The sequence below is a fragment of the Rhinoderma darwinii genome, chromosome 1 (assembly GCF_050947455.1).
Source record: "Rhinoderma darwinii isolate aRhiDar2 chromosome 1, aRhiDar2.hap1, whole genome shotgun sequence".
Taxonomy (NCBI): Eukaryota; Metazoa; Chordata; class Amphibia; order Anura; family Rhinodermatidae; genus Rhinoderma; species Rhinoderma darwinii.
This window is the reverse complement of record NC_134687.1, coordinates 76,612,319-76,666,497: the sequence shown is the minus strand read 5'-3', so window position 1 is coordinate 76,666,497 and position 54,179 is coordinate 76,612,319. Positions and strand designations below refer to the sequence as shown.

The following is a 54,179-nucleotide window of genomic DNA, read 5'->3' as shown; positions in this document are numbered from 1 at the left end:
GAAGGTCAAATATATAAACAAATGGAGCGGGCTGCACAGGCGGGTACTGTTGTGATAATGGGAGATTTTAATTATCGGGATATTAATTGGTGTCATGGTTCGGCTTCAACTGCAAAGGGGAGACATTTCCTCAACCTGTTGCAGGAAAATTTTATGTGCCAGTTTGTGGAAGACCCGACTAGAGGTGAAGCTCTGTTGGATCTGGTCATTTCTAATAATGCAGAGCTTGTTGGGAATGTCAATGTTCGTGAAAACCTTGGTAACAGTGATCATAATATAGTTATATTTTACCTATACTGTAAAAAACAAACGCAGGCTGGGAGGGAAAAAACATTTAATTTTAAGAAAGCCAATTTCCCCAGGATGAGGGTGGCAATTCAGGATATAGACTGGGAAGAACTAATGTCAAATAATGGGACAAATGATAAATGGGAGATTTTCAAATCTACTTTGGGTAATTATAGTGCAAAATGTATTCCTACAGGTAACAAGTATAAACGACTAAAATTAAATCCCACATGGCTTACACCTTCTGTGAAAGGGGCAATACATGACAAAAAAAGGGCATTTAAAAAATAAAAATCTGAGGGTACATCTGAAGCCTTTGTAAAATATAAAGAGCTTAATAAAATCTGTAAAAATGTAATAAAATCAGCAAAAATACAAAATGAAAGGCAGGTGGCCAAGGATAGTAAAACAAATCCTAAAAAATTCTTCAAGCATATAAATGCAAAAAAGCCCAGGTCTGAACATGTAGGACCCTTAGATAGTGGTAATGGGGAGTTGGTCACAGGGGATCAATAGAAGGCAGAGTTACTAAATGGGTTCTTCCGCTCTGTATATACAACAGAAGAAGGAGCAGCTGATGTAGCCGCTGCCGGTGCTGTTAATATATCAGTTGATATACTGAATTGGATGAATGTAGATATGGTCCAAGCTAAATTAAATAAAATAAATGTAAACAAGGCCCCGGGACCAGATGGGTTACAACCTAGAGTTCTTAAAGAGCTTAGTTCAGTTATTTCTGTCCCCCTCTTCATAATATTTAGAGAGTCTCTCATGAGTGGTATAGTGCCAAGGGACTGGCGCAGGGCAAATGTGGTGCCTATTTTCAAAAAGGGCTCTAGGTCTTCGCCGGGTAATTATAGACCAGTAAGCTTAACATCAATTGTGGGGAAAATGTTTGAGGGGCTATTGAGGGACTATATACAGAATTATGTGACAATAAATAGTATTATAAGTGACAGCCAGCATGGTTTTACAAAGGACAGAAGCTGTCAAACCAACCTGATTTGTTTTTATGAAGAGGTAAGCAGAAGCCTAGACAGAGGGGCCGCTGTGGATATAGTGTTTTTGGACTTTGCAAAGGCATTTGACACTGTCCCTCATAGACATCTAATGGGTAAATTAAGGACTATAGGTTTAGAAAGTATAGTTTGTAATTGGATTGAGAATTGGCTCAAGGACCGTATCCAGAGAGTTGTGGTCAATGATTCCTACTCTGAATGGTCCCCAGTTATAAGTGGTGTACCCCAGGGTTCAGTGCTGGGACCACTATTATTCAACTTATTTATTAATGATATAGAGGATGGGATTAATAGCACTATTTCTGTTTTTGCAGATGACACCAAGCTATGTAATATAGTTCAGTCTATGGAAGATGTTCATGAATTGCAGGCAGATTTAAACAAACTGAGTGTTTGGGCGTCCACTTGGCAAATGAAGTTTAATGTAGATAAATGTAAAGTTATGCATCTGGGTACGAAAAACCTGCAAGCATCATATGTCCTAGGGGGAGCTACACTGGGGGAGTCAATTGTTGAGAAGGATCTGGGTGTACTTGTAAATCATAAACTAAATTTCAGCATGCAGTGTCAATCAGCTGCTTCAAAGGCCAGCAAAATATTGTCGTGTATCAAAAGAGGCATGGACTCGCGGGACAGGGATGTAATATTACCACTTTACAAAGCATTAGTGAGGCCTCATCTAGAATATGCAGTCCAGTTCTGGGCTCCAGTTCATAGAAAGGATGCCCTGGAGTTGGAAAAAATACAAAGAAGAGCAACGAAGCTAATAAGGGGCATGGAGAATCTAAGTTATGAGGAAAGATTAAAAGAACTAAACCTATTTAGCCTTGAGAAAAGACGACTAAGGGGGGACATGATTAACTTATATAAATATATGAATGGCGCATACAAAAAATATGGTGAAATCCTGTTCCATGTAAAACCCCCTCAAAAAACAAGGGGGCACTCCCTCCGTCTGGAGAAAAAAAGGTTCAACCTGTAGAGGCGACAAGCCTTCTTTACTGTGAGAACTGTGAATCTATGGAATAGCCTACCGCAGGAGCTGGTCGCAGCAGGGACAGTAGATGGCTTTAAAAAAGGCTTAGATAATTTCCTAGAACAAAAAAATATTAACTGCTATGTGTAGAAATTTTTTACTTCCCCTTTCCCATCCCACTTCCCCTTTCCCATCCCTTGGTTGAACTTGATGGACATGTGTCTTTTTTCAACCGTACAAACTATGTAACTATGTAACTGTAGCGGTCGCAGCGGTCACAGATGCAACCATGTCCCTTAATCCAGAGGGCACACAGGCACCTCTGCTACATCAGGTTTTGTGTGATGTGGTGCTCACAAGGTCCTTACGCTAAACACAGCATCAGGAAAAAAAAAATTTTGGCACATACAACATCCGGAAGCTGACTGGGGTATGATTTAGGAGTCTGATCTAAGCTCTGAAATAATTTAGGAGTCTGGGATATAAATCAATGTTAGAGCCTGGTGTCTGAATCAACTTAGAGGTGTGGTCTGGGGGTCAAAATTAATTTAGGGGTCTGGTCTAGGGTCTGATTTAGGCATCTGGGATATGATTTATGGGTCTCTGGTCTGATTTAATTTAGCGGTCTTCGGTTTAAATTAATATTAAATGTGTCTGGTTTGTGGTTGGATGTCTCCCATGCCCCCTTGCTAACAGTGTGTGTGGTATAATTGTCTTAAGATGCTATGATCAAATATCAGGTCACGTTGGGAGTTTTTTCAGAAGTTGTAGGGTTTTTTTCTGCGACTTGGCTGGCAAGTTTGCCCTCACCCTAACTTTCACATGAAGATGGTAAATACACAAGGGGGGTTAAAAGTTTTGTATGGAGCGCAGAACTTCATAAATATACCCCTGGATCTCTCTATGTAGGAGATGCTTCAGTCCAGCACCCAATATAACACACAGAAATTATGCATTATGTTCTAAAACTGTTCTATGTTAACATTCCTTATAAAAGGATATAAAGGATATAAAGAATGGTGTAGTCTAGGTCTGTAAAGATTTTATTACCTGTTCTATATAATATATCATGAACTGACATGGGCAAGACTGCTGACATTATTTATTGTATATTCGATATCACTGTATAAATAATTCTAGCTTCTGATCAGAGTACTAGCTTTAGAACCACAGATTGTTCTGTCATAATACTAGTGTTAGAATCCAACCTTTAGAATTATTCTGATGAGTTATTAATGCAGAAAACATCGCGCACCTGACACACTGCTCTTACATGCCGCAGAATAATCATGCAGGTAAATAATACTGTAACTGTATTTATGGAATTATATTGCTCGCTGCCGACAACAGAAGTTATTTGAGAACTCACATCTAATACATATCAAAAAAACAAGGAGGTTAATCCACATTTTATTTTCTCAAACACCCCCTTTCCATATGCCCTCCTTTAGATTAAGTTCACCAGTGTCACCCAAACAAGTGGCTCCTCCACCTATATAGCCTAGTTCAGAATATAAAGAATGAACAATCTGCAAAGGTATATTTTCTTCTCTGACATATGTTGGGATATCAGCACGGCCTGTGCCTGGTCACATGTTTTGCATCTATTCTGTCTGCCTTCATCTCTGCCAGTCGAACCAAACCCAACCAACACTGACCGTAAACTGATACAGGCTCTATACGAACCCTGTGGATTAATGTGGATTAACCTCCTGACTCCATCTAGGGCCAACTATGACTTAGCTTGTCATCTGTAATGAAAAGGTGTTACTTCGGGGGCTACAATTGGCACATCAATATGCACATACCGTAGGAAATGATATGCCTTCTTGCAGGGGCTTAGAGCTAGCATCAACCCTATTAAGGTATGAGAAGTACACATCCTCGTATATATAACAACTTTGCTGCCAAGAGCCAGCAAAGCATCTACATGGCACTACCTTGGTTAACAAGTGGCACTATGCTTAACAACACAAACCTATGAAGAGGACATCTAAGGACAGGGAGTCTCTGAGTCTCCACTAGCTTCTTACTCCATCTCAGCACAGGATAGCCCCATTAAATGTATAGGGTGCTATAAGGATTGAATATGAAAGAAATCATCAGGTACCTTATTACACATATATGTAATAAGACTAAGGAAACTGTGCAAGTGCCTGAGCAAAAAGGAGGCATAAAAGACAAATTACAAGCAGAAGACCCCATCTTCTACTTGCATTTCAACTGTCCAGACCTCTGTCTAGTTATTGTCCTTCCACTGTTGTACCACTAGGACCAACCACGACATTGTCTTATGATCTGATACCTCACCTTAGGCCTCATGCACACGACCGTAGCCGTGTGCACGGCCGTGATTTTCGGGTCGGCCGGCTGCGGACTGTCAGCGGACTGTCAGCCGCAGGCCGCCCGCAAATCGCGGGACATGCACATGGCCGCGGCCATTGTTTTCAATGAGCCCGGACCGCAGAACCGGGCCGTAATAAGACATGCCCGTTCTTTCTGCGGTCCGGGCTCCCGGGCCGTGCACGGACCGCAAAAACTGCGGTCGTGTGCACGGCCCCATAGAAAAGAATGGGGCCGCAATTCTCCCGTGGATTTTCGGGGGAATTGCGGCCACAAAAACACGGTCATGTGCATGGGGCCTTAGACTTCTGTCTACCCAGATATCAGCAAGTAGGGGGTTAATCTGGGGCTTCAGCCTGGGCACAATGCCTTTTTGCAGGAATTAAAGGCTATGTACACGTTTAACATCATTTTTTTAAATATATATATATATATATATATATATATATATATATATATATATATATATATATATATATATATATATAAAATTGTGCATCAGTGTGATTGGTGCAACTTCCTAAATACATTTTATTAAAAATTATTTTTACTTTTTGAGATGCAGCTGCTTTATTTTCTGTATAGAGAGAAGCTGTGTTGTTCACTAAGACATGAATCCCTCAGGTCCACAGGACTGACGGGTTCAGTGACAGCGAGTCTTGCGTGTCTCTGACATGCAGGATCCACCTGTAAACTACCACATCTAAGTTAAGTCACAATATGGCGATGCAAGAAAATTTATGTTTCTCTCAAACATAAATTTTTTTTTAAAGGTACTAAAACATAACAAAAGCTATATAAATTTGAAATCACCGTGATCGTACTAACGCACAGAATAAAGGTAATGTGTCATTTTTCCCATAAAGTGAACACCGTAAAAACGAAACCCATAAGAAAATGGCGGAACTGCAGTTTTTTTCCAATTCCACCCAATTCTGCATTTTTTCCAGCCTCCCAGTTTATCACGTAAAAATTAAGCCCTCATTTGGCTGTGTCAATGAAAAAATAAAAAAGTTTTGACCTTTTGAAGGCGGGGAAGAAAAAACAAAAGCGTAAAAACAAAAATTAGTCTGCTCCTGGAAGGGTTAAATGGTGCCATTAAAGACTACAACTCGGCCTGCAAAAACAAACCTCATACCATTATCTTGACGGAAAACAAAAAAAGTTATGGCTTTTGAAATGTGGGGAGTAAATAATATTAACCCCTTCCCGACATTTGACGTATCCATACGCCAAAGTCGGGTAGGGCAAGTATGGAACGGGCTCACGGAGTGAACCAACTCTATACGAAGCCGGTGTCGGCTGTATGTTACAGCCGACACTTCAGAGTAACTAGCGGCATCCCGCTCATTTAACCCGTTAACCCGTTAAATACTGCGGTCACTTGGACTTAACTTTAAACACGCCCAGTTGTACATAAGAAAGCCTCATTTGCAGAAATATAAAAATGCTCATAACTTGGCCAAAAATGCTTGATTTTGAAAAAGAAAAACGTTACTGTTATCTACATTGCAGCGCCGATCAGCTGCAATAGGATATAGGGGTTTGAAAATCTGGTGACAGAGCCTCTCTAAGTTAATACCTCCATAATGTAGTGACGTATGGAGGCACCATAAGGCTATATACAGATATAGCCATCTTTATCTTGACTCTTAACACATTAAATACACAGTGGCAAGAAAGTTTAACTTGACTTTTTCAATGACTTTTCAAAGGCTTTTTTTGTGTGATATCACGCTGCAACTTGGCTACATATGTATGGCGTTGTAAGAACTATGTAAATATATACAATGTAATCATTAATATAGTAATGGATCCTATACAGTAAGAAAAGTCTATCTATGGAATGCTGAATGCCTATATGACCCAGATTTACACTGCTGGCTACAGAGACTACAGCTTTAACCCCTACCCGCACGAGTAAGTAACTATACGTTGTTGCGGGAGGTTACTTCCCGCACGAGGACGTATAGTTACTGAGTTGCTTCCGGTGCACACTGTCGGCGACAGTGTGCACCGGGAATCGGGAGGTCAGCTGTCGCCGACAGCTGACACTCCACTCTTGCCGGCCAGCGGTCCTTTCCCGCTGACTTCGGCAAATTAACCCCTTAAATTTGGCGATCGGTTGCAATTGCCGAATCTTAGTGGTTTCTAGCATATCGGCAGACCCCGGTCCGAAATAGCGGGGTTTGCCGATAGTTAGCATGGCAAACGGAAGCCAAACAATGGCCTCCATGTCTGCCATGGATGGAAGTCCATCAGGACCAATCTTCGGCGGGTCTTGATAGGTTTCCTGTCAGAGTGACAGGAAGTCAGTGTGTCGTTCTTGATGCACACTGTCGGCGACAAGGTGTGCATCGGAAACTGGGCGATCAGCTGTCCCGACAGCTGACACTCCAGTGTTGCCGATCAGCGGCTCATCGCCGCTGATTTCATCAATTAACCCGTTAAATGCGGTGCTCGATTGCGATCACCACATTTAGGGGGTCTGTAGCACATCAGCAGCCCCCATGCAATTGTGGGGGTTGCTGATGCTACTGCTGGCATCCGGAGGCCAGGCAACGGCCCCCGGGTCTGCCATGTATGGAGTACACAAAAAGGATTAAAGAGACCCCAGGTAGTTGGCAGGCAACTATTAATAGACAGGAGAAGAGGAACGCCCTCAGGCGACAGCCAAATTTCCCAACTACCCAAATAATTCTTTTATGTATAAAATAATAAATCTTTATTCGCTACTTGTAGCAAGACAGACCACACAAATAATTTTAAAATTCCCACTATCATAAATCCGGACAGCAGTAAATTGCCTGTGTGTACAGGCAGTAGATGGATGCCGACAAGCATATATGAATGAGTTCAACAATTTGATTATAATGTATCGACTAGGTGGATAGTAAGTCCGGACAATGATAGGATCTAAAATACAATTAGGAGCCCCCCCGACATGTTTCGCTACTAAGTAGCGTCCTCAGGGGTACACGGGGCTAATGAAGCCCCGTGTACCCCTGAGGACGCTACTTAGTAGCGAAACATGTCGGGGGGGCTCCTAATTGTATTTTAGATCCTATCATTGTCCGGACTTACTATCCACCTAGTCGATACATTATAATCAAATTGTTGAACTCATTCATATATGCTTGTCGGCATCCATCTACTGCCTGTACACACAGGCAATTTACTGCTGTCCGGATTTATGATAGTGGGAATTTTAAAATTATTTGTGTGGTCTGTCTTGCTACAAGTAGCGAATAAAGATTTATTATTTTATACATAAAAGAATTATTTGGGTAGTTGGGAAATTTGGCTGTCGCCTGAGGGCGTTCCTCTTCTCCTGCCATGTATGGAAGCCTATGAGGACCAGCCTCTGGCTTGGTCCTCGTAGACTCAGGGTACGTTCACAAGCAGTGGTTTCAGATGTAATTCGGGTGTTTTACGCCTCGAATTACGCCTGAAAAAACGTCCCTAATACGCCTACAAACATCTGCCCATTGCTTTCAATGGGAATTACAATGTTCTGTTCCCACGAGCCTTTATTTTACGCGTCGCTGTCAAAATACGGAGCGTAAAATGACAGGTCGTCAAAAGAAGTGCAGGACAATTCTTTGGACGTATTTGGAGGCGTTTTTCATTGACATCCTTAAAAAACATCTCCAAAAACGGCCGTAAAAAACGCAGCGAAAAACGCGAGTTGTTCGAAAAAACGCCTGAAAATCAGGAGCTGTTTTCGCCTGAAAACAGTTCCGTATTTTCAGACGTTTTTGCTCACTGCGTGTGAACATACCCTTGCTGTCAGAGTGACTGTGACGTCACACTGACAGTTGAAATACATTACACTACTAGGTAGTGTAATGTATTCTAGCGGCGATCAGAGCTGCAGGCAAAAAAATTAAGTGTAAAAAGTAAAAAAAGTTAATAAAAATGTTTTATAAAAGTGTAAAAATAAAAGTTTTTGTTTTCCTATAATAAGTCATTTATTATAGGAAAAAAATGAAACCGTTAAAAAAAGTACACATATTTGGTATCACCGTGTTCGTAACGACCCAATCTATGAAACTATAATGTTATTTTTTCCGCATGGAAAACTATGTAAGCATCGCTATTTTTTGGTCACCACCCCTCCCAAGATATAGAATAAAAAGTGATCAAAAAGTCGCATCTACCCCAAAATAGTACCAATAAAAGCTACAACCCGTCCCACAAAAAACAAAACCTCCCACAGCTTTTTTGACTAAACAATAAAAAAGTTACGGCTCAGAATATGGTTACATAGTTACATAGTTACATAGTTAGTACGGCTGAAAAAAGACACATGTCCATCAAGTTCAACCAAGGGAAGGGAAAAGGGAAGGAAAAATTTCTACACATAGGAGCTAATATTTTTTTGTTCTAGGAAATTATCTAACCCTTTTTTAAAGCCATCTACTGTCCCTGCTGTGACCAGCTCCTGCGGTAGGCTATTCCATAGATTCACAGTTCTCACTGTAAAGAAGCCTTGTCGCCTCTGCAGCTTGAACCTTTTTTTCTCCACACGGAGGGAGTGCCCCCTTGTTTTTTGAGGGGGTTTTACAAGGAACAGGATTTCACCATATTTTTTGTATGTGCCATTAATATATTTATATAAGTTAATCATGTCCCCCCTTAGTCGTCTTTTTTCAAGGCTAAATAGGTTTAATTCTTTCAATCTTTCCTCATAACTTAAATTCTCCATGCCCCTAATTAGCTTCGTTGCTCTTCTTTGTATTTTTTCCAACTCCAGGGCATCCTTTCTATGAACTGGAGCCCAGAACTGAACTGCATATTCTAGATGAGGCCTCACTAATGCTTTGTAAAGTGGTAATATTACATCCCTGTCCCGCGAGTCCATGCCTCTTTTAATACACGACAATATCCTGCTGGCCTTTGAAGCAGCTGATTGACACTGCATGCTGTTATTGAGTTTTAGATTTACAAGTACACCCAGATCCTTCTCAACAAGTGAATCCGCCAGTGTAGCGCCCCCTAGGACATATGATGCATGCAGGTTGCTGGTACCCAGATGCATAACTTTACATTTATCTACATTAAACTTCATCTGCCAAGTGGACGCCCAAACACTTAGTTTGGTTAAATCTGCCTGCAATTCATGAACATCTTCCATAGTCTGAACTATATTACATAGCTTGGTGTCATCTGCAAAAATAGAAATAGTGCTATTAATCCCATCCTCTATATCAGGGGTCAGGAACCTTTTTGGCTAAGAGAGCCGTAAACGCCACATATTTTGAAATATAATTCCGCGAGAGCCGTACAATATGTTTAAAGGGCCATTGACAGATCAATCGCTCCAATGTTCACTTAGTACAGCAAGGAATGCTCCTCCCTGCTGTATAAAGCCACAACTGGACTGAAACAATGGTAATTAGCAGTAAAAAAATTAAATAAATAACTTACATTGTGAGCTTGCGATGCATGACATCAGTCCAGCAGTCTGGCTTCTTCTTTTTCCTGCGCATGACTGGAAGCTGGCATTCTTCCCACCTGATGTTGAGAGAATGCCAGCTTTGAGGCATTCGCAGAAGAAAGAAGCTGGAATGTTGGACATGTCACACAACGCATTGTCAGTTATGTCAATTATCTATTTTATTATTTTACAGCGAATTATTGTTTAGGTCCAGCGGTGGCTTAGTGCAGCAGAGAGGAACACTCCTTTGTGTACTAAGTGACCGCTGGAGCAATTGTATCTGTCAGTGGCCCTTTTAAAAGTGTTGGTCTTACAGAAAATGAACAAAAAAGAGAGGCTCAGACCCATAGGGAACTAAAGCATTTACTACTTAAAGTGGTACATACAAGCAGGCACACCCAGCGTAATAAATAATTGAACTTTATTAAATAGTCTCACTGTACATAAAGTGCACACATTGACTTGTATTTAATTTTAAAGAACAACAAATCTCCGAACTCTTTTTTTTATAACATAATAACGTTTTAATGCTGTTGCTAACCAACGACGAATAGAATACTTCCTACCGTTAACGTCCAAGGGAGACACAAGGGAGGAGGCAGATGCCGCTTCACTAGGGGACGCAGGTGCGTGCTTGCAGACGGCGCGGCTATGCAGGGAGTTATGGGAAATGTAGTCCATGCTCCCTGCCGCTCACCACTGCCGCCAATGCTTATCAGGCCATCAAAGAACTACCAATATCAGCGTGCACCGCGGCCTGATGGAGCGCGGTGCACGGGCTGATGGAGCGCGGTGCATGCATCCTTCCCATAGACAGGTAGGAGCAGTGGCGGATTAAGAAGACCATGGGCCCTGGGCTGTTACCCAAACTTGGGCCCCCCTTCTCCACCACCACCCTGCCGCGCCGTAACTATTGCTAACACTACCTAAACACTAGTACACAAAGTAGGCACATTATGCACAAAGTACACACAGTACGCACATTATGCACAAAGTACGCACATTATGCACAAAGTACGCACATTATGCACAAAGTACACACAGTACACAAAGTAGGCACATTATGCACAAAGTACGCACATTATGCACATTATGCACAAAGTACGCACAGTACACAAAGTACCACATTATGCACAAAGTACACAAAGTAGGCACATTATGCACAAAGTACGCACAGTACACAAAGTACCACATTATGCACAAAGTACGCAAATTATGCACAAAGTACGCACATTATGCACAAAGTACGCACATTATGCACATTATGCACAAAGTACGCACATTATGCACAAAGTACACAAAGTAGGCACATTATGCACAAAGTACGCACATTATGCACAAAGTACACAAAGTACCACATTATGCACAAAGTACACAAAGTAGGCACATTATGCACAAAGTACGCACATTATGCACAAAGTACACAAAGTACGCACATTATGCACAAAGTAGGCACATTATGCACAAAGTACGCACATTATGCACAAAGTACACAAAGTACGCACATTATGCACAAAGTATGCACAGTACACAAAGTACCACATTATGCACAAAGTACGCACATTATGCACAAAGTACACACATTATGCACAAAGTACACAAAGTACGCACATTATGCACAAAGTACCCACATTATGCACAAAGTACACAAAGTACGCACATTATGCACAAAGTAGGCACATTATGCACAAAGTACGCACATTATGCACAAAGTACGCACATTATGCACAAAGTATGCACATTATGCACAAAGTATGCACAGAACACAAAGTACCACATTATGCACAAAGTACGCACATTATGCACAAAGTAGGCACATTATGCACAAAGTACGCACATTATGCACAAAGTACGCACATTATGCACAAAGTAGGCACATTATGCACAAAGTATGCACAGTACACAAAGTACCACATTATGCACAAAGTACGCACATTATGCACAAAGTACGCACATTATGCACAAAGTACGCACAAAGTACGCACATTATGCACAAAGTACGCACAAAGTACGCACATTATGCACAAAGTACGCACAGTACAAAGTACGCACATTATGCACAAAGTACGCACAGTACACAAAGTACACACATTATGCACAAAGTACACAAAGTAGGCACATTATACACAAAGTATGCATAGTACACAAAGTACACACGAGTATGCACATTATACACTAAGTAGGCACATTATACACGAGTATGCACATTATACACAAAGTACACCTTGTAAACACATGAATATGGACATTAAACATACATGAATATGGACATTAAACATACATGAATATGGACATTAAACATACATGAATATGGACATTAAACATACATGAATATGGACATTAAACACACATGAATATGGATATTAAACACACATGCACTTACCTTTTATGTCTTCACTGCAGCTCTTCTCCTGCTCACAGCACAGAGCCCGCCGACAGTCTCCCCTCCCCCATGTCCCGACAGCTAGCAGCAGAGATGTTTAGAGCAGGGAAGGGGGGCTGGAGGGGGAGCTTCTAAAGCAGCACAGACCACGGCTGCTAAGTAGAAGCAAAGCTCCCCTCGCCTGACAGGTGCGGTCCTGGCACCGGGGCTCCCTCCGGTGCTAGCGACGCCACTGGGCATGAGGGGGTTCGGGCGGTCATAGGCTCCTTGGGCCCCCTGGCAGTCTTGGGCCCCGGGCGACCGCCCGAAACGCCCTAATGATAATCCGCCACTGGGTAGGAGCCCTGTCTGCGAGCCAGATACGGCCATCAAAAGAGCCATATCTGGCTCGCGAGCCATAGGTTCCCGACCCCTGCTCTATATCATTAATAAATAAGTTGAATAATAGTGGTCCCAGCACTGAACCCTGGGGTACACCACTTATAACCGGTGACCATTCAGAGAAGGAATCATTGACCACAACTCTCTGGATACGGTCCTTGAGCCAATTCTCAATCCAATTACAAACTATATTCTCTAAACCTATAGTCCTTAATTTACCCATTAGGCGTCTATGGGGGACAGTGTCAAATGCCTTTGCAAAGTCCAAAAACACTATATCCACAGCGGCCCCTCTGTCTAGACTTCTGCTCACCTCTTCATAAAAACAGATTAGGTTAGTTTGACAACTTCTGTCCTTAGTAAAACCGTGCTGGCTGTCACTTATAATGCTATTTATTGTCACATATTCCTGTATATAGTCCCTCAATAGCCCCTCAAACATTTTCCCCACGATGGATGTTAAGCTTACTGGTCTATAATTACCTGGGGAAGACCTAGAGCCCTTTTTGAAAATAGGCACCACATTTGCGCTGCGCCAGTCCCTTGGCACTATACCAGTCACTAGAGATTCTCTGAATATTATGAAAAGGGGGACAGAAATAACTGAACTAAGCTCTTTAAGAATTCTAGGGTGTAACCCATCTGGTCCCGGGGCCTTGTGCACATTTATTTTATTTAATTTAGCTTGGACCATCTCTACATTCATCCAATTCAGTATATCAACTGATATATTAACAGCACTGGCACTGGCTACATCAGCTGCTCTTTCTTCAGTTGTATATACAGAGCTAAAGAACCCATTTAGTAACTCTGCCTTCTCTTGATCCCCTGTGATCAACTCCCCATTACCATTATCTAGGGGTCCTACATGTTCAGACCTGGGCTTTTTTGCATTTATATACTTGAAGAATTTTTTGGGATTTGTTTTACTATCCTTGGCCACCTGCCTTTCATTTTGTATTTTTGCTAATTTTATTACATTTTTACAGATTTTATTAAGCTCTTTATATTTTACAAAGGCTACAGCTGTACCCTCAGATTTGTATTTTTTAAATGCCCTTTTTTTGTCGTGTATTGCCCCTTTCACAGAAGGTGTAAGCCATGTGGGGTTTAATTTGAGTCGTTTATACTTGTTACCTATAGGAATACATTTTGCACTATAATAACTCAAAGTAGATTTGAAAATCTCCCATTTATCATTTGTCCCATTATTTGACATTAGTTCTTCCCAGTCCATATCCTGAATTGCAGCCCTCATCCTGGGGAAATTGGCTTTCTTAAAATCAAATGTTTTTGCCCTCCCAGCCTGCGTTTGTTTTTTACAGTATAGGTAAAATGTAACTATATTATGATCACTGTTACCGAGGTTTTCACGAACATTGACATTCCCAACAAGATCTGCATTATTAGAAATGACCAGATCCAACAGAGCTTCACCTCTAGTCGGGTCTTCCACAAACTGGCCCATAAAATTTTCCTGCAACAGGTTGAGCAAATGTCTCCCCTTTGCAGTTGAAGCCGAACCATGACACCAATTAATATCCCGGAAATTAAAATCTCCCATTATCATCTACAGTACCCGCCTGTGCAGCCTGCTCCATCTGTTTATATAGCTGAACATCCATCTCCTCAGTTATATTGGGGGGTCTATAGATTACACCAAAAGTAATTTTTTCAGTGTTTACCTCCCTTTCTAGTTCCACCCACAAGGTTTCAACCTCCTCACAGTATTCACCCACTATTGTCTCTTTCACACTCGCCTTCATATCATTTCTCACATACAGACATATACCACCACCTTAGAAGGCTCTTAGAAGGCGGGGAGTGAAAAACGAAAATGAAAAAGCAAAAAAACATTAGTCCTGAAAGGGTTAATTAGTTTCTAATAAAAAACCATTTATGACCACATATAGGGTATTGACGTAATCAGGAGAAATTACTTTACAACAGTTGAGGTGCTTTTTCTCTTTTATCCCTTGTGAAAATTAAAAAATGCAACATTTTAGTGCACAAAAATGTTGATATTCATTTTTACAGCCTAATTCCACTAAATTCTACAAAAAACCTGTGGGGTCAAAATGCTCACTACACCCCTAGAAAAATGCCTTGAGGGGTGTAGTTCCAAAATGGGGTCACTTTTGGGGCGTTTCGGATCTTTAGGTCCCTCCGGGGCTTTGCACACCCGACATGGCACTAAAAACCAATCCAGCAAAATCTGCACTCCAAAATCCAAAAGGCGCTCCTTCCCTTCTGAGCCCTGCAGTGGGACCAAACAGCAGTTTATTACCACATATGTGGTATTGCCATAATCAGGAACAATTGCTTTACAAATGTTGTGGTGCTTTTTCTCCTTTATTCCTTGTAAAAATGAAAAAATTCTATGTTTCCACAGACAAAAAGGTGATTTTCATCTTCACAGACTAATTCCACTAAATTCTGCCAAAAAACTGTGGGGTCAAAATGCTAACTATACCCCTAGAAAAATGCCTTGAGGGGTGTAGTTCCAAAATGGGGTCACTTTTGGGGCGTTTCGACTGTTTAGGTACCACAAGACCTCTTCAAACCTGACATGGTGCCTAAAATATATTCCTAAAAAAAGGAGGCCCCAAAATCCACTAGGTGCTCCTTTGCTTCTGAGGCCGGTGCTTCAGTCCATTAGGACACTAGAGCCAGATGTTGGATATTTCTAAAAACTGCAGAATCTGGGCGATAAATATTGAGTTGCCTTTCTCTGGTAAAACCTTCTGTGTTACAGATTTTTTTTTTATTACAAATTAATTTCGGCAAAGAAAATGAAATTTGTAAATTTCACCTCTACTTTGCCTTAATCCCTGTGAAACGCCTAAAGGGTTAAAATACTTGCTGAATGTGGTTTTGAATACTTTGAGGGGTGCAGTTTTCAAAATGGGGTGATTTATGGGGACTTTCTAATATAGAAGGCCCTGAAAGCCACTTCAGAACTGAACTGGTCCCTGAAAAAATAGCCTTTTGAAACTTTCTTGAAAATATGAGAAATTGCTGCTAAAGTTCTAAGCCTTGTAACGTCCTAGAAAAATAAAAGGATGTGAAAAAAAACCTGATGCAAACATAAAGTAGACATATGGGGGATGTTAAAGGGATCCTGTCATCAACATCTTACCTGTTAAACTAGCCTGACCCCTCAATGGCCGCAGCTGTCCCGAGTTCGTTCCTGTTCTCTTCTTTCCTAAAGTCCTCCTCTGTCTGTAAATATCGTCGTTTAAACTCTTCCCGCCTTTTATGGTAATTATTTTTCCTCTGGGATGCAGCTTCTTAACCCCGCCCACCGTTGCCAACTGTCTGGCCCTGACTGGCTAAGGAGCTGTCAATCAAAAAGAAGGAGGTGGAGTCCACTCTGAGACGCTGGAGGAATGAAAATCTGACTCTTTTCAGATGAAGATTTGACTCTTTTCTGCTCATTTGCATACGGTGTGGGACCACTGAAAAACGGAAAACTAAAGCTACAGAGCTTACTTAGAACATATTTATAGCTTAGATGACAATGATTTTTCACCCACTTTCACCAGGTATTGCTGGCTTTATAGCTAAAATGCTGGTGACAGGTTCCCTTTAACTAGTAACTATTTTGTGTGGTTTTACTATCTCTTTTACAAGCAGATACGTTTAAATTTAGAAAAAGAGGCTGTGTCCTAAAAGGGTTAAAGAGTGTCCTTAAGGCAGTAAAAAAACAAAAACTTATACAGTGGCATACATCAGGGTATTCCATCATGATATACGTCAGGTAATACTCGACGGAAGGCTCAAACGCAATCTGAACAGAGCCGTATCTGTAAGGCTTAGTATAGTTTTTACAGCCTAGGCTGAAAGTCCTTATATAGACTATTTAATAGTATCATTGTGTACCAGTATAAAATATTAATATATAACCACTGCAGGAAAGCATCCTGTCACCAGAACTTCTATCACCATATCTAATGTATTATTCACTAAACTCATCTATCGCCCAAAAAGTGTCAATACTTTTGTAACTTTTCAAAGTCAAGCTAAACATAAAAAATAAGAATTCGTTTTTTAGTTAACAACAATACACAGTCAACATTGAGCACGTTCCACTTTATTACTAAGGAGAACAGAATTCAGGGTCGAAATGAAAAGCCACACGCAGACACCGTCCCTTGTGTCTCAGGAAAATGAATGTATTTTTCTATGTCTGAAAAGCAGAAATGTAAATATGAAAGTAACTGTATAACCCAAAGCACAGAGAGATTGGATGAACGCTGTGATAAACAATCTGTATCTATGACTGACGTCTTCTGGATCGATTATTATTTATTAAAGAAGCCGTCTCACTGTGCGGTCCCAATCATACCCGCAGTTGTCACACTACAAAGACTTTATCTTTCACGTAGAATATAGTTTTAGATTTGGAAGGCACATTTGTCCCAAGCTGCAGCTTGCCTTGAGGATAGATAGAGGCAAAACATATCTTAGATTCCAGGACATCAGTAAATGTCATGACACATTTATTCACAGCTCATCCTTAAACCACATACGGTAAATCAATTTCATAGTCTCGGATACTAAGGCCAGATTTATTCTGAATGACAACACAATGTTTGCCTTGGTTACCTTGTAATCCTCAATTTTTTAGATGAAATCTTCTTCAATTTTGCTTCTTACTGGCGAGGTGCCCCCCAGTTGTTGGTGAGGTGCAGCTGGGGAGGCAGTTTTAAGAAAATTTATTATATGTTGTACAGGCCTTTCTATGGCAGCACCAATCTTTCATTTAGTAACAGAGTTTACTATTTTTGTGCTTATTTTAATACTCTACTGGGTTCTAGAGACCAATTTTAAGATATATTCAGGTAATTTAAAAAATGTTGCGATGGACAATGACCAGTTGTGAGGCGCAGACATCACCATAGTGAGACCTCAGTAGAAAAAGATCGAGAAGCCCCAGTAGCAAAGATCAAAGAGCCAAAAACAAACAAGTACTCAAAATCTAACTATATCAAATTTTACTAGGCATGATGTGCTCCAATTTTCTAATATACCATGGCTGAGGGGGATGGGATAGGTTATGATATGTTTAAATAACAAAAGTTTATTTGGAAATAGTTATTTTATCTATGTTTGTATATTCCCGGAAAACAACATTAGACGGAACCTGTCAGCTATACGTATGCTTTAGTAAATACTTGCATTCCCCAGTAAATAACAATTCTGAAGAGTTTTTCTTCCAAGAAATGTATGAATAAATTGATAATTGGATGTTACAATTCCTTTTGTCAATGAAGTGTGTGCCTACACACTATTACTGTTTAATCATTTTCAGGAGCAACAACGGAGGAACGGCACAATGCAGAGATCTCTGAAAGGAAGATCCAGAATTGTTATTTCATGGGGAGTACAAGTATTTACTAAAATAGACATGTCAGGAGATGTGACGGGTCCTCTTTAACTCTAAACATGGCCATTTAATCCTTGCAATACTGCGATAAATAGTGATCACAGGATTATAATTGAGGGGAGCATGCCCCTTGATTGCCGATAGCGATCATACATAGCTGACAGTTTTAAACCCTTCCCGACATCCGCCGTATATATACGGCGCACATAAGGGGGAGTATGGAGCAGGCTCACGGGCTGAGCCGGCTTCATAGGACGAAGGTGTTGGCTGTGTGTTACAGCCGACACCTCAGGGTAACGAGTGGGATCCCGCTCGAGCACGATCCCGCTAGTTTAACCCGTTAAATGCCTTGGTCAATAGTGACCGCGGCATTTAAATCATTGAAAACAGGGGGGCGACCCCCTGTAACGGTCCAACGGCCCCTCCGCAGCGAGATCAGAGAGTGTCGTTGGTTGGCATGTCGGCCTGATGAAGGCCCCCAGGCCCCCCATCTTTGTACTCCTATGAAGCCCTGCCTCCGGTAAGAATCCCGATATACTGCAATACATTAGTATTACATAGAGATCGCTTTAATGCCTTGTATAAATCCCTCCTCTTAACCCAAAGGGACTACGCTAATGATTCTACTCCGGAAATCCATCTAATGTATCAGTCGGCTAACCTCTTGGATGCTTTTATCCATGATGAGTCTCACTGGCAGGTGAGGAATACAGATAACAAGTTTTATCAGTGGGGCAACAGAACAGGCAAACTCCTGGCCACACTTACTAAACAAAGACACCCCTTTAAACCTATGCTCTCCTTGGTTAACTCTTTTACGAACACTACTTGTACAAACCCCTCCGAGATAGCGCGTATCTTCACGACATACTATGAGGATCTTTATAGAGCCACCCCGACATCTCTTCCTGATATAAATTCCTTTCTGGACTCGGTTCATTTGCCAACTCTCTCTCTTTAGAACAACAGGTTTTGTTGAACTCTGAGATTCAGGAGGAAGAGGTGAGACAGGCAATTTCTTCAGCCTCTAATGGGAAAACGGTGGGTCCAAATGGATTTTCCACAGAATACTATAAAATATTAGGTCCCCAACCTCCCCTATCAAACTTATATAATGATGCCTTCATGCATAATAAGCCCATTGACCGCTTCACAGAATCTCGCACTGTGCTTATACCGAAACCATATAAGGACCCATACTTACCCCAATCTTATTGCCCGATATCACTACTAAATCAGGATTATAAGCTCTTGGCTAGGATTCTGGAAGACCAACTTCAATAGGGAATGGAACCCGTATCTTTTCCAATGCTTCTCTACACAAAATATACCTAAAGGTCAAATAACGAGGAACTATCAGTTCCTACACCTGCCACTGGACTATGCCATAACTCAAACGCCATTGACAAAATGGCAGATGGATGATCGTTCACTTACCTATCTGGTCATTTTGAAAGCTTTGGAACAAGCCCATAAATTTCTTCCCTCAGCTCGATTTGTAGAAATGAGACTCAAAATAGCAAACAGATCATATTTAACTCCTCTTGTAGACCTTAGAATAGGTTTATATCCCACCTCTCAGTGTTTTAAATGTATCCATACCATGGATGCTAATCTTCAACATTGTCTTTGGGCCTGCCCTAGTATTCAGACTTTTTGGTCCCGTATTCGCTCCTACATGACACAAAACCTAACAAACTACACTCCTGACACAGCACTGTGGGCACACATAGATGTGCCCATGGGGCGTATAAACGATTACATTATGTGTGGCAGCGGCAGGTGTGAAGGCCATTTTACAGACCTGGTCACATGACCAGGCCCCACCCTTTAAACTATTCCTTGACAAACTCTCCTATTTATTTAAGATGGATTGGATGGAGGCATTGCTCCATAAAGAGCTCCAAGTTGAGCAGTTCTTTGCCACATGGAAAACTTTTCTATCACTACTTCCACAGAAAGTTAGGATGGATATTAACCCCTTCCCTCTTTGGCCGCTTTTGACCTTCCTGACAGAGCCTCATTTTTCAAATCTGACATGTTTCACTTTATGTGGTAATAACTCCGGAATGCTTTTACCTATCCAAGCGATTCTGAGATTGTTTTCTCGTGACACATTGGACTTTATGTTACTGCAAAAATTTGCCCGATACATTCAGTATTTAATTGTGAAAAACACCAAAATTTTGCGAAAAATTGCAAAAATTAGCATTTTTCTCAATTTAAATGTATCTGCTTGTAAGACAGGCAGTTATACCACACAAAAATGTTGCTAACTAACATCCCCCATATGTCTACTTTAGATTGGCATAGTTTTTTGATCATCATTTTATTTTTCTAGGACGTTACAAGGCTTAGAACTTTAGCAGCAATTTCTCACATTTTCAAGAAAATTTAAAAATGCTATTTTTACAGGGGTCAGTTCAGTTGTGAAGTGGCTTTGAGGTCCTTAGATATTAGAAACCCCCAATAAGTCACCCCATTTTAAAAACTGCACCCCTCAAAGTATTCAAAACAGCATTTAGAAAGTTTCTTAACACTTTAGACATTGCGCAGGAATTAAGGCAAAGTAGAGGTAAAATTTACAAAGTTCATTATTTTTTTCCAGAAATTCATTTTGAATCCATTTTTTTTGTACCACAGAATGTTTTACCCAAGAAATGCAACTCAATATTTATTGCCCAGGTTCTGCAGTTTTAGGAAATATCCCACATATGGCCCTAGTGTGCTACTGGACTGAAGCACCGGCCTCCGAAGCAAAAGAGCACCTGGTGGATTTTGGGCCTCCTTTTTATTAGAATATATTTTAGGCACCATGTCAGCTTTGAACAGGTCTAGTGGAACTAAAACAGTGGAAACCCCCCAAAAGTGACCCCATTTGGGAAACTACACCCCTCGAGGAATTTATCTAGGGGTGTAGCAAGCATTTTGACCGGCCAGTTTTTTTGCAAAAATCTACAAAAAAAAAATGAAAATGAAAATCTACATTTTTTCAAATAAAATGTAGGTTTAGCTAATTTTTTTTCATTTCCAAAAGAACTAAAGTAGAAAAAGCACCACAACATTTGTAGAGCAATTTCTCCCGAGTAAAACAATACCCCACATGTGGTAATAAACGGTTGTTTGGACACACGGCGGGGCTTAGAATGGAAAGTGCGCCATTTGGCTCTTGGAGCTCAAATTTAGCAGGAATGGTTTGCGGAGGCCATGTCGCATTTGCAAAGCCCCTGAGGTGACAAAACAGTGGAAACCCCCAACAAGTGACCCCATTTTGGAAACTATACCCCTCGAGGAATTTATTTAGGGGTGTAGCAAGCATTTTGACCGGCCAGTTTTTTTGCAAACATTTTTGGAACTAGGTCATGAAAATGAAAATCTACATTTTTTCAAATAAAATGTAGGTTTAGCTAATTTTTTTTCATTTCCAAGAGAACTAAAGTAGAAAAAGCACCACAACATTTGTAGAGCAATTTCTCCCGAGTAAAACAATACCCCACATGTGGTAATAAACGGTTGTTTGGACACACGGTGAGGCTGAGAAGGGAAAGAGCGCCATTTGGCTTTTGGAACTCAAATTTAGCAGGAATGGTTTGCGGAGGCCATGTCACATTTGCAAAGCTCCTGAGGGGACAAAACAGTGGAAACCCCCAACAAGTGACACCATTTTGGAAACTACACCCCATGAGGAAATTACCTAGGGGTACAGTGAGCAGTTTGACCCCACAGGTGTTTTACAGAACTTATTGTAAGTAGGCCGTAAAAATGAAAATCTAAATTTTTTCAAAGAAAATGTAGGTTTAGGTATTTTTTTTCATTTTCACAAGGACTGAAGGAGAAAAAGCACCGCAACATTTGTAAAGCAACTTCTCCCGAGTAAAACAATACCCCACATGTGGTCACAAACATCTGTTTGGACACACGGTAGGGCTCAGAATGGAAGGAGCACCATTTGGATTTTGGAATGGTTTCTGGGTGTCATGTCATATTTGCTGAGCCCCTGTAGTACTAGTACAGTGGAAACACCCCAAAAGTGACTCCATTTGGGAAACTGCACCCCCTGAGGAATCATCTAGGGGTATAGTGAAAATTTTTTTGCTGAATTAATTAGAATTAAGCCATGAAAATGAAAAAATATTTTTTTTTTCCAACAAGTTGTAGTTTTAGATACACATTTTTCATTTTTACAAGGAATAGAAAAGAAAAAGCACCCCAACATTTGTAAAATAATTTCTCCCGAGTACGGTAACACCCCATATGTGGTTATAATCAGCTGTTTACATATATGGGAGCATTCAGAAGAAAAGGAGCGGTATTTATCTTTTGGAGCGTAGATTTTGCTGGAATGGTTTGCGGACGCCATGTTGCATTTGCAAAACCCCTGATGTACCAAACAAAAGTGACCCCGTTTTAGAAACGACACCCCTAAAGGCATTTATCAAGGGATGTAGTGAGAATTTAGACTCCACAGGTGTTTTTCAGAAATGAATACGCAGTGGATTGTGCAAAGTGAAAATTGCAATTTCTCCACTGATCTGCCTATTCACCGCACAAGATGTTGTGCCCCTAGAGAATCTTACCCCATAAATTGTTAAGCGGGTTCTCCCGGGTATGGTAATGCCTTACTTGTGGCCATAAATTGCTGTTTGGACACACTGTAGGGCTAAGAAGGGAAAGACCGCCATTTTGAGCATGGATTTTGCTTGGTAATAGTTCTGTTTGGGGTTTTGCTGGTATTTCCGTTTATAATGTGGTGGCATATGTAATCTGTGCGGAGTACATCAGTGTATATGTAATCTGTGCGGAGTGCATCAGGGCATAATAAGAGGGTATAATAATGGGGTAAATAATACAATTATCCATAGGTGTGTGTTACGCTGTGAAGCGATCCGTTATGCGCAGGCCGGTGTCACACTGATAAACGGTTTTCTTTCTTATCCCCCTTTTGTAACACTCTGCACCTTTTGGGGACTTTTTCTCCTTCGTAGTTTGGGAAATATTGCTGGGAAAGTTTTGCGCTGGTATAATACGGGCGCCCTCGCTTCCAGCGGATGTGCTGTGTCCATTCCTTTTCCTAGTTCCTAAATACTAGGGCCCTGAAACTGAAGGAAAGTTCCCCTCCGGCCTGCGCATTGAGATGTTTTTTCATCACCGCATTACTAGTGCCGTAACTTTTTTATTTTTCAGTAGATTGAGCGGTGTGCGGGCTTGTTTTTTGCGAGACGGGCTGTAGATTTTATTGGTACCATTTTAGAACACATACGACTTTTTGATCACTTTTTATTTAATTTTTTGGTAAAGGAAATGACCAAAAACAAGCAATTCTGGAATAGTTTTTTATTGGTTTTTTTATCGGCATCCACAGTGTGCCCTAAATTACATGTTAGCTTTAATCTGCGGGTCGATACGATTACGGCGATACGAAATTTATATAGTTTTTTTTATGTATTACAGCTTTTGCACAATAAAATCACTTTTTTTCTAAAATCATTTGTTTTCTGTGTCGACATTCTAAGACCCATAACTTTATTATTTTTGCGTGCACAAAGCGGTGTCAGGGATTATTTTTTGCTGCACGGATTGTCATTTTTTATTAGTACTATTTTGGAGTAAATGTGACTTTTTGATTACTTTTTATAGCATTTTTTGGAAGGAGATGTGACCTAAAAACAAAGATTCTGGCGTTGTTTTTCATGTTTTTTTTTTTACGGCGTTCACCGTGCGGGATAAATTACATAATTGTTTTGTAGTTTGGGTCGTTACGTACGCGGCGATACCAATTATGTATAGTTTTTTTTATGTATTGCGGCTTTTGCACAATAAAATCACTTTTTTTATAAAATCATTTGTTTTCTGTGTCGCCATATTCTAAGACCCATAACTTTTTTATTTTTGCGTGCACGAAACGGTGTCAGGGATTATTTTTTGCGGAACGGATTGTCGTTTTTATTAGTACTATTTTTGAGTAAATGTGACTTTTTGATCACTTTTTATAGCATTTTTTGGAAGGAGATGTGACCTAAAAACAAAGATTCTGGCGCTGTTTTTCATGTTTTTTTTTTACGGCGTTCACCGTGCGGGATAAATTACATAATAGTTTTGTAGTTTGGGTCGTTACGTACACGGTGATACCAATTATGTATAGTTTTTTTTATTTTTACGGTTTTTCCCATAATAAAAGACTTACTATGGGAAAAAAGTCAGTTTAGCTTTATTTTTATTTGAAATGTGTGTGTTTTTATTGTTTTACCACATTTTTATTAACTTTTTTTTACTTTTTTTACTTGAGGGGCTGATGCCTGATGCCCCGATTCACTGACAGCAAGCCTATGAGGACACGCCGCAGGCGGGTCCTCATCGGCTCCCGTACAAGGCAGAGTCGGACGCCATTTTCTGGCGTCCGATTGCCACAGCAACCCAGCGATTGCATCACTGGGTTGCCGATCGGGTGAAAACCTATCAGATGATGCGCTCTATTGAGCGCAGCATCTGAGGGGTTAATCTGCCGGACCGGAGAATAGCTCCGGTCCTGGCAGTTACAGGAGGGTGCCAGCTGTATAATACAGCTGTCACCCCGCGGTGATGGTGCCGGCTCTGCTTCTGAGCCCGCACCATCACTGCGCCGTACATATACGGCTCTTTGCGGTAAGCACCTCCCGACAGCGCCGTATATATACGGCAGATGTCGGGAAGGGGTTAAAGATTGTTTTCAACACACTATCTGGTTTCAGGAACAAATACTGAGGGAGTACAGGATTCTGTATTGCTTTGGGCGTTGGTGGAAGTCGTGCACTCAGGTTGCGTGTTCTCCCCTTTCTGACATTTTTGAAGCTTTCACAGTGGCATGGGCGAAGATGGGCGGTTGGCTGGTCCCTGTCCCATGTTTGTGTCCACGGTCATGTTAAGCTTTGTCTGAGAGATGGGGATAACATGCTCTCTACTTTTGAATACTGTTGAAGAGACAGGTGATATCAATCTGGAGACAAGCTAACTTGTTCATGGTTATTCCTTTCCTTCCCCTTCCCCCTCCTCTCCTGGACCATACTGAGAAATACTTTGACTCCTTGATGTACATCTTGTAAAACCCGTAATATAGTCCCATCCACATCACGTCTCTGAGGATTTTCACCCCCCTTATATTTGTTTATATTTGTTTACTTTTGTTTTATTATTCCCCCCATATTTGAAAAATTGTAATAAAAACAATTGGAAAAAAATAAAATTAATTAACATAACTGATATCGACGCATCCGTAAAAGTCTGAACTATTACAATATATTATTATTTTGTTCGCACGGTGAACGCCGTAAAAAAATAAAAAATTAAAACCGTCAGAAGTAATGTTTTGTGGTCACTTCACCTCCCACAAAAAAAAGGAAATAAAAAGTGATCAAAAAATCTCAAAAAATTGTACCAAATACAAACTACAGCTAGCGCCGCAAAAAATAAGCCCTCATACCACTAAATCGACGGAAAAATAAAAAAGTTATGGCTCTCAGAATATGACGACAAAACTCAAATTTTATTTTTAAGAATACGTTTTTCCCTTGTAAAAGTAGTAAAACATAAAGAAAAACTATATAAATTGAGTATTGCTGTAATCGCATTGACCCACAGAATAGGGTTAACATGCCCTTTTTACTGCACGGTGAACGCCGTAAAAACAAAAAAAAACAAAAGATTGAGGAATCGCTGTTTTCTTTCTATTCCACAAATATTCCACTTTTTACAGTTTCCCACTACATTATATGGTACAATAAATGGTGCCATGAAAATCTACAACTCGTCCCACAAAAAAATAAGCCCTCGTATGGCAATATTGATGGAAAAATAAAAAAGTTAAGGCTTTTGGAAGGTGTGGGGGGGAAACGAAAGTGAAAATCCGAACAATGGCTGCGGGGCATACCTGCAGTAATGCACTGGAGGACATAGGTAGTCAAATGCATTATTAAAGGGGTTATCCGGGAGCCAAATATTGCATTGCAATAATATATTTATATGAAACTAAGTAACTTACTAATATACTTTAATTAAAAATTCTGCATTAAATGGTGCAGTTCAAACGTCATGAATTATTCAGGAAGTGCTGGATCTTTTCTAATAATGATGGCGCTCTGACAAGGCCCCGCGTGACTGAGCTCCTGCTTCATGTGCTGTTCGTGAACATGACCGCAAGAAGCTGTCACATTGCTATCAGCTAATGCTCTGCTCGGGGACTCCAGCGATAGGAAACCCCTGAATTAACCAAATATGGACGTCGGGAGCAGTGCTGGAGTCCCAAGCAAAGCGCTAGCTGATACTCTGCTCGGGACTCAAGCAATAGGTAATGTGACAGCCCCTTGCAGTCATGTTCACAAACAGCACATGAAGCAAGAGCTCAGTCACGTGGGGCCGTGTCGGAGCGTCATCATTATTAGAAAAGCTCCAGCACTTCCTGAATAATTCATAAGGTTTGAACTGCCCCATTTAGTACAGAACTTTTAATTAAAGTACATTAGTAAGTCACTTAGTTTCACATAAATATATTATTGCAATGCAATTTTTGGTCCTCGGATAACCCCTTTAAAAAAAATTAATTTTAACAGTAAAATTCCCCTTAAAAAAAAAAATGTTTAATAAAATGATTATTTTAAATAACAACAAGTACATGGAAAATAAAGAATACATACAATTATTGGTACCTGGGATTAGCATGTGAGCGGACGTGGATGCCGTTGCTCCGCCCCCCCCCCCTCCTCCTGCACTCCGTCTTGCCTCCGTGCTCTATCTCTCCACCTGCCTGCATACCTTGCTTGACCTCCTGGCCGAAATTTGCATGTCCTGTTCGGATCTCCTCTGAGGTTTTTCCTTATCAGATCTCACGTGGCTTCCTACTGAAATGCCCCTATGACCTCCTTCTGACACCAGTCTGAAATATTAATGGGCTGCTGCATCGATGAGTCGGTTACTGCTGAGCTCCATATCATCTGCTGAACGCTCCTATGACCTCTGGCTCTAAGTGATTTGAAAAGTTTGTTGAGCAGATGTCTCACTGCAGTGTCTACATGCCCCTATCTGATCCATCCTCAATACTGACGGTGTTAACCCTTGGAGAGTTATGGTAGAGATCTGGCTCTGAAGTACGTTGGAGGATACTTTTATATATATATATATATATATATATATATATATATATATATATATATATATATATATATATATACACACATACATATACATACACAGTGAAGGAAATAAGTATTTGATCCCTTGCTGATTTTGTAAGTTTGCCCACTGTCAAATACATGAAAAGTCTAGAATTTTTAGGCTAGGTTAATTTTACCAGTGAGAGATAGATTATATAAAAAAAAAAACTGAAAATCACATAGTCAAAATTATATATATTTATTTGCATTGTGCACAGAGAAATAAGTATTTGATCCCCTACCAACCATTAAGAGTTCAGCCTCCTCCAGACCAGTTACACGCTCCAAATCAACTTGGTGCCTGCATTAAAGACAGCTGTCTTAAATGGTCACCTGTATAAAAGTCTCCTGTCCACAGACTCAATTAATCAGTCGGACTCTAACCTCTACAACATGGGCAAGACCAAAGAGCTTTCTAAGGATGTCAGGGACAAGATCATAGACCTGCACAAGGCTGGAATGGGCTACAAAACCATAAGTAAGACGCTGGGTGAGAAGGAGACAACTGTTGGTGCAATAGTAAGAAAATGGAAGACATACAAAATGACTGTCAATCGACATCGATCTGGGGCTCCATGCAAAATCTCACCTCGTGGGGTATCCTTGATCCTGAGGAAGGTGAGAGCTCAGCCGAAAACTACACGGGGGGAACTTGTTAATGATCTCAAGGCAGCTGGGACCACAGTCACCAAGAAAACCATTGGTAACACATTACACCGTAATGGATTAAAATCCTGCAGTGCCCGCAAGGTCCCCCTGCTCAAGAAGGCACATGTACAGGCCGGTCTGAAGTTTGCAAATGAACATCTGGATGATTCTGAGAGTGATTGGGAGAAGGTGCTGTGGTGAGATGAGACTAAAATTGAGCTCTTTGGCATTAACTCAACTCGCCGTGTTTGGAGGAAGAGAAATGCTGCCTATGACCCAAAGAACACCGTCCCCACTGTCAAGCATGGAGGTGGAAACATTATGTTTTGGGGGTGTTTCTCTGCTAAGGGCACAGGACTACTTCACCGCATCAATGGGAGAATGGATGGAGCCATGTACCGTCAAATCCTGAGTGACCACCTCCTTCCCTCCACCAGGTCTTCCAGCACGACAATGACCCGAAACATACAGCCAAGGCAACAAAGGAGTGGCTCAAAAAGAAGCACATTAAGGTCATGGAGTGGCCTAGCCAGACTCCAGACCTTAATCCCATCGAAAACTTATGGAGGGAGCTGAAGATCCGAGTTGCCAAGCGACAGCCTCGAAATCTTAATGATTTACAGATGATCTGCAAAGAGGAGTGGGCCAAAATTCCATCTAACATGTGTGCAAACCTCATCATCAACTACAAAAAACGTCTGACTGCTGTGCTTGCCAACAGGGGTTTTGCCACCAAGTATTAAGTCTTGTTTGCCAAAGGGATCAAATACTTATTTCTCTGTGCATAATGCAAATAAATATATATAATTTTGACTATGTGATTTTCTGTTTTTTTTTTTGTATAATCTATCTCTCACTGGTAAAATTAACCTAGCCTAAAAATTCTAAACTGTTCATGTCTTTGACAGTGGGCAAACTTACAAAATCAGCAAGGGATCAAATACTTATTTCCTTCACTGTGTATATATATATATATATATATTTAAAACTATTGTTAAGGATCTGCCAGGCACAGCTTCTGTATCCACGCCCATAGGTAATCAGTCTGCACCTGCTTCTATGTCTGTGAGACTGACTCCATCTTCCACCACTCAGGATGGCAGGCTTAGGAGTGGGAGAGCCTATCACAGCCTGGCCAGACGGAGCTAGCTCCCGCCCTCTGTCTATTTATACCTGCCTTTCCTGTTCCTCCTTGCTTGTGATTCTTCTCTGTTGGTTTCCTGGCCCTGCTGCAGCTTCTTGAACTACTTGTCCCTGCTTCGTATTGACCCTGGCTTACTGACTACTCTTCTGCTCTGCGTTTGGTACCTCGTACACTCCTGGTTTGACTCGGCTTGTTCACTACTCTCCTGCTCTGCGTTTGGCACCTCGTACTCTCCTGGTTTGACTCGGGTCGTTTACTACTCTTGTTGTTCACGGTGTTGCCGTGGGCAACTGCCCCGTTTCCCTTTGTTCTGTGTTTCCTTGTCTGGTTGTCTGTCGTGCACTTACTGAGTGTAGGGACCGTCGCCCAGTTGTACCCCGTCGCCTAGGGCGGGTCGTTGAAAGTAGGCAGGGACTGAGTGGCGGGTAGATTAGGGCTCACTTGTCTGTTTCCCTATCCCTGTCATTACAACTATATTCTATGATCAAAGGGTCCATATGGCTATACTGAGGTGGTATTGACCCAAAGATTAATGGTTTATTGCTGGTTATACCCCTCTTCCAGTGTCTTGGACTCAATTTATTAACGTACTCTCCATCCTGACCTGCTGATCTCCTGAGAGTGCCTACTTTTGGTTCATTCTGGTTAGTATAAAGTAATACCTATCCTGCTTGATCACCTTATTACAGCGGCTAACCTGAGTGTACTGGCCTTTAGCTGAATATCTAGGACCTGGGCTACGTAACCTGCCAGAATTTCTGATTGAAGTGGAAAGCCTGGGATAGCATGCCACCAAGAAAAAAACTTGAGGCAGTGTCAAGACGGATAAGTGGGGGTGCCTCCTTAAAATCATCTAAAATGGAAAAAAATTTAGGTTCTCCCACAACTTTCTCTACTCATACTAACCCTTTGAAATCTAAAAGAGGAGAAGGAGGTGGGGATCCTGTAAGCCCAAAATAATCTTTTAAATATCTTTCAGACCCTGAGATAGAGAGCAGATCAAAAATGGGCTCAAAACGGGGGGGGGGGGGGACAACTCCAGTTCTTACTGAAATTCTGTGTACTCTGAGGAAAATGGAAGAGGCAGTGGCTGGTCTTGCACTACAAATGGAGGGCATTAAATCAGACGTCTCTCTGATAAGAGATGATCTCTCTAAAATTAATGTGAGGATGGATACAGCTGAAGTCAGGATATTAGACACTGAAGACTCGATAGACCATTTACAAAAAGAAGTGTTAGCGCTGAAACGTTCTAATAGTGTCATATCTGATACAGTGACTGATCTGGAAGACAGGTCGCGCAGAGCTGATATACGTTTGATTGGCCTTCTTAAGAACTCTGAGGGTGCAGACTGTGTACAATTCATCAAGTCCTGGTTCCTGGGTAAATTTGGGAAAAGAACTTTGTCAAATACGTTCTAAGTTAAGAGAGCCCATAGAGTACGATTGAAACCTAGACCACCAGAGGCCCCACCGAGACCACTATTAGTTAAATTTCTGAGCGCTGGAAACAGACATGAACCTACGGAAAGCAAGATCTGCCTCAGATCTCACTCATAAAATAGCCCTCTATCCAGACTATTCAAGCAACATCAAAAAAAAGGATCAAATTCATCGAGGTCAAAAATAGGCTGAGGAAGGCAGGCCTGCAGTATTCACTATTTTTTCCAGCTAGGTTAAAGAGGCTCTGTCGCCAGATTATAAGTGCCTACATAATCTTACATAATCTGATCGGCGCAGTAATGTAGATAACAGCAGTGGTTTTTATTTTGAAAAGCGATAAATTTTGAGCAAGTTATGCACAATTTTAGATTTATGCTAATTAGTTTATTAATAGACAGCTGGGTGTTTTTTTACCTTTTTACCAACTGGGCGTTGTAAAGAGAAGTGTATGACGCTGACCAATCAGCGTCATACACTTCTCTACATTCATTTTTAGCTGTAATCGTAGCACAGCGTGATCTCGCGATATCACGCTGTGTTGTCACATACTCCCACATTAACTTTACCAAAGTGTCTTGAGAGTGAATAGACAGCGCTTTCATCCAGGATGCGATGTCAATTCACACTTCCGACACTCTGGTAAAGTTTACAAGGCACAGCGTGATCTCGCGAGATCACGCTGTGCTGTCGATCACAGCGTGATCCTGCGAGATCATGCTGTGCTGTGATTAAGTCCCACAGAAACTTTACCGAAGTGTCGGGAGTATGAATAGACATCGCATCCTGGCTGAAAGCGATGTCTATTCACTCTCAAGACACTTTGGTAAAGGTAATGTGGGAGTATGTGCCAGCACAGCGTTGTTGTTTTTATGTTGTTTTTCTTTTAAAAATATGAGAGTTATATCTTGGAATGTAAGGGGTTTGGGGCATAGGCTGAAGAGGTGTGCAGTTTTTGATTTGATCAAAAACTATTTACCGGGGGGTAATATGTCTTCAAGAAAAGCATCTTGCTAGAGGATTGGAAAAACAAATTGAGAGATCATGGATGGGTAAAAGTTACCATTCAATATTCGCCTCATATTCTAGGGGTGTATCAATTCTTATCTATAGGAATGTTGACGTGCAGATATTCAATACCTTTATTGATGTCGAGGGAAGATTTGTGATGTTATATGGTAAATTCGAAGGTACTCTTTCTGTCATTGTTGCAACATATATTCCCCCTCCCTCTTCGCTAAACATTTTTAGAATAATGCTGTCTTATCTTGCCGATTAGGGAGATTGTCCGCTACTCATTATAGGGGATTTTAATATTGCACCAAGTAATGATATGGATAGACTTCGTAAAAAAGCTGTTGTAACAAATAGTAAAAATTCCTCTTTTTTACATCTTTTGAACGAGGTGGGTTGGATTGATGTTTGGCGCCAAAAACATCCGGACGCACGTTAATTTTCAGGTTATTCAAAAACCTCAGACTCACTTTCCCGAATTGACTTAGAGATTGTTAATTTTTCTATGTTGAGGTTAATTAAAAAGGTGAATTATGAGACACGAGGGGTGTCGGACCATTCTCCTCTTATGGTAGAAGTCTCCCCAGTTGTCGCTTATTATTAGAATTAGCCTGGAGTTAATTAAAGACTCTTTGGTTAATGGGGACTTGTCCTTCTAGGTTAAGGGGTTTTTTTTCAGTTAAATGCAGGCTCAGCATATTTTAGGGGCCTTATGGTTAAATTAGCATCTGAAAAAAAGCGGAGAAAGAACCAAACAGAATCCTCACTGAAAATGTAATCGGGAGAGGCAGAGTATACCTATATTAATGATCCCTCAGAGAGTAATAATCAAAAGTGGTGTACTCTGCGATATCAATATGAGGATTTTTGTGGTAGGAAGGCAATAAAGGATTCCTTTGAGGTGGGGGAAAGTTATTATTTTGAAATGGGAAGAGGTGGGAAACTCCTGGCAAATATAATAAAAAAATCATGATCCCCAAACTCTTATCTCGATTAGGAAAAAGGAGGGTCCTGGGTGGTGTACGGGTCCTAAAGAGGTTCTAGGGAAATTTGCTGGATTTTTTCAGGATTTATATGCATGTAAGTGCCAAAATATTAATGATCACCTGGTAAACTATTTTGATTGTTTAACTTTTCCCGTTTTGTCAGATGATCAGAAGGGAGGGTTAGAGGCTTCAATTTCTTTGCAAGAGATATCTGAGGTAATTAAAGATCTTCCAAAGAATAGTGCCCCCGGAATAGATGGAATTCCATATGAGGGTTATACTTATTATTAAGATGTGTTGGTAGAACATCTTCTTCAATTATATAACTATGCCTATCTCCAGGACAAGCTCCCCCTTTGATAGAAGAGGTTACTATTATATTATTACCAAAAACTGAGAAGGATCTGTCTTATTTGGACACTTACCACCCTATCTCGCTTCTAAATACCGATTTGAAAATTCTAGCTGAAATTCGAGCCAATAGACTTATACTGGTAATCCCTTCGCTGTTGGGCTCTGACCAAACTGGTTTTCTCCCAGGAAAATCGATTTTGTATAGTATTCGAAGAGCCTTTGCTGATATTAAATATGGGAGAGTTAGATACCATAATGGGGGTCTGTTGTCATTAGATACAGCTAAGGCCTTTGATACAGTAGAATGGAGTTTCCTTTGGGGGGTGCTGCAAAGATATGGTTTGGGAGAGAACTTTATTAAATGGGTGAAACTACTGTATTCTAACCCGAGGGCTACGGTAGGTCAAGGGGTACCCGTCAGGGTTGCCCCTTATCCCCACTCTTATTTAACCTTCTGATAGAGACATTGGCGATAAGGATTAGATCTGTGTAATGGCAGGAAGGAGGTGAAGGGAAAGTGAGCCCTAATCTACCCACCGCCCTGTCCCTGCCTACTTGCAACGACCCGCCCTAGGCGACGGGGTACAACTGGGCGGCGGTCCCTACGCTGTCTAAGTGCACGGGAGAACAAACAGGGAACACGCAAGGGAAGGGGCAGTAGCCCACGGAACGCCGCGAGGAAACGGAGCGGTGAATGAATAGTCAGGACCAGGATGAAGTGGAGTATACCAACGTGAGCATGGAGAAGGTAGCAAGCCAGGGGCAAAGCGAAGCAGGTTAAGCGGAACTGCAGCAAAGCAGAAGCACGGCAGAAGCAGGCTGGAGCAAGCAGCAATGGGGCCAGGAATCCAGAAGAATTATAAGCACTGAGGAAGAGAACACGGCAGGTAATAAAGGACAGGGGGCGGAGCTAACTCCGACTGACCAGGCCGCGATAGGCTCTCCCACTCCTGAGCCTGCCACCCTGGTTGGTGGGAGACGGTGTCAGTCTAACAGGTCTGGCCTCAGGTGTGGATTGATTAATCCCAGGAGTATACCTAGACGTAGTACCTGGCAGATCCCTAACAATCTGATCCAGGAATAAGAGGTTTTTTGGTTCAAGGAAGTGAGAAGATTTCGTTATACGCCAATCACATGCTACTCTTCCTGAGAGATCTCGGGGATGTGGGGCATGTCGTCGGCGTGTATGAACAATTTGGGAACTGTTCGGCTGTTAAAATTAACTGGTCTAAGAAAAAAATTATGGCCTTTGACCCATCTTATATGGCGAGGGCGGAAGTAGGTATTGAAGTTGTAGACTCCTTTCAATATTTGGGGATTAAATTATCCAGATGGTTGTCTGAACATATCCCCTTGAACGTTATTCCCTTATGTAAAGGATCTGCCTGACACAGCTTCTGTGTCGACGCCCGTGGTTAATCAGTCTGCATCTGTTCCTAGGTCTGCTAGAGTGACTCGATCTGCTACCACTCAGGCTGGTAGGCTGAGGAGTGGGAGAGCCTATCGCAGCCTGGCCAGACGGTTCTAGCTCCCGCCCTTGGTCTACTTATACCTTCATTTGCTGCTTCTCCTTTGCCTGTGATTCTCTTGTTTCCTGGCTCTGCTGTTCCTGCTGTTACCATTGACCTCTGCTTCATATTGACCCTGGCTTGACTGACTATTCTACTGCTCTGCATTTGTTACCACGTACAATCCTGGTTTGACTCGGCTCGTCCACTACTCTGTTGCTCACGGTGTTGCCGTGGGCAACTGCCCCACTTCCCCTGCTTTTGTGTACCCTTGTCTTGTTTGTCTGTCGTGCACATATTGAGGGTAGGGACCGTCGCCCAGTTGTACGCCGTCGCCTAGGACGGGCAGGGTCAGTCATCTATAGTTCTATACCCCAGGCAGGGACTGAGTGGCGGGTAGATTAGGGCTCACCTGTCTGTCTCCCTATCCTGACATTACACCTTATTTGGAAAATTTAAATTGTTACCCTAAAACTCTTCACGTATAGGGTTGGTTAAGATGGTGGTTTTGCCAATGGCATTGCATGTCGTTGTCAATGCACTAGTTTGGTTAACCAAAAATATATTCAAAACTCTTGAATCTATTATAAATTACCTGATATGAACAGGTAGACAAACGCAAATTAAATACGCTAAATTATGTATCCCAATTCATGAGGGTGGTTTTTCTATGCCTGACATTTTTATATATTTCCTTGGCATATCATTTATAAAAGTTAACTTTTTGGAATTGTATGTCAGTTAATGAGTCGATATTAAGGGAGGAGGGTCAAGGGGTGTGGAAAAAAGTTATTCAACTCCTGGAATCGGGTGTGTTATCCAAAACAAATTACTCCTCAAATCCATTATTAAAATTACAATCTAAGGTCTGGGAAGAAGCAAGGGATAGAATGGCCTTTCAGGGCTTTATGGAAATCACTCCATTATGGAATAACATATTTTTACCTGGATTTTATGTGATACGAAAAGTTCCGTTTTGGGTGAAGTATGGGATCTATCAACTCTCACATTTATTCAGAAATGGAGATTTAAAATCATTCTTCCCCATTCAAAATAAATTTGGGGTTCCAAGTCACAATTGGTTACTATATGCTCAAGTATCACATGCTTGGCATATTACTAAGGAAAAAAAGTAGATTTAGAATAAAACCTTTTGGTATAGGGGGACACATTACTAAATAGGTCACAGACTAAGGGGGTTATCTCTCTCTCTGTTCTAAACACTTTTCTGTAATGCTTAAAAATGTAGCGGACTTTAACTACACTGATAAATGGGTTAGAGATTTGGGTCAAATCTCCTTATCAAAATGGGAGTCTATCTACAAAAATATAGATGGCTCTTCACTTAATGTAGCTCACCGCTTTTCACAGTTCATGGTGATTAATAGATTGCACTACACACCGAAAAGATTGGTTAAGATGGGGTATAGAACTATAGATGACTGACCTAAATGTGGGTCTCCAAGTACAGACCTTGTACATTTGCTTTGGAGATGTCCCAAATTACATCGCTACTGGTCACAGATAATAGATTGTATTAAATTGATTTTACCCCTTTGGTCTGATCAAAAATGTACCCTAATTCTCTTAGGGGACTCTATTGAAATTGATAAAGTGTATAATAAAGTTAGAGTTCAATTGATTCTGCAACTGCTTTTTTTTAGCACGTTTGGAGATCCTGAAAAGATGGATTTCATTTACATCTCCCCACCTTCGTGAATGGAAAGGGCAGGTCTACAAGATTTTGCTATATGAAAAATCATATTACTTCGGTAAATTTAGAGACAAATTTTATAGTAAATGGAAACCCTGGTTTATTAACTTAACTGATGAAGAAAAAACCTATGTTCTGAGCTCTGAATAAAGGTCTTTCTTTTATTTTTATTTTATTTTTTTATTTATTTTTATTTATTATTATTATTTATTTATTTATTTATTTTTTAACTCCCCTTGTATTGGGGGGGGGGGTTGGGCATTTTATATGTCTGATTTGATATGTAATATATTTTGTTGTTGTATAAGACAGAAAAAAATAAAGCAATAATTGGAAAAAAAAAACCCTTTAACACATTTTTAATTTTTAGCTGTAAAATTCCCCTTAAAAAAAAATAATGTTTAATAAAATGATTATTTCAAATAACAACAAGTACATGGAAAATAAAAAAAAATAATACAATTATTAATAAAAACTGTTTTGAGTAAATAATAGTCATACAACAAAAAAATGCATAAATTATATTTCCCCTTAAATAGTCACTTATCTTTCAACAAACTTTGCATAAATCAATAGTACAGGCTATAAGGAACTTTGTAATATATCTCAGAAAAAAATGCATCTTTCTCCACTTATCAGACTCATTTCTTCCTAAATGTTCACGCACTCTGAATTTATTGCTAACATCTGTCTTAAGAGAAGACATGGATTATCATTTCAATGAGGGATCAGGTTACATGCTGCCCATAGAAGTCTATGGAGAGGGGAGAGGCAATGTCAGCAAAAACATAAAATTATAGAAAGTTTAAAAATATATATATATAGCTATCGGTCTTGGACTGCGGAGAAGCAAAAATAGAAAAAATACACTGTGTCCTCAAGGCCAAAATGAGCTGCGTCCAAAAATCCAAAATCTTAGGCTAAGTTCCCATTCACTTATTTTGCAGTGCATGTTTGTTTTGTTTTTTTTAAAAAGGTGAAGATAGTTAATTTCTAGAAGACACAAGCTGATGCCAAAATGCATCAGCTCTGTCATGATCAGTTATTTACAGGACATGAAATGATCACATAGCTGCACAGTCCATTGACTTCTGTAACACAGTGACAGGTTGCCAGAGTGAGCCGGAGGGGAAGAGAGGCCTTACATATATACAGACATTTTGACTGGGAGACTGAAATATTATCCTGTACATTGTCACTACATATAAAGGCTCAGGAGCGCAGTTTTTATGTTTGGCTCAAGTTACACTTCAAATTCTTACTGGACATTTATAATGCATGAGAAGATGGCAGCACATTTCTCAACTCAAATGTATGTGATAGTAATGGAAACTTCCGATAGATCAGACTCTGCCAATACTTTATTTTAACTGCATGACTTCTTCACTTTAAGAAAGCCTTAAATATATATGTATACATTAATAATGAGTTAAATATGTAAAAAACAAAACAAAAACAAATACATGTAAATCTTTTATGCTGACGAACAGGATCCAAATGAAGACACAGACTGGAACGATGTCCTTAGAGATTTTGGGATTATTCCTCCCAAGAAAGAAGAAAAAGATGCAATTGAAGAGTTGGTTTTAAAGATGCAAAAGGAAGCAGCAGGTGGGTAACACACACTGCAGATTTTGTATTGTCAAAAAACAAAAAAAACTCAAAAAAAAGACCCACACAGGCTCAGAAATAACACTAAGACTGGGTTCACACGACCATGTTATGTCCGTAATGGACAAAACGTATTTCGGCCGGAAGTCCCGGACCGAACACACTGCAGGGAGCCGGGCTCCTAGCATCATAGTTATGTATGACGCTAGGAGTCTCTGCCTCTCCGTGGAACTACTGTCCCATACTGAAAACATGATTACAGTACGGGACAGTTGTCCTGCAGTGAGGCAGGGACTCCTAGCATCGTACATAACTATGATGCTAGGAGCCCGGCTCCCTGCAGTGTGTTCGGTCCGAGACTTCCGGACTAAATACTTTCCGTCCATTACGGACGTAACATGCTCGTGTGAACCCAGCCTAAGGCAAATGCGCATCAAAAACAGCACAATACATGTGGATGGGGTTTTGAAACCCCTGATAAAGCCAGTAACACGGCGATACACGTGAGGCCCTCTCAACCTCATGGAGTGAGAGTTTTGAACCGACTTTCCTGCATCCCGACAAAAATCTTTTTCTGAGATCACATATATTTTTAGAACCCCCTCTGTTTGCTCTCCTGGTATTTGCATAGGATATGTTCATTGTTTTGCGCTTTCAGATTGTTTAAGGGGATTGGCGCCCGATATATATTTGTTTCAGGATACGCGGCCTTACATTTGATCTTATTGATGGTTCATTACTTATAACTATTTGTATTTTCTTTCTCCATGCGGGATTTGTCCTTGTGCCTTATCTGGGGCCAGGACTTGGGTCCAGCACATGGTTGTGCATTTTTAAATGTTTTACATTTTGTCTGTTTTTGTACTCTGTAATATTGTAATAAAATTGTTCCATTTATATTTGAGGTACAGTCTGATACACGTGTTTTCTTGCTTGATCAGTTACCGACTCTTTCAAAATAATCTTAAATTATTATATTCAGTGAGACCCTATGAAAAAATGACCGTAGATGGTTTAAAGGAAGCGGAGGACACATTCCAGGAAGAGGATGAGAAAGCGATACAAATGTATAGGTAACTCTGAGTCTTCATTTTCTACTGGTTTATTAATAAAACATAAATGAAGGTTTAATGTTTTTCTCTACAAGTTATCAAATAACTGCATTGCTTCAATTCTCATACCATATCGCGAACAGCAATTTATTATTTTTTTAATACTTTTTATCTAATATTCTCAAAACCAAAAACGGCAAATATTATCACATGACTATCTGGAATGTATACATAAAATAAAATAGAGATCCTCAACCTCCTAATATTCTTCCCACACCCTCCACACTTGTTTGACCTGCTTATGCCTACTTAAACTTTTAGCTTCTATTCTTTCCCCATAAAAGACTGAATTAATTTTTGTTGATCTTTTCTTTAAAAAGAAAGTTAGGCCCTATTCACACGACAGGGTTTCCCAGCCGTGTGACACCGTTCAAAAAACGTTCGTCACACGGACGCTGTAGGAACAATAGACCACAAATGGGGCTATTCACACGACCGATTTTTGGACGGCCCGGGAAACCCGGCCGTCAAAAAATGGGACAAGCCCTATTTTCGGCCGTTCTCCCGGTCACCCGGCTCCCATAGATGTCTATAGGGCCGGGTAATACACGGCCTTCGCTGGAATGTGTTCCGAGTGACGGCCGTGTCTTTTGTCACTTGCTCCAGTGCGAAGTGCATGTTAGGGGGAGGAGGGTATTTTTTTGCTTCCTGTGGGAGCGGAATCCCCAATTCCCGGCCACAGCTTTGGCAACGCTGTTGCCGGGGATTGGGGATTCCGCTCCAGGATAAGTCTCTGACTTCACTGTCCATATATGGACACAGTGATATGAGGGACTTCTGAAGCAGAATCCCCGGAGCTGTGGCCGGTGTTTTCCGCTTCAGGAGAAGTCCCTGACTTCACTGTCCATATATGGACAGTGAAGCCAGGGACTTCTCCTGGAACGGTGGCGCTAACAACAGAAAGGTGGGGGGTGCCATCTATCGGGGTTGCTATTTACATGTGTCCTGTGTAGAACTACCTATAGGGGGCTGTGTGGCATTACCTACGGGGGGCTGTGTGGCACTACCTAGAGGGGGCTGTGTGGCATTACCTACAGGGGGGCTGTGTGGCACTACCTAGAGGGGGCTGTGTGGCATTACCTAAGGGGGCTGTGTGGCACTACCTACAGGGGGGCTGTGTGGAATTACCTACAGGGGGCTGTGTGGCATTACCTACAGGGGGCTGTGTGGCACTACCTAGAGGGGGGCTGTGTGGCACTACCTACAAGGGGAGCTGTGGCATTATCTACAGAGGGCAGTGTGTGGCATTATCTACAGAGGGAAGTGTGTGGCAAAAAATGTACAAAAGAAATTCATCCGTTTTTAAAACTGACAGGGAATAGAGCCTTAGGCCAATAAAAACGGCCGTTTTGGTCTGTTAATGCCACACAGCCCCCTGTAGGTAATGCCACACAGCCCCCTGTAGGTAATGCCACACAGCCCCCTATAGGTAACTCTACACAGCACCCCCACATAGATGGCACCCACCCTTCCTTTCTGTAGATAGCGCCACCGTTCCAGGAGAAGTCCCTGACTTCAATGTCCATATATGGACAGTGAAGTCAGGGACTTCTGGAGCGGAAACACCGGCCACAGCGCCGGGGATTCCGCTTCAGAAGTCTCGGGCCGTCACGGAATCGGTCGTGTGAATAGCCCCATTTGGGGTCTATTGTTCCTACTGCGGCCGTGTGACGGACGATCTTTGAACGGCCGTCATACGGCCGGGAAACCCGGTCGTGTGAATAGGGCCTAAGGCAGGGGTGGGCAAACTTTTTGACTCGCGGGCCACAATGGGTTCTAAAATTTGACAGAGGGGCCGGGCCAGGAGCATTTGGAGGGAGTGTTTGGGCCGGATATACTAAAGCATTAAATGTAGTGTGTGCAAACCTCATAGCACAGTAAGAACACTACAACCCAATTTATTAACTGTCTTTCAAATGTGAAAAATAGCCCTTATCAGTTAATAAATTTGTCTCAAGGAATATGCAAGATATGGCATTTTCATACTATTTCGCAGATACTGGGAGGAGGAAATGTAAATAGATTAAAATAACATACGCACTGTGATTTATCAAGAAAAAAGTTCTGTTGACTCTGTAAATTAGCTGCCAACCTCTGAGCAGTAGCCGCCCGTTCTTGTGTTGACTGCTTGCTAGCATAGTTTGCATGCTTCGTGGCAAAGTGACGGCTGATATTGTACTCTTTGAAAACCGAAGGGCTTAATGGTGACGTGAAACGAAGTGAAAATTAAAGTGAAATAAAGAGAAATACGCGCCACATTAACAACGGTCAATGTGTTTTGAGTGCGCCATCTATTGGGAAAACGTGGGCATTGCAGGGAAAGGGGAAAAAAAAGGAGGTTTTTACTATAATTTGGACAAGTTCGGCGGGCCGGATTAAAAAGCCTAACGGGCCGTATGTGGCCCGCGGGCCGTAGTTTGCCCATGTCTGGCCTAAGGCTTACTCTTCGAATTCTGGAACAAAATAACCTGCTGACAGAAATATAAATTGAATTAACTCATTTTGGTCTCTTGTTCAACACACGCTTCTAATACCAAATCAGCCAAGCCAAAATTTAACGGTGTAGATGTATTGCTGTGTCTGGGTCTAGAAATTGTAAAAAAAATGGAACATTTTGGTGTAAATTGGTGCAGTTAGGCGCAATTGTGATGTTTGCACTTCAGTAGACACTTTTTAAAAACAGTCCAAAATGCCAAAAAAACTGGTACAAAAATTCTGGAACAAAATAAGCCAAATCAAAAGTGGTATAAGGAAAAGTGTCTAAAATGTCATGAAGGATGCAGCAAAATTGTCACACAGCATTCACCACTGTAATAAATTTGGCGCATTTTGTGCCTGCCAGGTCTACGTCTACGCTGTCTGTCTATTAGACAGGATTAGTACATGGGGGCCAATGGCTTTTTAAAGATGACTGAAATTAATTCAGCAACTTCATCCAAATATCTCTGCACAATTCGACAATTCCACCACACATGAGATAAATTACCTTCTTCCCCACATCCCCGAATGTATTTTCTCCCATCACCTCCATAATAACATACGACCTATGTAACATCTTCAGTGATGTTTCTATCAAAGAAGGTCAGCTACCCTTACTTAATTCGTCACAGACCTAATACCAATTGTCCACTGACACACGAAGCCCAAGTTTTCCTCCCATTTTATCATAAAACTTACTTTTACTTTACCTCCATCAGTTTATTATAGAGCAGATATCAGTCCTCTCCCTTCAGGATACCATAATTCTATTCAATATGAGACGAATAGCTCTCTTTTAAAGCAGATTTTATTTTAATAAAACTGCAGCTTGTACGGAGCATGTGCGAGATTTCAGCATGCTGCAGGGGAAGAGGGACACTGATAGGATCTTGTTAGCTCTAGGTGGGAGGAGATTGAGGTGACATTATGCTGTCACGAAGGGTCTGTGGACACACTGGGCCGTACCGCCTTGGCGGTAAGGCAGCTGGCCAACTGGCCCAATAGTTTGTATAGGTACCTGTGGCAGCTCGGAAAGCAGTAAGGCAGGCTCGGCTGGGACTAGGCAGCAGGTAGACGTAAGGCAAGGTGAAGCAGGTCAGGCGTGGTATACAGCACGACACGACTTTGGCACAGCACAGGAACACACTAGGAGGCCATCACATAGACAAACTAGGAAACATCAACAACGCTCAGGCATAGAAGCAGGGGGCTGAAACCCTCTTATAGTCTAGGGTACTCACGGGTTCAAAGTTCATCAAAAGTCCGATGGGCGAGCTGCCCCTTTAAGAGCGGGGCACGAGCGTGCGCGTGCACCCTACAGGATCCGGCTGAGGTGACTGGCGTCTCCTGAGGAGGAGGCTGGGGCCTGCGCTTGCCGACTCATGGCTGCGGCTGTCAGGGGTGGATTGGAGCTGACGGCCCGCAGCCACGGACATTACACATGCATATTCTTATAAAATGCTAATCGGGTAAAATAAATCTATTTAATAATGTATGTGGTTTGTATTGTGAAATCTGGTGACATATCCTCTTTAAGGAGAACCTGTCACGTCCTTTAACATATAAAACAAGTTGGATACCCTACCAGCTGCTGCAGCGCTGATTTTCTTTTCTTTCTAGCCACTTTCAATCTCCTGCACTCGGCCCTGTTAGGCCTTATCCACACGAACGTGTCCGTTTTGCGACGGCAAAAAATGGACAGGTTTGTAATGCATTGCAGTTCCGTGTGGCATACGTGTGTGTTCCGTGTGGCATCAGTTGTTGGTGTCTGTTTATGTACACATTTATGTATTTTAAATTTTTTCTGTCTTCATTTCTTATGAACTAGTGCGTGAATCACGGACTGCACACGGATGTGTGACCGTGTGCTGTCTGTGATTTTCACGCACCCATTGACTTCAAGGAGTCCGTGATGCGCAAAAAACACACAAGAAAAGGACATGCAGTGAGTTTCACACAACGAAAACACGCTGCGTAAAAAAACGTGCATGTGTGAAAGGCCCCATTGAATTGCATAGGTCCGTGTCACGGCCGTTGTTTTAACAGCCAGCACACGGACGTATTCAACGTTTGTGTGAATAAGGCCTTAGGCTACATTCACACGAGTGTGACAGATGAAGGCTAAATTCACGCGGGCGTTGTGCATCTCGGACATAAAAAACTGGAATTTTTCACGTCCGAGGTGCATCTGTGCTCTGCGCTGTGGGACGCGATATCACGCATCCCTCATAGACTAGAGTCTACGGAGGGATGCGTACAGCGTGAAAAAATAGGACATGTTCTATTCTGTCACGGACCCTTTACAAGGTCTGTTGATACAACGGCCATGTGAACGGCCACATTGAATTATATAGGTCCGTCCCACACAGATGTTTAACAATTTTTTTTTCTTAATGGAATTGCTGCGCAAATCACGCACAGCACACAGATGTGCATCCGTGTGCGGTGCGTGGATTTCACGCACCAATTGACTTCAATGGGCACGTAGGGGCATGAAAACGTACCAATATAGGACATGCAGTGAGTTTCACGCGGCGGACTCTCGCTGCGTGAAAACTCCTGCATGTGCGAACGTCCCCATTGAAATAAATGAGTCCGTGTGCTGCGCATGATTTCCATGCACAGCACACTGACGAGATTCACGTTCTTGTGAATGGGCCCTTAGTTTTAGTGACCTGTAAGTGTAGACTGTCAAGTGGGCAATCCCCTGCGCTCAGTGTCAGTCTCAGTCATATGGTTTGATCTAAGCAACAAAAAAAGCAAATATAATTGGTATCGTCATGTCTGTAAAAGTCTGAACTCTGTAGGAAAACAAAATTACCATGCAAGCATTGCTGTTTTTTTGGTCACGTCACTTCCCAGAATAAATGGAATAAAAAGTGATCATAAAGTAGCTTGTACACCAAAATAGTGCCAATAAAAACTACAACTTGCCTCGCAAAAACAAGCCCTCACACTGCTCAATCTACAGAAAAATAAAAAAGTTATGGCTTTCAGAATAAGGAAACATTATTTTTCAACAAAGTTAACCTAGTTTTTACCGCACGGTGAACACTGTAAAAATAAAACCCAAAAGACAATGGAGGAATTACAGTTTTTTTTCCCATTCCACATCAATAAATATTTTTTTTTCCTTTTTCCCAGTGCATTATATGGTACATTAAATGGTTATGACTCTTGGAATGTGACAATGCAAAAACGGAAATGGAAAAACTAAACTGGCTGTGTCTCCTAGAAGTTAAAGGTCATAAAGGTCTGACGAAACCCATCAACAGGACCTAACACTCATGTGAACAGGCCCTTAACAAAACTTTAATTAAAGGCCTTTTTATATTATTATGGAGATATGTTGCCATTCCTGTTCAGCTTATACAGTATTGCCACCTAGTGCTCAAAATTTGGTATTACACATTTACTCCAAGTTGCAAGACCTTGGACAGAAAAATGTTAGTTTGACTCAAAATAAAACTATTATTCACATGCATTTACAACAATTCCCTAATATACTACAGTTAGGATATGTACACACAGAGTGTTTTCAGATGTTTTTCGGGCCGTAAACATCCCAAAAAACGGCAGAAAAATCGGAAGCAGAACGCCTCCAAACTTACGCCCATTAATTTCAGTTCTGTTCCGACGGGGCGTTTTTTTCACGGCCGTTTTCCAAACGGTTGGCGAGTGGTTTAAAATAACATCTGAAAATCAGGAGCTGTTTTCCCTTGAAAACAGCTCCGTATTTTCAGACGTTTTTTATTTTGTGTGTGAACATGCCCTCACACGCTGTTCACATGCATGCTTAACCAAAAACGACTAAAAATATGGAGCTGTTTCCAAGCTCCTGATTTTCAGACGTTTTTTAATCAAACTCGCGATTTTCGCTACGTTTTTGGAGCTGTTTTTTTATAGAGTCAATGAAAAACGGCTCCAAAAACGTCCCAAGAAGTGACATGCACTTCTTTTTCTCGGGTGTCTTTTTACATGCCGTATTTTGAAAACGAGGCGTAAAAAAACACCCCGTCGGAACAGAGCGCCGTATTTCCCATTGAAATCAATGGGCAGATGTTTGGAGGCGTTCTGCTTCAGTTTTTTCAAGGCGTAAGCGCCCCGAAATACGCCAGAAAATGCTTTGTGTGAACATACCCTAACTAGACCAGCTCTCCATACAAACAGGAGTAATTCAACTAATAAGGGAGTGCAGACCTGTTCCTCCTAAGTGCTGTCAGTAAAACTGCAGCACCAGTTACAATGCCTGAATTCTGTGACGTTAGATACTTCTACAAAATAGGTAATTTTTCATAGATTTACTAGGTCTTTGATGCCTCTGTGAAGAATACAGATGTAGCCACCTTTATCTTGACTTTTCAATGACTTTTGTTGTGTGATATCACGCTGCAGCAAGTTATCAGAGTCAAGATAAAGATGGCTACATCCGTAAATGAACATATTTTTTTGTATTTTTAGGCAAAGGCGCATAAAAGAACTGAAAGATCTACAAAAAACACAAATCTATGGAGAGCTGAGTGAAGTTCCTGGAAATATGTATATAAAAGAAGTAACAAATGCCGAAGCCGATGTTTGGGTGGTGCTTCATCTTTACAGATCAAGGTCTTGTAGGACGTTACCTTATATTCATTTAAGTGTGATTATTTACTCTCATTTAATAAGTTTCAGTCATATAATACTTGATGAAATCGATCAAGAGATAGCAAATCATGTAAACTGTAAGTTGTAGTAGTACTTACACTATATGTTAACCCTTAGCGTCTCTACACCTACAGGTTGCAAAAATAGTAATTCCCTAACACATATTTATTAGATTGGTTCCATTCATATAAGGCTAAGTTCACACTTCCGTTACTATGCATTTACCTCTCTTCCATCAGAGGAAGAGGGGATCGATACGTTAAACGGAAAGCAACGGTCCCGTTAAAATTACCATTGATTTCAATAGGAATAGGTTTCCGTTTTTTGAACGGAAACAAAAGTTCTGCAGACTGCACTTTTGTTATCGTTCAAAAAACGGATACCTAGCGAACGGAGACAAACGGAAAGCAACTGAAACAAAAGAATTACCATTGAAATTAATGGTAATTCTAACGGAACCATTGTTTTCTGTTTAATGTATTGATCCTCTCTTCCTCTGAAGGAAGAGAGGTAAACGTATAGTAACGCTAGTGTGAAGGAAGCCTAAGGGCCTGTTCACATCACCGTTTCTTTCCGCTGCGGGATTCCGTTGGAGGTTTCCGTCGGGTTAACCCTTCAACGGAAAGGCAAACAGAAACCTAAGCTTCCGTTTCCCTCACCATTGAACTCAATGGTGATGGAAACCTAGCTAATGTTTTCCGTTGGTCACCGTTTTGACAGGGTTCCGATGTTCTTGACGGAACCAATAGCGCAGTCGACTGTGAATATGTCATAAATGTCCTTGGTTGGAGATCCCCTTTAAGCCTGTTTTACATCTTCTTCTGTTTACATGGTTGACATTATCTTTTTTTATATTGGACCATGTTTTTTAAGCACTTCTAGTATTGACTTAATAAAATAAGAATATGAATTTACTTTCTGTAATTGAATGGTAAGTTCCTTGTTTTCCAGTGTACCAATGTGTGATCTGCTGAACAATCACCTCGGAATACTGGCGAAAAAATTTCCGGAAACCAAATTTTTAAAAGCTGCAGCTGATAACTGCATTCCTAATTACATGGATGCCTGTGTGCCAACCTTACTAGTCTACAGAAATGGCCTCATTAAAGGCAGATTTATTGGAATGGACCAGTGTGGAGGAACCAGAGTGACTCCAGAAGGTAGAAATATTGTATAGTATTTAGTCTTCTTTAGAAAACAGACGATATTGAATGCTCCTAAATGTTACACCTTAGAACGCAGAAAAATTGCAACATATAGGAAAATATAATACACATTCCTTTTACTTAAATGGGGTATTCCAGTTTCAGCAAACAAATGTTATCAATTGTATAATGAAAAGTTATACAATTTTCCAATATACTTTCTGTAACAATTCCTCACGGTTTTCAAGTTCTCTGCTTGCTGTCATTCAATAAAAACATGTATTGTTTACTTCCGGTGGATAAAAGTGTATTTTGGTCATGTGATGGACGCACAGGAGCATAGCTCTTTACAGTTACAGTCAGTGTTCCCTATAAGGTGCGCGGCGGCACACCTTCCACAGTCCGCCCGCGCGGTAAAGTTTAAAGCCTGCGCACTGTCACGGGTGGAAGCAGTGGCGTCGCTAGCACCGGAGGGGGCTCAGGTGCTAGCGACAGCGACATTCACTTGTATGTGCATCCTCAGGACGCAGATACAAATGAATAGTATAGGCTGCAAGCCATGTTAGGCCTGCAGCCTATAAGGTGCTGGGAAGACTATTAACACGCCGGTCTGCGCATGCGTCCCGCCTGAGAGGCAGTGCAGCGCTCCGTCCGTCGCAGGAGCGGGGCAAGGTAAGTACACTCTTTTGTTTTTTGAGGGGGCTGTGTGGTAATATACAGGGGGGGGGGAATTGCTGTGTGGAAGTGTATACAAGGGGAGAGGGGGTCTGTGTAGCACTATATACAAGGGGAGTGGGGATTGCTGTGTGGCAGTATATACAGGGGAAAATTGCTGTGTGGTAATATACAGGGTGGGGGAATTCCTATATAGCACTATATACAAGGGAAAGGGGGGCTGTGTAGAGGTATACACAAGGGGAGAGGGGGCTGTATAGCACTATATACAGGGGGGATTGCTGTGTGACAGAATATACAAGGGGAGGGCAGCTGTGTAGCACCATATACAAGAAGAGGGGGGATTGCTGTGTGGCAGTATATACAAGGGGAGGGGAGCTGTCTGGCAGTATATACAAGGGGGGGGATTGCCATGTGACACTATATACAAGGGGAGGGGGGATTGCTGTGTGGCAGTATATACAAGGGGAGGGGGGATTGCTGTGTGGCAGTATATACAAGGGGAGGGGGGATTTCTGTGTGGCAGTATATACAAGGGGAGGGGAGCTGTCTGGCAGTATATACAAGGGGGGGATTGCCATGTGACACTATATACAAGGGGAGGGGGGATTGCTGTGTGGCAGTATATACAAGGGGAGGGGGGATTTCTGTGTGGCAGTATATACAAGGGGAGGGGGGGATTGCTGTGTGGCAGTATATACAAGGGGGCTGTATGGCGCTATCTACACGGGGGCTGTGTGGCGCTATCTACAGGGGGCTGTGTGTGGCAATATCTACAGGGGAGGCTGTGTGACTCTCTACAGGGGAGGCTGTGTGACACTATTTACAGGGGGGCTTTGTGGTGCTATCTACAAGGGGCTGTGTGTGGCGCTATCTACAGAGGGCTGTGTGGCACTATCTACAGGGGGCTGTGTGGCACTATCTACAGGGGGGCTCTGTGGCGCTATCTACAGGGGGGCTGCGTGTGGCAGTATCTACAGGGAGGGGGTGTGTTGCTATCTACAGGGTCTGTATGTGGCGCTATCTATAGGTAGGTCTGTGTGTGATGCTGCCTATAGGGCTGTGTGTGGCGCTATCTACAGGGGGTCTGTGTGGCGCTATCTACAGGGGATCTGTGTGGCGCTATCTACAGGGGGGTCTGTGTGGCACTATCTACAGGGGGGGTCTGTGTGGCGCTATCTTTAGGGACAGTGGTGTAAGAGAGGGATTCTTTCATTGATGCCTATAATTGGTGATTATAACGGTCTATTTTACTGGTGGACTAGTAATATTATAGTATTTAAAAAAGTAATTAAAACTAATTTAAAATAAGTTTTCTTATTCTCCTATTTACTACACTATATTAGCGTTTACTGGGGGTATTACTTTTGGTCATCAGATTGCCCACCATTGATGGAGACCTGCCCTGCTCCCTAACTGCCCCGCTCAGGAGCTGGCAAGACTTAGAGGGAACTTTGGTTACAGTATGTGTATCAGAGCTATGTCTTCTAACGAGCCCAGCATCTGTTTGTCCATCACACGACCATGAACAGATTTTTATCAAATGAAACAATAAAAGTTTCTATTGAATGACAGCAATCAGAGATCTTGAAATTCATGGAAAATTGTCTAACTTTTTATTATACAAAAATATAGAATGTATTTCCTGAAATTGGAATACCCCTTTAAGAGCTCCTAAACATTTTACCTTAAAGCAACTTTTAAGAATGTATTAGGTAGTTGCTTAAATAGGTTATCCTATCAAGACAAGCCCCTTTTATAATGCAACTCCCCAATGGGGAACCTCTAGTTCCAGCAGTCCGATGACTGCTGGAACTACAGGTTATTGCCCAGGAAAGCTGCTGGTGGTTATGTTTGCCCTGCATCGTAGTATTACAAGGCACTCATTGAAATAAATGGGCAACCATGTAGTATATGCAGTCCTCCAGATTGAGAGAGATGCTTTTCCCAGTAGCACTTTTTTCTGGCTAATAGGTAGGAGTCTGCGTCCAGGGCTAATATGGCCTATCAACATGACCAATCCTTGCAGAGGTGTTAATTGACACTCCTGAGCCCCAATGCAAATCTATAACAGGACCCCCCCCCCCCACCATGTGCCATTTATAATACTGGTGTCTTTTTATGTGGCCCCCTCAGACTCCAGCGTCTGGGTGCGACTGCTACCGCTGCACCGGCTTATAGCTACGCCCCTGGATCCTTGGTTTCCCTGGGAGATAAGTGTTGCCATATGTATCGGTGTAACTCTTCCCCCTCTTCCCCCTACCCTCGACACTTATTGGGTAACTGGTATACAACTTTGAAAATCGGACTAGAAGCATATTAAATCCCAATCCAAGAGTCTTTTGCTTAAAAAGTCTATGTGACATTAAAGAGGCTCTGTCACCAGATTATAAGTGCCCTATCTCCTACATAATCTGATCGGCGCTGTAATGTAATGTAGCAACAGTTGTTTTTATTTTGAAAAACTATCATTTTTGAGCAAGTTCTGAACAATTTTAGATTTATGCTAATTAGTTCTTAATGATGTCTGTTGACTCTTCCATCGTTCCGGTGAAGGACCTGTGGGAAGAAGTCCCGTCACAGCGTGATCCCACTTTGTAAAAAGTTAAAAAACGTCCAGTTGGTCATTAAGAACTAATTAGCATAAATCTAAAATTGTTCATAACTTGCTCAAAAATGATCGTTTTTCAAAATAAAAACCACTGCTGTTATCATTACAGCACCTAGCAGATTATGTAGGAGATAGGGCACTTATACATTATACTTATATATTATACTTATACATTACAGCGCCCAGCAGATTATGTAGGAGATAGGGCACTTATAATCTGGTGACAGAGCCTCTTTAATGCCACAAGTGTAATCCTATCAGCTTTAGTCAGGGGCGTAACTAGAATTCATAGGACCCCATAGAAAAATGAGATGGGCCCTCACCACCTATTGACAAAAAACTGAAACAGCAGCATAAGTGGCAATAATTAAAGTTATGGATAATAATAACGCCATATATCAGAAAATCCACATAATAGTGCTAGACAGCAGAAAGCCACAACGTGTTACTCCCCACAAAATGGAACAATGTTCATGCACCTAAGTGGATCCCCTCAACCTCTGGGCCCTATAGCAGCTGCTATGGCTACTACACTTATATTTACACACATTGCCTATGCTCTAAGAGCCAAATAAATTTCATAAATAAGATTTTGATGTGGTTGTTGTTTTTTTTTATTGTTAAACTATTCTATGTTTCTTCCTACTTTATAGAACTGGAATGGAAATTGGCTGATGTGGGAGCTATCAAGTCTGACCTGGAAGAAGATCCTCGAAAAACATTTATTGATTTGATGATGTCTTCAGTGAAACGTAGTTCTATTCACTGGAAAGATGATGTCACCGATTGACAATAATAAAACAGAAATAAATGCTTGCTATGGGAGAAGGACAATATAATTGCAGGACATTGCCCCCTGCATCTACTTGTGTGCATGACGCCCCTCTATTGTCTCACTGCCACCGCCAAACTCTCCATGGCGGAAACTTTGAAGTTATGGCACATCAGTTCCTTCGGACCGAGTATAAGTAGCCTACATCTTGCCTCTACTGTCTGGAGAGGCGCTGGCATCAACTGCATCTTCGTCTCTACTTACTCTGCCAAGGCACCTCTACAGTAGGACAATATGCCATCGAGTTCTGTACCCTAGCCACGGAGTTAAAGTTGAAAAATGAAGCTTTGGTCACCGTGTTCTAGAAGGCTGCATCAAGGATGAACTGGCAGATCGGGTTCTACCTGTTACTGTAGACGATTTGATATAATTAGGTAATCGCATAGACATTACCTTTTGAGAAAGGCCATGCAAAATGGATTAGTCGTGTACCGCAGCTGGCAATCATTTTTCAGAAACCTCTTCTTGTCTCCACTCCCACTTGTCCGGACAAACCCATGCAGGAGGAAAGAATAAATCTCTCTGTTGAATGACACCTAAAAAGACGCACCAATAATCTGTGTCTGTACTGTGGTGGAAAACTCACTTTCTTAATGATTGTCCAGTGAGACCGGGAAACTCCAATGCCTAGGGCAAATGGGAGAGGCTACCCATGCAAGTCAGAGCAGTCCATCATGAATTAATTGCCTTCGATGTTCTGAAAAATGTCCTCAGTCCTCTTCTCCTCGGTCTTCCCTGGTTACATAACATTCTCCAGTGATTGATTTGACGTCTGGTCAAATAACCCGATGCGGTGAAACCAGTCATCAACAATGTCTGCCTGTCATCCTTCTTTCTAGGCTTCAGCCTGTGGAACAAGTCCTGAAGAGTTTGCCTAAACATTATACCAGTTATTCAGAAATGTTCTGTAAATGGTAAGCAGAGACCCTTCCACCACATAGATCTTATGACTGTATTGAGTTAATGCCCAACTCCACTCCTCCTCAGGGTAGAGTATACCCCTTGTCTGTCCCTGTAACAATGTCACTGTAATGTCCGTGGCTGCGGGCTGTCAGCTCCAATCCCCTCCTGACAGCCGCAGCCATGAGTCGGCAAGCGCTCCTCCTCCTCAGGAGACGCCAGCGCCCGCTTCCACTCACCTCAGCCGGATCCTGTAGGGTGCGCGCGCACGCTCATGCTCGTTCTTAAAGGGGCAGCGCGCATACCGGACTTTTGATGAACTTTGACCCGTGAGTACCCTGGACTATAAGAGGGGTCCAGCCCCCTGCTTCTATGACTGAGCGTTGTTTATGTTTCCTAGTTTGTCTATGTGATGGCCTCCTAGTGTGTTCCTGTTTCCTGTTCCTGTTCCTGTTCCTTGCATTCCATACCATCCTGGTCGAGCACTGTGCTGTGCCAAAGTTGTGTCGTGCTGTATTCCACGTCTGACCTGCTTCACCTCGCCTGACATCTACCTGCTGCCTAGTCCAAGCCAAGCCTGCCCTGCTGCTGTCTGAGCTGCCACAGGTACCTATACGTACTATAGACATTCACCTACACCCTGCTGGACAGCTGCCTTACTGCCAAGGCAGTATGGCCCAGTGGATCCACAGACCCTTCGTGACAGTATGCTCAGGCCCTGGACCCCGCTGGTCGATTCAAGACTATGACGACGTCTTAAGAGATGCAAGCGAATATGCTAGACCTCCGGTCTCGACGGGATCAACTCCTCCAGGCGTTGAACATTCTTGCACGTCTTCAGGTATGCACAAGCTGCTGTTCCTCCTACTACACCTCCTGGCAATGTTGATCCTCAGTAAACATCTCTTGGCAGTGTTGACCCGCGTGTTTCTTTGCCACTTCCTGACCGCTGTGATGGAGAAGCAAGTACCAGTCGTGGATTTCTGAATCAGTGCCAGATCCACTTCAGCCTGTATAATAGGACATTTTTGTCTGATGGCGCAAGGGTCGCTTTCATCATCTCTCTCCTCACTGGCAAGGCTCTTGCATGGGCGAACCCTATCTGGGAGAGACAAGGACCAGAGACCCGTGGCTTCCCAGCCTTCCTCCGGACTTTTCGCATGGTGTTTGAGGAGCCTGAACGGGTCTCATCTGCAGCGGCCTCATTTGATTAACCTACGCCAAGGAGACACCTCCGAGAGTGAGTATGCCATCATCTTCCGCACCCTGGCGAGAGAGCTGTTATGGAACAATGAGGCTCTGGTGGCTGCATTCTGGCATAGACTGGCTCCTAAAACTAAGGACGAACTTGCCGCTCGGGATCTGCTGTTTACCCTGGATGACCTCATCCTTCTGTCTGCCCGGATTGATATACGGATCCGAGAACGCCTCCAAGAGGTTCGACGGGAGGGAGCCCTTCCCAGTCTGGCTCCTACTTTGCAGAAACCCCTGCTGTCCTCAGATGTCGATCCTCCTAAGGAGTCGGTGATAATGGACCAGTGTAAGTTATCCACCCAGGAGAGACAACGCAGACGCACGTCTGGACTCTGTCTTTATTGCGGCCTCGGTGGCCATCTCGTGCGCCTGTGTCCCCAAAGATCCCAAAACCTAGGGTTGCTAGGAGTGACAACCTTGGGTAAGAATGGACTTCCGTCTAGATTGTCCATACCTGTGACCATGGTGTCCGGTGAAAGAACACATCTGGTCTCTGCGTATCTGGACTCTGGATCCGCTGCTAGTTTCATCCGTAGACCTTCTGCAATTACCCACCACCCCTCTGGAGACCCAGTTGACAGTTGCTTCAGTAAATGGACTACCTCTGCCAGACCCAGTTATAGCTGTGACCAAGCCGCTGAGGCTCCAAGTGGGAGCCCTTCACTCCGAACTTCTGCCTTTCTATGTGCTATCCAAAGCTGTTAACCA

The 54,179-nt window shown here is 41.9% G+C and overlaps 1 protein-coding gene across 2 annotated transcripts; it reads left to right on the top strand.

The window, feature by feature from the left end:
• Positions 1-3,504: 3,504 nt before the first annotated feature.
• PDCL2 (phosducin like 2) lies at positions 3,505-51,301 on the top strand. Of its 2 annotated transcripts, XM_075849612.1 has the most exons (7): positions 3,524-3,578; positions 36,160-36,267; positions 37,700-37,820; positions 38,803-38,893; positions 45,872-46,015; positions 47,006-47,214; positions 51,139-51,301. In XM_075849612.1, the coding sequence occupies exons 2-7, from the start codon at positions 36,247-36,249 to the stop codon at positions 51,273-51,275; spliced, it is 723 nt and encodes a 240-aa protein (XP_075705727.1). In that variant the 5' UTR covers positions 3,524-3,578; positions 36,160-36,246; the 3' UTR covers positions 51,276-51,301. The 2 variants fall into 2 exon arrangements, with proteins under 2 accessions (XP_075705728.1, XP_075705727.1); XM_075849613.1 differs by lacking the exon at positions 36,160-36,267 and having other exon boundaries at positions 3,505-3,578.
• Positions 51,302-54,179: the final 2,878 nt, after the last annotated feature.

What these genes read in the sequence shown, in the direction of transcription:
- PDCL2 (XM_075849612.1), top strand. Translation starts at nt 36,247, where the DNA reads ATGAAAAATCATATTACTTCG. An exon ending in GATGCAAAAGGAAGCAGCAG is followed by an intron (nt 37,821 to 38,802) that starts GTGGGTAACACA and finishes TATTATATTCAG; the next exon opens with TGAGACCCTATGAAAAAATG. An exon ending in AAAGCGATACAAATGTATAG is followed by an intron (nt 38,894 to 45,871) that starts GTAACTCTGAGT and finishes TTGTATTTTTAG; the next exon opens with GCAAAGGCGCATAAAAGAAC.